The sequence below is a fragment of the Pinus tabuliformis genome, chromosome 1_1 (assembly GCF_031772625.1).
Source record: "Pinus tabuliformis cultivar Carrire ecotype Pingquan chromosome 1_1, CPIR1, whole genome shotgun sequence".
In the NCBI taxonomy this organism is placed as follows: Eukaryota; Viridiplantae; Streptophyta; class Pinopsida; order Pinales; family Pinaceae; genus Pinus; species Pinus tabuliformis.
Genome location: NC_142297.1, coordinates 695830237 through 695902325, shown reverse-complemented (window position 1 = coordinate 695902325; position 72089 = coordinate 695830237). Strand labels below are relative to the sequence as shown.

The 72089-nt window shown below is 35.2% G+C and overlaps 1 protein-coding gene across 3 annotated transcripts; it reads right to left on the bottom strand.

Annotated features, from left to right (window-relative positions):
- Positions 1-17197: 17197 nt before the first annotated feature.
- LOC149215355 (protein NUCLEAR FUSION DEFECTIVE 4-like) lies at positions 17198-37581 on the bottom strand. Of its 3 annotated transcripts, none has more exons than XR_016251025.1 (4): positions 36876-37580; positions 18558-19582; positions 17811-18408; positions 17198-17630 (listed from the first exon to the last, which is right to left on the bottom strand). XR_016251025.1 is itself a non-coding variant. In XM_089392605.1 (4 exons), the coding sequence occupies exons 1-3, from the start codon at positions 37200-37202 to the stop codon at positions 17877-17879; spliced, it is 1884 nt and encodes a 627-aa protein (XP_089248731.1). In that variant the 5' UTR covers positions 37203-37581; the 3' UTR covers positions 17198-17630; positions 17851-17876. The 3 variants fall into 3 exon arrangements, 2 of the variants coding, with proteins under 2 accessions (XP_089248731.1, XP_089248730.1); XM_089392605.1 differs by having other exon boundaries at positions 17851-18408; positions 36876-37581; XM_089392604.1 differs by lacking the exon at positions 17198-17630 and having other exon boundaries at positions 17664-18408.
- Between the last annotated feature and the right edge of the window lie 34508 nt (positions 37582-72089).

Genomic DNA, 72089 nt, shown 5'->3' with positions numbered 1-72089 from the left:
TTTCTTTGGACTAAGATCCAAAGGGGAACTAAATGGACAAGGAGCTTTATGAATCTCTGCAGGTATTTCCTCACTAGCAATACTAGGCTTCAAATCTTCAAACTGTGTATTCTCAACTAAAAATTCCTCATGCAGAGACAAATAAGATTTCTTGGGCTTACCTGATCCTGATGCTCCTTTCTGTGATGTTTTCTTCGGGTTAACAATCTTCTCAGGGTCAGGCACTGGAACAGCTGGTGATTTCTGAGGATTTCTTCGAGTGTGTCTCACAAACTGAGCCAAGACTATAACGTGGAGTCGCCAAAGGTTGGTCTTCCTCCAGTGGAGTCGCCAGATAGATGATTACAACCAGAAATGTGTCCAGACCTTGTCTATCATCAAAATCTGGAACTGTGTCGTCTCCCAGGGAAGCTGAGCTTCAATCTCCTCTCCCGGCAACGACGCCAATTAATGTTATCACCCCAAGAAACTCTCCTAGGTTGTATCTCGGAGATGCTCGGGAACATTACAAACTCAACATGATGTTTGAAATGGATGAATGGAAGGAATGATGCATATTCAAGCCAGATAACCACTTCTACTATGCTTAACTCCAGACATAGGTGAACACCCCTAGACTACAAAGCTTTAGACCACCAATTACTCACAGTTTGAGGATTAGGTGAACATGGAGAATACTGACCACACCAACAGATGCACAAGACCATGTGATGGCCAGCTGCAACCAGTAAAGAGGTCTGCAAATCTATTTCCTAATGCACAGACAAGATGACAGCTCTCTGGCATTAAGTAAATAGAAACCTGCATAACACATTCAATGATACATACTAGATTTCAACACAGAGGTGGGATGACAGCCCCTCTAATGCTAAATATCAAGATCACATGAATAAATGCATAACAGGCACAGCCTGGAACAGAGTAGAAATGGAAAGTGAGCAATTAACAACAAAAGAAGCTTGTATTAGCTGAAAATGAAGACCAGACGCTGCAAGTATCAAAGTAGTTACAGTCTCCAGAAGTTGAACCTTACATCAAAACAACAACCATCAACCCCCATTACATCTGTTTTCTGGGTATATATGGAGTTTCATTACAAAAATGCTCTGCTACTCTATGCGTGGAGGGGTCATAATGGACCACCAACCGCTCTAATCGACTGATGGCGTCTCTGCTACAATCTGCGTGCTTCAATAAATGAATTTGACATTCTCTGGTGCTCTCGAGCGGGTGGAGTGTAATATGGATGACCTTCCATCACTGATAAATGCGATGATCTGCTCGAGGCACGTCTCTTCCCCTCTGCCATACTGCTCGTTGAATGCGGTGGTTTGTTGCATTGTACTGCTCCATGACTGCTTTGACGGTTTGGGATGAGCTGTGTGTGCTGTGTTGTCACCTTTCCCCTTTAAAATGTTTAATAATGGGCGTTTTCTGTTTTACACAGAAAATACTGTAATATTGTAAATCCCGCCCATTCCGCTTCTTTTGGAATTCAAAAGTCCTCAAGCATGATTAATTCCTTTATCAAGTCCGCCCTTCAGGTTGTTGTTGCATATCGCAAGGCTCCAAAGTCCCTTTGTATTTTCGTTTATCTAACAAAAATATACCAAATACATTAAAAATGGCTTGTGCTCGGACTTGAAATTTTATAGGAAATCATTTGTAGTGCCATCGGGTTCGGCCCATTGGGTTGCATGCATGCATATGTAAAGGCCCTGCCTCTTTGGTTTTCCCGATTGTGATCCGTCGATGCGATGATCGGCGATCGCTGATCGGCCGTGTCCTGTGCCCCTTCGTAAGTCATCCTTTGGTTTTTGCCGATAGCGATATAGCGATGCGATGTGGGCCGTCGATCCACGCACGCGATCGACAATCAACATTGCATCGCTGATCGCAATCACAATGCCCCTTCTGTCCGTGCCGATACCGCCGATTGCCACTGCCTACCTGTGCCGATTGCGATCCGCCGATTAGATCTGGACCATTGATCGGCCAGATCGAACGGTTGTTGTGCATTTGGATTGTTAAGCCTGCAATTTTGGTTTTTCGACTGTTTAAATGCATTTTTTTGCCTCCCGATAGTGCATTTCCGCCCTTCCAAGGGCTTTCTAGCTGCAACTATTTCGATCGGTGGATGACCCTTGACAAAAATTGGAGATTTCAACAGCATGAATGGATCCCTTGGCGTGATTTTAAGCAGACTTGCAGACTTTGGGAGTGTTTTGGATCCATTTTTTATCCTTTTGTATAGCAGAGCTAACACAACCATCAGACATCTAGCACTGGCTGCATGCAGGGCACCGAGAACATGCATGAAAGGAAAGCAGCGCACCGTGAACATGCATGAAAGGAAAACTTTGAGCAGCAAAACTTTGCCTTTTTTATTAAAAAATAAACTTTCGATAAAATAATGATGTCCATTGTAATGTGCCTCGAGACAAGTGAGGTTTACAATAAGAGGTGTAAGTGAAAAGTTTGGTTAAAATTTCGTTGCGCGAAATTGGAATGCCCAAACCTTAGGTTAAATTTTGGTGAACAGCGCGGTCAATGGAAACTAATATGAATTCAAAGGGCAAGTGATCGCTATAGTCCATGCTTTGCCATAGGCAGGGACTAATAATAATATACTAACATAAGAATAATAACATAAAATCAATTAGTCTGTAATTTAGAAATTTATTCAACGATTTTACATGAATGTTTTTATATAATTTTAAAATGTTTATTAAAAACATATATAATTTTAAAAATTATATAAAGTGTTTATTAAAAATACATATAAAAAAAAATTAATAATTATTTATATAAAATTATATTGGTTTATTATTAATTAAAAATATATTATATTATTTTTTATCAAATTTCAATACTTATTTTTAAAAATAATATAAAATATATAATGACTTTAAAGAGTTTTAAAAAAAAATCAAAACAATAAAATAATATATATAATAATTTTATCATTGAAATTAGGATTTATGTCATTTAATATTAAAATTTTATTACGATTATGTCATTTAATAATTATTTTTAAAAATAATATATAATATATAATAATTTTAAAGAGTAAAAAAAAAAATCAAAACAATAAAATAATATATAAAATATCATTGAAATTAGGATTTATGTCATTTAATATTAAAATTTTATTTAGGATTTAGGATTATGTCATTTAATAGTAAATTGATTTTTATTTTTTTTTTAATGATAGTGACATTTACCTGTTAAAGATAGATTTATAATTTTGATAAAGAAAAGAGGTTGTGTCTCACTGAGGGATGAGTTGTGGGAAATTATTAATAAATAGAATTAATTATTAATATTTTAGATTAAGTTTTTGGTTGTAGATTAATGTTAAGATGGAAATTTTGATGGTTTACGAAGATTCTAGATGAATTTACCATTATGATTTGGATGGTGTAAGTGGGTTCTAAATCAAGAATATTCATTAGTTTTTTTTTCAAGAATGGAAGTATGGTGATTTCTTCTATTTATTTAATTTGGTAATAACAAAATGTTATTGTATTGAAAAAGAATTACTCATCATATCTATAAATCTAGACAAAAGTTTAAATTTATTAAATTATAAAACATATTTTCTCACTATCTTTCACAATGATTGATTTTAATATGAACATATTACTTACAGATCATCATCTTTGTTTCTTATACATGATATATTTAATTATTTTTTGCAAGTACTTTGAATTTTAATGGGCTATCATGGGCAACTATGGTTTTTTTCTCATTAACTTTAGAGGTTGCATCGAAATATATCTAAATTTATATTTAAAGTAGTCATTTTGAATGAATGTTTCACAAACACTAATATTATGTGTCTAACGAGATTTTCACTTGATAACACTTACTTTGTTGATGCATTTTGTGATAAGGTCTTTTATCAAAACAAACTTTGCAATCATTTATACGATTTCAATGTAGGTTTGGAGTCCTCAAAAGAGGATGATTGTCTTCGATGATTTGAAGATTGACCTCTAATTAACAAAGGTTTGTCCAACATTCATAGCACGTACATATTTCCTCTTCAATCATACCAAAATTAAAAGGTATTATTTTAAAACTTGAGTGATAGACATGATAACTCAATATGAAATCTTCTCAACTTGATTTATAGAACAATACACAACAAAACAAAAAAATGCACAATACACAAGAAAATGAAACAATGTTTACCTTCATAACGATGAGGGAAAAAATGTTCTTACCAATATGTGAATCATTCACTTAAAACTCACAATGTTGATATTTGATTTGTTCATGCTATAACAACAAAAAATATGCAAATTTCTTCAATTAAAACTAATACTAACATTTCATACAAAAAAATATAAAAAATTCTTCAATGCCAACTAATAGTAACATTTCATTCTAAGGAGGCATGTCACATATGATCAAAGATCATAATCATAGAATCATTTTATGGAATCAAAGGTTTTATATATCCAATTCTAAGAATGCAAAAATACCTCCTTGGATTCAATGATATTGTTCTTAGTTTTATCTTATCTACATTTATGTTTGCAATCACTAGCTTTTGTTTATCTTGTCTATATTTATGTTTGCAAGCACCAAATTTCACTTTTGTTCTATACTAAAAATTGTTTGCTAACTCGTTTCCATTAACTTTGTGCAAATGACCTTTTTTAATTTTGTTTGTTTCATGACCATTTCACAATGTATATTTACATAATTTTTTATTTGTTATCTCTAGCATTTCCTCTTTACTAATTTCTAAGAGTTTATATTATACAAATATTTAGCAAATAAAAAAATGTTAGCACTTGCCTAACAAAATTCCAAGTAGACTAGTGAATTATGAACTTCTACTATTATAGTACCAATTTCCCATAAAAATTAAAAAATAAATATTTCATTCCTATTCACTTTATAAACTTTTTGTTAGAATAATAATCATAAAGTCGTTCAGGATTGTTCATATGACGGCGAGTCATCAATGTCAGTCGATGGGGAATCGACAGGAGTCAACTAGATTTAGGTAAACAATAATGATAGTCGGTGAATCATTGTAGAATCTGTAGAAATTCCCATCTGTAGATCACCTGATAATGCAATAGACTAAAGCAAAATACTTGATCTACTTCTACAACCGATTTAGCAGAAGCTTAATCAAACATGAGCAACATCAATTGAACACATATAACTGATAAGAAGGAATCAATCACACATAACGCAGAAGATATAACCAGGGGAAAGCCTCAACCTAAAACCCCAATCTCTGTGTTATCATACAAGTAGAAAATAGTCACAGAATTACACAAAGCCTTAGCTTGCAAGCCAATTAGCTCTCAGTATAATCCCTCTGCTGCTCATAGACAGTCAAAGGCCTCTCACAAACCTTCTCCTCTGCCCTCCAAGCCTCCTATTTCCTTGCACAGTTTCTCCTGGGTCCTCAAGCTGCCACCTGTGTGTAATAATCCCTCACACACTGCTTTGACCTCTCAAATAATTGCACAAACCTGAAGGAGATAAATCCTTCTCCATGGATGAGTTTCCTTTATAGGAAAAATTCATCCAACTGATAGTACATTGTCCCTCCTCTGATCTCAATTGGGTCTCTGTCTGAACTGACATGCATGAGTTATTCATGAGAGAATATTCAGTTATCTAAAGTACAGTAGTTACATGCATGCAAGCATTAACTAACTGAACTCTCATTAATTTAACAAACTGTTTAAATCAATCTAACTGGACTTGACTCAGTTAACTGAGCCAACTAATTACAACTCAATTTAGAACTCATCCTTATCTCTTTAACTGATAAATAAATTCCTCAATTAATAGAGAAACTGTTGTATGTCCTCACACAGACTTCATGTTTGATTTTTCACAACTAATTAACTCATGGTGAATTAATTAATTTATTTTCAAACGGCTGTTAAGTTTAAATTCGAATTTTACTTCCTATTTTAGTCTAAGGACTGACTAAAATTGGAATCCATCCCAAAATGCTAAAAATAACAATGTTATTTTTAGCACTTCCATTTTTCATTCCCTGTTGCTCAATCCAGCATTAGTACCCAAACTACTATTTATAGCAGTGTTATTTTTTAGCACTTCTATTTTAGCATTTCTTGTTGCTATTTTCAACACTCCCTTTCAACAAGAAAGGCATTCAGCTCGAACCTGATCCTGTACCTTTGGAATGTTCTGCATGCAACACTTCTACCAAGTGTGGTTGCTCCAACAACTCTGAAAACAAAAAAAAACTCCCAACTGACCTCTCTGTTAAGCTAGAAACGTACTCTGATGCTGGAGCTCTACCTGTTGCTGACAAGTGCTCCCTCTCTGACCTCTGAGCTGCTGCAACACTCCATGCATCTTGCACCATTGCACACATCTTTGTGCCATCCTACACTGGTGCAACACTCCTGTGCCTCTCGCATTGCTGCAGCCTGCTAGCTCTACACAGTCCTAGGACTCTTGCATTGTAGCTCTCTCTACCGCTCCATCCGCATCTGTCTCTACCCAATCAGCTAGTCTTGCTACTCCTCGTCGGGGCTTCCGTAGCAAAGTCGAATCAAAGAGGTTGGGTACCTCAAGGATCCTGCCCCTATTCCAGCCTTCTTGAGACTATCGCTCCACATCGCCCACCTCCGACCTGGATGTATGGATGCATGTGATCCCTCTACCCACTTGGCTCGAAATTTCCCCCTATTGGAGGTCTCTGCATGAGTGGATGTCTTCACTCGGTCTCCTCCCGGCTTCTCCAGTTGTGGCTGTTCCACAACCTCCTAAAGCTGCTTCACCAATTATGGCTCCTCCACGATTGTCTGAGACTCTTCTGGCACTGCATGTTGAGAGGTAATTTACTCTCCCTCTCAACCACCAAGCATCTAACCTTTGCCTTGCTCCTCAAAGCTTTGCATGCATCTTGTACCTCAAGTGCATACAGGTTCTTGGCTAGCACACCAATCTGTTTCATCTTTCCCATCGTCACGAAATTTTCTAGAAAAAAAGCTAATTTTAAATCAACGATATCTCCCTCATCTGAACTCCGATTCAGCCGATTTTTTTTGAATTTGGGTCTTTTTCCGCAAGGAATCCAGATCTTCTATTTGTTTCTGAAAATTTTGCATATAAATTTTCAGATTTACTCTGCAAACTCTCGACCCAATTTTTTTTCTTAGTTTGAATTCTCTTCTTCGTATACTGTTTTTCGCCTTGATCACTTTTGCTCTGATACCATGTAGAAATTCCCACCTATAGATCACCTGATAATGCAATAGACTAAAGCAAAATACTTGATCTACTTCTACAACCAATTTAGCAGAATTTTAATCGAACATGAGCAACATCAATTAAACACATATAACTGATAAGAAGGAATCAATCACACATAACACAAAAGATATAACCAGGGGAAAGCCTCAGCCTAAAATCTCAATCTCTGTATTATCATACAAGTGGAAAATAGTCACAGAATTACACAAAGCCTTAGCTTGGAAGCCAACCAACTCTCAGTATAATCCCTCTGCTACTCACAGACAACCAAAGGCCTCCCACTTCTCCTCTACCCTCCAAGCCTCCTATTTCCTTGCGCAGTTTCTCCTGGGTCTTCAAGCTACCATCTATGTGTAATAATCCCTCACACACTGCTCTAACCTCTGAAATAACTGCACAAACCTGAAGGAGATAAATCCTTCTCCATGGATGAGTTTCCTTTATAGGAAAAATTCATCCAACTGATAGTACACTATCCCTCCTCTGATCTCAACTAAGTCTTTGTCTGAACTAACATGCATGAGTTATTCATGACAAAATATTCAGTTATCTGAAGTACAATAGTTACATGCATGCAAGCATTAACTCACTGAACTCTCATTAATTGAACAAACCATTTAAATCAATCTAACTGGACTTGACTTAGTTAACTGAGCCAAATAATTACAACTCAATTTATAACTCATCATTATCTCTTTAACTAATGGATAAACTCCTCAATTAATAGAGAAATTTTTGCATGTCCTGTTATGAAACCAGCTCACAAAAAGATAGAAAAGAGAGATCCACGACTTAGAATTCAGCCTCTTCGAGGGGGCAACCTCCTTTACATTACATAAATGAACAATTCTTGGATGATACAAATGAAAATACCTCCTTTCTATATATAGGAGTCTAAGTGGTCCCAATACAATCCAAGCCTACATAACAATAATATTGTAGGGCACAACAATAACAATAGTGGGCTTCTATGTGGCACAATAGTAACAATATGGGCACTACATGGGTACATCAATATAAATAAGGGGTATAACTACAATAGTAATGGGGTAATCACTAGTATTATAGGGACCCAACATGCCCCTCTCCTTCAAAAAAGTGTTGTCCTCAACGCTTGAGTAGTTCAGGATACTTCTGCATAAAATTCTCGTCCTCCCATGTGGAATCTTCAGTGGATAAGTTCTTCCACTTGATAAGGTACTCTGAAATTGATCGATTTCGTAGCTGTCGAGTTCTTGTTTCTATAACTGCTTCCGGTTCCAATATAATTTTTCCTTCTTCGTCAAGTTCTGGCAATATTGTTTGAACTGGGAGCTTGTCGCCTATAACCTTCTTTAAGCATGAAACATGGAAAACTGGGTGCAATCGAGAAGCTGCAGGAAGCTCCAATTTGTATGCCATAGTACCAATCTTTTGCAACACCTTGTACGGACCATAATACTTTGGTGATAATTTATTATCCTTCTTAGCTTGCTTGAGGGACATTTGCTTATATGGTTGTAGCCGTAGGAATACCCAATCACCTACATCAAAACTTCTTTCACTGCGATGCTGATCTGCCTGTTGTTTCATTCTATTCTGTGCCAACACAAGGTTATCCTTTAAGAGTTGGAGGACTTGTTGTTGATGTTCGATGTGATGTTCCACTGCCTGAACCTTAGAATTTTCTCTTAAATATGATGTGATGGATGGTGGTTGATACCCATAAAGTGCCATAAATGGGGTCATTTTTGTTGCTGTATGAAAGGAAGTGTTATACCACCATTCAGCCAGAGGCAACCATTTGACCCATTGTGTCTGTTTATCAGATACAAAGCAACGAAGGTATCCTTCCAAACATTTGTTTACTATCTCAGTTTGCCCATCAGATTGAGGATGATAAGATGAGCTATGAGCTAACTGAGTACCAAGACAAGAAAATAATTCTGTCCAAAAATTTCCAGTGAAAATGGGATCTCTGTCACTTACAATAATCTTTGGGTTTCCATGTAGCTTTTGAATTGTTTCCATAAATGCAGTAGAAACTGTACTGGCTTTAAATGGATGTGATAATGCACAAAAGTGTGCATACTTGGTAAGTCTGTCAACTACCACCATGATGACACTCTTTCCCTCAGACTTGGGTAAACCTGTGATAAAATCCATTGATACCTCCTCCCAACGTTGGCTTGGAATGGGTAAAGGTTGTAATAGACCCGGTGTCTTAATTGTTTCAACTTTATTTTGCTGGCAAACCAAACATTCTGCCACAAACTTATGAATATCTGATTTAAGTCCATCCCAAAAAAATTCCTTCTTCCCTGTGGTAAGTTTTTAAAAATCCTGAGTGCCCTCCTAAGGGAGAAGTGTGCAATTCCATAAGAATCTTTTGTTTTAGCTGGGAATTCTTACAGAGGTATAAGCGATCTTTGTACCATAACGAATCATTTTTCCAGCTAAATGTATCAGACGTACTGGAATCTTGTTGTAGCTTTCGAATAAGTGCCCACACTTCTTCGTCATTCTTCCATTCCTCCCTTGCTTCATTTATCCAATCTGGTTGGATGATAGAAATAGCGCACAACAATGCTTCCACATCCTCATCCTTCCTTGAGAGTGCATCTGCCACCACATTTTGCTTCCCTTTTTGTAGATGATTTCAAAGTCATAACCCAACATCTTTGTGACCCACTTTTGTTGCTCTTCAAAGGATAATCTTTGTTCTAAAAAATATTTAAGGCTATCATGATCTGTTTTTACCTTGAAGTGTCTTCCCATTAGGTAGGGTCGCCATTTCTTAAGTGCATGGAGTATTGCCAACATTTCCTTCTCATAAATAGCTTTTCTTAAAAACTTTCCCTTGATTGGACGACTTTCAAAAGCAATGGGTCTTTCATCTTGCATTAGAACAGCACCAATTCCATTTCCTGAAGCATCACATTCCACAGTAAAGGTTTTTGTGAAGTCCGGTGTAGCTAAGACCGGTGCTTGGCACATTGCCTCTTTAAGATGTTCAAAGGCCTTTGTTGCTTCCGGAGTCCATGAAAATGCATCTTTCTTCAATAATGTCGTTAGAGGTGCCGCTATTCTCCCATAATTCTTAACAAACTTGCGATAATACCCTGTCAACCCAAGAAATCCGCGCAAATGCTTTATGGATGTGGGGATTTTCCATTCCTTAATGGCTTTAATTTTGGTAGGGTCTACCTTAACTCCTTCATGAGATACAATATGACCCAAATATTCCACCTCCTGGACTCCAAAGAAACATTTGGATCTTTTGGCATATAATTGTTTCTCTTCCAATAGTTGTAGCACCCTGTCGACATGTTCAACATGATCCTTCCAAGACTTGCTGTAGATAAGTATATCATCAAAAAATACTAACACAAATTTTCTAAGGAATGGTTTGAAAATTGAATTCATCAAACCTTGAAATGTTGAAGGTGCATTGGTAAGGCCAAAAGGCATGACCAAAAATTCATAATGACCCTCATGAGTTCTAAATGCTGTTTTCGGAATGTCTTCAATCTTCATTCTGATTTGATGATATCCTGAACGAAGATCCAACTTGGTGAAGTAAATTGATCCATGCAATTCATCCAGTAATTCATCAATGACAGGAATGGGGAACTTATCTTTAATAGTGAGCTTGTTGAGCTCCCTATAATCCGGACACATGCGCCATGATCCATCCTTCTTGTGCACCAATACTACTGGAGCAGAGAAAGAACTTTGACTCGGTTGAATTATACCAGCCTCTAGCATTTCTGCAACCATACGTTCAATTTCACTTTTTTGGACATAGGGATATCTGTACGGCCTGATGTTTGGAGGAACACTACCTGGAATCAGATGAATAGCATGATCATGATCACGCATAGGTGGGAGACCTTTGGGAGTCTCAAATACCTTGGAATGATTGTCCAGGACTTTTTGGAGATCTGGAGAAATAGATGATTCTAATGTGGAAACATCTAGCGAACATAATTGTGCAATTACACCCTTTGCTCCTTTTTTAGAAGCTTTGTCATACCATTAGAGCTGATTATCTTTCCTGGTTTCCCTGCAATACCCCTTAATTCAACTTCCTTTCCTTCCACAGAAAATTTCATGAAAAGTTCTTGAAAATTAAAAGCTATTGTACCCAAGGATTGTAGCCATTGGACTCCTAGTACAACATCAGCACCTCCCATTGGAATGGAAAGCATTGGGCTAGTCAATACATAATCTCCCATGGATAGCTTGATATTATGGCACTTTCCAGAGCAATTTATTGTTCCTCCATTTGCAATCATCACTTGACACTCTGGTGCTGGATATAGGAAGCAATTCAATTCTTTTGCTACCCTACAATGAATAAAATTGTGGGTGCTTCCTGAATCAATCAACACTATCACCTTTTTCTTCTTGATTTGTCCTTCTATCTTGATGGTTTGAGGAGTGGTAATTCCTGCCAATGCATTACAAGATATGGTCGGATTTATTTGTTCTTCATCTAGGCTTTGTTCCTGGAATATATCCTCTTCTTTTGACCTTTCTTGCTCCTTTTCTTCTTCCTCTTCACAATCTATGTAGAATAATTTCTTCTCAGCACACTTATGACCTTTTGTGTATTTGCTATCACAATTGTAACAAAGCCCTTTTGCTCTTTTTTCTTCCAATTGTTGCGGTGTCAACCTTGTAGGTTGTGGAAGACTATGGGCAACAACACTTCCATCTTTATAGTTGTGAATGGTATGCTTCCTAGTTGCCATAATTTTGCTTTCCATTTTTCTTGCTAACCTGAATGCCTTCTCTAATGAATCAGGTTCCCAAAGGCGCACATCATGTTGGATATTATCCTTTAAAGACCCTATGAACACATCAATCCTATGCTCCTCTGGAATATCTTTTATCCTTATGTTCAATTTTTGGAACTCCTCAATGTGCTCCATTATTGAACCCTTTTGTTTGAGATTCATCAATTGGCTAAAAAAAGTGTTGCTTTTTGTATCCTCATAATGTGCTATCAATTCTTCCGTAAAAATTGCCCAAGTGATAAATTGTTTACGAGAACAAAGCCATTGATACCATACAAACTGATTTGGTTCCAAATATAAAGTTGCCATACGTACCTTTTGTGTGTTTTGCACATTATTGAGATCGAAGAATTGCTCCATCTGTAATATCCATGTGGCGGGATCCTTGCCATCAAACTTCCTCACATCGATTTTTGGAACATGGTGAGTCTTCGATCCAACATTAGAGTCTATGGAATCATGATTAACATTTCTTTTATTCTCATCATGAGTTTCCTTTACTACCTTTTCACCATTAGTGACCCTTTCTTGTAGCAACTTCTTCAATTCATCCATCTTATCATCTATGCCATCAATTTTAGCGTCAATCTTAGCTTCCATGCCATCAATTTTAGCGTCAATCTTAGCTTCCATGCCATCCATCTTAGCTTCCATTCCCTTTATCTTAGATTCCACGCCATTTACCTTAGATTCCACGCCACTTATCTTAGCTTCTGTTAGCTTTTGTGAGCGTGACATTTGTTGCACTTGTTCTTGTAATTTTGATATATCATGTAGCATTTCTTCCTCTTCTTCATGAGTCATGCTAGAGCTTTCAGGTTCCTTACTAGGTGTTTGCATTTTCTTTCCTCGGGGCATCAGTTACCGATAATAATGCTTTACTATGCCCTTTGAATTCTGTTAAACCAAGCTTACACAAAAATTTAAAAAAAAACTACACACCTTTTTTCACTTTATAGAAGCCTGATATTGAATCTGATGTATCTCTGTGATTTCGGATCATCCAGTTCTGAAATTGCTATCTGAAGTAGCCTTCTGCGTCCTCTTTCCAATGCCACAAGTCTGAGCCAAATTGGATTCTCCAAGGAAGAGTTATGTGAAATCTCTCACAGTGACTTGCTTTTAGACTGGTTCAGTAGAGCGAACTTGTACGACGTGCCACGAGTCACTGTTTCAACATTTGAATTTGAAACTCACCCACAAGAAACTACAGTCCGTCTTCTTTGTGTACCTTTTTACGAAATTTCAATCCAATCCTCAGAGAGAGAGTTATGACGATTTTCCCCAGGTCACCTGTTTTGAATGTAATTCAGGAGTCTGCAAAAAGACCAACTTCCTCAGATAATATCTCCGAAAATATCACGCGAAAAGTTCTGAAATTCGGACCCAAGGTTCAGCGCCAATTCTTCTCAAATGGGTTTTTTTTGCGACTTCTGAAACGTCACAGAAAAAAAGTTATAGCGAAAATGCCACGATGACCTGTTTGGAGCAGCGAAACCCTAGAATCCAAAGCTCTGATACCAAATGTTATGAAACCAGCTCACAAAAAGATAGAAAAGAGAGATCCACGACTTAGAATTCAGCCTCTTCGAGGGGGCAACCTCCTTTACATTACATAAATGAACAATTCTTGGATGATACAAATGAAAATACCTCCTTTCTATATATAGGAGTCTAAGTGGTCCCAATACAATCCAAGCCTACATAACAATAATATTGTAGGGCACAACAATAACAATAGTGGGCTTCTATGTGGCACAATAGTAACAATATGGGCACTACATGGGTACATCAATATAAATAAGGGGTATAACTACAATAGTAATGGGGTAATCACTAGTATTATAGGGACCCAACATGTCCTCACATAGACTTCATGTTTGATTTTTCACAACTAATTAACTCATGGTGAATTAATTAATTTATTTTCAAAAAGTTGTTAAGTTCAAATTCGAATTTTACTTCCTATTTTAGTCCAGGGACTGACTAAAATTGGAATCGATCCCAAATTGCTAAAAATAGCAATGTTATTTTTAGCACTTCCATTTTTCATTCCCTATTGCTCAATCTATCACTAGTACCCAAACTACTATTTATAACAGTGCTATTTTTAGCACTTCTATTTTTAGCATTTCTTGTTGCTATTTTCAATAGAATATACGACTGTCTACTTGTATAAGTTGTCTTATGTTGAATGCAATGAGCAAGCTCTTTTGAGGAGTCTTCATAGTTCTAACATGGTATCAGAGCCATAGTTGAGTGGGCTCAATGGAGTGTGGTGAAGCTTTTGCAGAAACTGTTTCTGCTAGTAGTTGACCGAGCCACTGCAAATCAAAGTGTGGTGAAAGCTAATTGTTGTGCATTGAGCACTGTGAGGAAGAGGTCGAAAAGGGCATTGTAGCGTCTCCAACGCATGTAGTGTGACCGCTACCTATGTATTGGAATTATTGGACAACGATAGTCAAGTAAGAGGGGGTGGTTTACTTTTAATCACAGGAGGTTTGAGTTGTGTTGAGCCAACGCCTAAAGCCAGTGTTGGAGTTGTTGTGTGTGAAAAGTTGCATTGGAGCCGCATAATAGAATCCTTGTGGAGAAGAGACGCTGCATAAAAGTAGTCTGGCATGGTGTAGTGTTCGTTGAAGAAATCAAAAGGGTCGCAGATCAATGTGTGGAATGAAATTGTTTGTGTGTGTGAAGACCTAGAGTTGAGTTGCAGATTGAAGAGCATTAACGCTGAAGGGTTGTGGACGCCGCTGAGGGTGGATCGAGCCACCTGGAGGAGAAGAAAGTCGTTGCAGGAGAAATCGTCGTTGGAGTCTTACCTGATACAACTATTGGAAGAGGCGTGGAGAAGAAAAGGCGTTGTCTGGAGAAGTGGTCAGCGTAGAGTGGCATTGATTTGTGTGGCTCCTGCTATGTGTGAGAGACGCAGGGTCAAATTTCAAATTTATTCTTCCCCTTAAGTGAAAATCTTAGGCATTTGTGTTTCATTGTACCAAGAGAGTTGCTTGCAAGGAAAAGATGAATGTTTTAGGGCAAGCAATATGCCATTAAAATGCGGAGGCAATGGTGATATAGGAGAAAGGCATTGTCAAATCTAGCAAAAATATTTCAAAAAAATTTACATTGTTTGAATCCCCGATTTGAAGGCTGAAGTGTGTGAACATTGGCATGGCATTCCGAGGAGCTATGGTGTGTAGCAACTGTTCTGTTGCATATTGAAGATTAAGCCTAGCAATTGAATTCTTTGTTAAAGGCAATATAAAGTTGTTCTTTAAATCTGGTGTTGAGTAAGGAGTTGCGTTGAATCATTTGTTGGAGTTGAGAGAAGGAGCATGCATAGAAGTGACGGGTTAACAAAGGAGACTCAAACAGTCTAGAAGAGAATTAAAAGTACCGAGGAGAAATAATGAAAGGGAAATAGTTGCAGAAGAATATGAAATGCTTCAGCCAAAAGTAGATCTGAATGAGATGGAAGAATTTGAAGACACCAATGCAATATTGAAGTGATTAATGTCAGTTCTGCCATTTCTTTCAGGTAAAAATTTTAAGATTTGGGCTATTAAAATGGAGGGACTACTTGGTTCAGTGGATTTATGGAAATTTGTTCAAGAAACTTTTATAAATCCTCATGATAAGAGTAGAGGTGCAATAGCATTGCTTCTCATTATATCAGCTTTGGATGAAAACATTTTGTCTAGCATTTTTGTATGAATTTGGTAAAATATGTGATGCAAAAATGTTTTGGGATATTCTTGAAATGAAGTACAACATGAAGTGGAGTGAGAACGTTGAAGTTGATGAAGGTATTGTTGCTAAAGGTGATTGTGTTGAAAGCATCATAATTGGGATCAAGATTGAAAGTATGTATGTAGCTGACAATAGAGTAGCATGTGATAGTAAGGAAACTCCCTATAATACAGAGACGTATGAAGTCAAATTTGATGAGAATTATGTATTTCATGAAGAGTGGCTCAATCTGATGCAAGAAAAGCATCTTATTGATGAGTTCTTTTTTGGTCAAAAGAGACGCCTACCTCCATACACAAATCAAATGCAGGACAACATGTTTGCAGCAACAAAGTTGATTAAAGAGGTTGAAGACATGAAACAACCAACTATGACAGCAGAGAAAGATGAAGAAAGGAAAGCTCTCTTAAAAGAGTAGGATGACAATGGTTCTTTTTATGATCTTTTATATAAATCTAACATTGCTTTTAAGTGTGCATATATTGACAATCAGGAAGAAGCAATAAAACTTGAAGAAATTGCAAGCATTAAGGACAAGTATAAGTCCCAAGAACTTGCAACAATGTTGAATACAAAGAATGTTAGCCCACAATCAAAAAGGAGAAGTTCCACCACTATCTTATGGCAAGAAAGGTGAAGATGAAACTACACCAGCAAATGAACAAGCATGGACCCTTTAGCAAGAAGGCAAAAATGAAAGCTTTGTTATCAAGTTTTTTATGTACCGTTGTAAGCCTGACACTGAGACCAGCGGGCAAGTTAATATTTAGGTCATGATTAAGGGGAGGTGTTAGAATAATAATCACGAAGCCGTCCATGACTATTCATATGACGACGAGTCATCAATGTCAGTCGGCGGGGAGTCAGCTAGATTTAGGTAAACAATAATGATAGTCGGTGAATCGTTGTAGAATCTAAGGTTGTCTACTTGTATAAATTGTCTTATGTTGAATGCAATGAGCAAGCTCTTTTGAGGAGTCTTCATAGTTCTAACAAATGATAGTCGACAGGAGTCGGTAAGAAGTAAATTTCAGTCGACGGAGATCACTATTGATTCTCCGACTCAAGCATGTATAAATAATGGTGTTTGATGAATGAAATAAACAAACTCTTTATCTAATACTTTTATTATCACAGTATCAAATTTCTAATAAAATTAAAAATCAACATTTCCACTTATTCACTTCTTTACAAAAATATATTTTTTATACTCTATAGAAATATACATATTTTAGACCATCTCATTAAAGCTCATCATATCACTTATAAAAATCAAACCTAAATGTAAAAAAATTCAGTCATTTTTCTCAACTAAATAAAATAAACCCAATTGCTAACCCACCTCTTCACCCTTCACTTTATAACAATGCATTTTATATTTTACGCTTTAAAAACAACTCACTAATTAATATATTTTGATGAATGAAATAAACAAGCACAACCTAGAATTCGAATTCGAACACGCTTATGCTTAGAGGGCACTTTTTACCCAAAAACCAAACTGGCGCTTACCCAAGGTACACACTAACATCAGGTTCTCATTCGAGCGCTTTGTCAACTTCTTTTACAACGTATATTACAGAATAAGGTATAACTGGAGAAGAAAATATTAAACATGATTTAAATCCTGTAGACTGTCCTGGTCTTTCGCCCGAACTTATCATAATGTCTCTTTGAAGTGGCATCATCTAACGGGCAACTTACAGAACTTGGATAGCAACTGGTTATGCTTTGAACAGTACACGATTCTGTCCCTTGAAACTGTGTCCTCGCATCAAACTAAGCAGGATGCCGTAAAAACTTTACAGTAAATAGAAACTGGCAGTTACAATTCTGCAAAAATCAACACTCAAGATGCTAGATCCCTTGAGCCGATAAAAACCCTAAACCTTTCTTTCAAACACAATATATCAACAATTATACAAACTTCATTCTCCACCCGAACTAAAAGATATATTTCGGGTTACTAATCAACTGAGTTACATTGAAATCAAGAACAGCACAGTGAGTTACCTTGAAATCAAGAACAGCAACAGGGTTTCTGAACACTTACTAGACTTTAAAAGGGTGTACCAATGTTTAAGCTTTTGATCCCTTCTCCAAGGTTAATTCTTCTGTATCCGTTGTTTTCTGAATGCAGAAGGAACTCCTGCCATACAGTGTCTCATAAACTGGCCTTATCCGGATTGTAAGAATAATGCTCATTAGAACCCCAAAAGCACACACCCCTGCCATGATAAGAAAGGTAAGCCTGAAGCAGTTAGGTCCTAAACAGTCAACATTGGTGTCACCCATGATCGTTCGATAAGAATGGCCACCCTGCCTTTGAGCTTCTTTATCGTATATGTATCCAGCAAGGAGACCAGAAAAGAGGAAAGCTCCCAGTGGATTCCCTATTGTCAGAAAATTGTAAATTATGCCAAAGTGCTTCAACCCGAAGAGCTCAGAAGCCGTTGGAACCATAACCGAGAACTGTACTCCATAACAAATTCCTAGTAAGGAAGAAGAGATATGAATAGATCCAGGAAGACCTGAGGCAAAGAAGAGAAAGACCCCTATCATAAGAGCCTGTGTAGCTGTCATCCAAACCGTCCGAGGGAAGGCCTTTTGCCTGCATATTTAGCATTCACTGTTTTCATAAGAAAGAAAACTGATCACATGAAACACTCCTTTACTACTTACAAGAAAAATGTTTTATCCATCACATTGATTAAAAGTTGTCCCTGAGGAAAACAAAATGAGAATTCGTAAATAACAAACCTAACATAGTATTCTGAGAGAACGCCCCCGCCAAGACGCCCAATGAAGTTGCAGACACCAATTAATGTTAACAGGATTGTGACATCTTGATAGCCTTCAGCCAGTCCTATTTGTGCCAGATTATTGAGAACTGTAACCCCAGAACCAACCCCACAGAAGAAGACTACAAAGAGCAGCCAGAAGTCAGCTTTTACCAAAGCTTGAAGAAGTTTGAAATCTTCTCCACGCCTTGGTCTTCTCTTTTTCCTGATAGCTCCTTCTCCTTCAGCTAATAGAATACCAAGGTTCATGTCCTCACCTTCAGGAAACGCTGTATACTTTAGACTCGAAGAGGATCTTGATAAAGGCAAGCCTTCTAATCGTCTCTGCAATTCACTACTATTGTCCTTTGACATGTTTGATACAGGATTACTAATATATAGAAATTCAGCAGTCTTCTTATCTGCACTAGGCTTCAAGTCTGGGCCTTTTTCTTCTTTACCAAGAAGTGGTTCTCTACAAGGGTCCATCTGCAAGCCAAGAAACTTCCGTATATATTCACTGTCTTCCTTGAGTGCACGTAATGTCAATTTCAGAGGAATTAATGTTGGTGACAAGAGAAACAGCAGCATTACAACTAGAAATAGCTTCGAAATAGGATATCTTTCTAAAGATAAAAAATAATTTGCAATAGAAATTGAAAGGAGATACAGAGCTAAAGTAATGCTAATCGCTTGGATAAAAACAAAGTATCCATGCTCTTCTGTATCTTCTCCAGAAGCTGGTGTGCAAGGCCTAATAAAATACATCACAAGCAAGCAGACTACAAGAGGAGCCACTGCCAGGAAAAGCACAAGATTTTTGGAACTCTCACTAAGAAACCCAGTGAAAATCTCAGTAAATACTGCAGCGCTAAGTCCAGCAATTCCCTTGAGAATGCCAGCAACTGTGCCTCTGCTTTGAGGGAAATTTCGCATATTGGTGACAAGGACAGCTGTATTGAACCATGTTGCACTATTTGCAGCAAGGCATAGTGCAAGCCACATCTGCAAGGACAACAAACAAAGGGCCAATGTTAACAAATGTAGAGGAATCAGTAAGTAGCAATCCATTTCTACTCTGCTATTCAACTGTGATGCTTTCGATTTTTCTTTGCAAGTCAATGTTTGGGACTGGGTAATCGCAACAAACTTTTTAAAACAACAGTAGAATCCTGGAAGAAAACTCATTTGGTTTAGTAGACTAGAATAAACTGCTGAGCTAAGGGGGCTGGACCTAGAAAAAAATTAGTAGAGAACAAGTAAAATGTCAAGTTCTTATCTGGCAGAAAAGTGAACAGAGCTGCTAACTATCAACCACATTTATATGAATATCTATACAATGAATTCCTAATGTATGGAGAATGTTAACTTATATGATTTGGAATCTTCTTCGGTGATGTAGATGTGATACTCAAAATAGAATCTACTGCACTAGCCTTAGAATTTCAACATGGCATCAGAGCATTATTGAGAGAAACAATCATTGAAGTAAGCCTAAGAGACAGTAATCAACAGCTTGATTGGATTTTAGATCTCTTGTCAAAATGGTGCCAAGTCTCAGAGTAGAAGACAGGTTGGATGGTGCTACTAATTTCAGATCTTGGAAGGCCAGGATACTTTTTATCTTGGAAGAAAATGACCTGCAAGATCTTGTGAAGGAAGTCATTCTAAAGCCAAAGGGAGATGGGGAAAAATCCAAGCATAAGAATGAAACCAAGACTAAGAGAACCTTGATAGATTCTACAAAGGACCACTTGATTCTACATGTTGTTGAGTTGAAGACTGCCAAAGAAGTGTATGATGCTTCGGTGGGGTTGTTCCAAAGTGACAACACTAGTAGGAAGTTAGCCTTGAGGCATCATCTCCATAGTATCATGATGTCCAGATCAGATTATGTTAGCTCTTATCTTATGAGAGTCTCTTAGTTAAGAGATGAACTTGGAGCCATTGGAGATAACATTAATGATGCAGAGCTTGTTACAATGGCACTCAATGGATTTCCTTCCTCATGAGATTCATTTGTTCACGGAATCTATGCATTAGAAAAGCTACCCAATTTTGATAAGCTATGGACTGATTGTGTCCAAGAGGCCATATTGTTGTCCAAGGACAGCTTGCAAAGACCTCAGGATGAAGAAACTCAAGCACTTGCAATTCATGCAGAGAAAGGAAAAGGAAAAAGAAATTTTGGAAAATTTCATAAGAATACAGGTAGAAGACCCGCTCCAATTCAGGGTCTAAAGAAGAAGGATATGTCAAGGATCAGGTGCTTCAATTGTCATAATTTTGGACACTATGCCTCCCAATTTCCTCAGAAAAAAAGGAAGGAAAAGTAGCATGCATCAACAACCAATGTTGATGATGATGATGAACATCAACCACAAAAGAAGACAAGGGGCTCAAGTAAAAAACTTGACAATGAAGAAGTTCAAGCTTTTTGAGGTTAGATAATGGAGGAGAGTATACTTCAAAGGACTTCAATGATTTTCTACAAGGAAGCAAGGATCAAGAGGGAGTTGATAGTTCCCTACAACCCTCAGCAATTTCTTCCTTGATCAAGAGATAAGTACTTCCAATCATATTTTTTCTCCTTTGATTTTTTGGTCAGCCTCTTGTCCTTTTATTTTGTATGCTTTAGATACCAGAAAATGATTGCTTGGTTATGAAATTTTCCTTTCCATGGCCTCCTAAATGTGGTTTGTGAAAAGGAAGAACAAGTCCATTACGAAGGCTACCAAGGTGATAATTCATGCAATAGATGGCAGGATCAAGAAGTACAAAGCGAAGTTTGTGGCAAGAAGGTTCTCCCAAAAAGAGTGAGTGGATTACAAGGAGACTTTTGCTCCAGTCGCTAGATGGTTAGGTTCTTGTATGGCCTAAGGGCTCGAGCATAGACTCAACGGGAGTGATTGGTGTTTGAGAGGGAGGATTGTACAAATTGTTAGGACGTTCAAAACTATGCTAGAAGACCGAAAGAGCTTCCAAATCAGAGGGAGCAGATAGTTACGAAGAGCGGAAGGAGCAACCTTCCAAGAATATGTGATGGGTTGATATTGTCAGACTAGATGCTCAAAAACGGGAGGCCTCTAGAAGCAGTGTGCGTTCTATGAGGAGACATGCCAGACAGTTGGGTATGCTTTAGTGACTGAGGGAGCAGCAATAGCAAGAAGATTTGCTTCTGTGGCAAAGGGAGCAGCTAGGACTACCATAGGAGGATCTGCTTTAGTGTCAAAGGGAGCACCCAATTAGGGTGGCCAAAAAGAAACTATGGTTATGGATCCAATGAAGGAAGCTAGCTAGTTTATGGTTGAGCCAAGGCATGTGGCAAAGCATGTGTTGAGGTACCTACGTGGTACAATTGGATATGGTTTAAGATATGTTTCAAGTGGTGAAGTGCGGTTGTAGGGATATACTAATTCGAATTGGGTCGGGAGTGTAAAGGTCAAAAAGAGCACCTTAAGGTGCTGCTTCAACTTAAGATCAACTATGATATCTTGGTTTAGCCGGAAGCAGACTTTTGTAGCACTCAGTACTATAGAGGCAAAGTATATTGCAACTAGTACCGCAAGTTAGGAAGCAATGTGGTTTCAGAAGCTACTTACAAGGCTATTTGATTAGGTGCAAGAGACTTCATCCAAGACATGGTGCAAAAGGGAGCAGTGAAGCTCTAGTACATATCCACAGACGAGCAGATTGCAGGCATTCTCACCAAGCCTTTGTCTAGAGCAAAGTTTGTATACTTCAGAGACAAGCTTGGCATGATGCAAAATGTCTCCCTGATTGAGAGGAATGTTGATGTTTTCGTAGCTTGCAGAATCGAGCAGACATTCTCCCGCAGGGTCATGATGATTTGACTAGGGAAGAATGATACATTCACCCATTGGGCCATGCTGATTTGGCTAGGGGTGAATGGCCCGAACTGTCGATGCTTGCAGGATAGGCAGATATTCTCCCACAGGGTCATGCTGATTTGACTAGGGGAGAATGATACATTCACCCATTGGGCCATGCTGATTTGGCTAGGGGTGAATGGCCCGAACTGTTGATGCTTGCAGGATAGGCAGATATTCTCCCATCGGGTCATGCTGATTTGACTAGAGGGAAATGATACATTCACCCATGGAGCCATGCTGATTTGGCTAGGGGTGAATGGCCCAGGGAAATTGCAACATAGGGCAGACATTCTTCCATTAGAGCCATGTTGATTTGGCATCCATAGAGTCATGTTGATTTGACTAGGGAAGAATGATGCATTCACCTAAGAAGCCATGTTGATTTGGCCAAGGGTGAATGGCCCAGGGGCAAACTTTCTCCTAAGAAGCCATGCTGATTTGGCTAGGTCATGCTAATTTGACCAAGCGAGATTGATACATCTAGCTATGGGGCCATGATAATTTGGCTTGAGATAAATGGCCAAATATACTCATATTGTCTGCTCCGGGATGAAGTGATATATATCTATATACGTGCATTTGAGGAGACACTACATCAACATAGCAAGCTCATGAACTTTTTTAGTGGAGGAGAAATTTCAGCTAAGGAGAAATTTGTTTTCAACCAAAGAGAAAAACCTCCCTCGCTAAGAGGGAGTGTTGATTTTTGTGTCGCATCGGGATGTATGACTAAAGGCCCAAGGGTCTCCAATTCAGCCCTAGAAAAATTATGCAATTTTTTATTTTTATTAAGACGGGTCGGCACAAGAAAAGGTCAAGTCGGCCAGCCTGTGAAGGAACACGTCCCTTGGGTTGTCACACCCCCTAGAGTCTAGACATGTATAAATAAGATGTCAAGACACCTCTTTTGGAGACCAATGCAAAACAATTCTTTCTCTCTTCATCATTTCTATTCATTTTTTTTGAGGCTGCACCTGTGAGAAGAAGTACGATTTTGACCAGCAAGTTTGATATTTGTTTGACCAAACTTTGACCAAGCTGTTTTTGGACCAAGTTGACCAGAGTTGACAGATCTGTAGTTAACCGCAGGAGGGCCGCATGTGCAGACTGTTGACCGCATACCACAGGGTTGACTGCAGTTGACTGCAGGCCAGTTTGACCAGGCCAAGTTGACCAGCATTGAATTTCTGATTTTTGGCTGGTTTTACCAACATTGACCAAAAGATGCTTTGACCAGGTTTGACTGATGTTTGACTTGGATCATTGGCGCAGATTTCTAGACAAATTGCTGATTTGTAAACCTTGCTGAAAAATAATTTCTCCTAAGAAAAGTTGTTGGGTTTTTCTCCCAAGGTTGGGTTTCCCAGGGTAAAAATATTCTCTCTTTTGTGCATGGCTGTCTTTCTGTGATCTTTACTATTTCCACTGCATTTACTGTTGATATTTTCTGAAGTGTAATTATTCAATGATAGCAGTGGCATAAAATACTGGTTGAAAATCATTAGGAAGTAATTACCTAGCAGAAAATTGTATTCTACTGTACTAGCCTTAGAATTTCAACAAGAATAAAGGCTACTTCCAGCAGGCAAGTTAAACAGGTTGAATTGGCATTTTTATGTTCACTGGATGCAAATGGTTGAACTTTCACTATGTCATGCTAGTTTTACTTTAACAACATGCACTGCCTGTTTGTAGCAACCCTAATTTGTTACGCCAGGATGAGCAACACTGCAGAGCAGTAGTTTATACAAATCAAATAGTATCTTTGGTCTTTTTCAAAGACACAGAGAAGTTGTGAAAGCTACCACCTAATTACTTAAGATACATTTTCTTTTCTACTGATAGTAAAATGATGAATTCAACTTTATGCAGAAAAGCTTAATCTTGAAAGAGTTAAGAAGTCTGAAGCAATGATTGAGAATGAAAAGTTAAAGCATAATCCAAAGAATGAACTATACAATGATCCTATCAATATATTATGATGTCAGTGCACAAACAACAGACTAAATGAAATCCAGCACCTGGAACCGGAATGACTTGTGTCATGATAGATTGAACTCCAGATGAACCCTGATTCATCATGTCATAGGACCTGTGAGGACCTTATTCAACAACAAACACAATCATAGTTTCATAATACCATAGATAGAAGACAATTGCTGGGTATATACACCAAGAGATGACAATTGATGTACTCATACACGCAAACTACCAAGAGATGACAATTGATGAATCAATGCTTTTAGCCTTCAGGTATGATCCTCCCATATGCATGGCCAAATCTTTAATGGACAAACCACTGATTTTGCTTTTCACTTGGTAAGCTAGCTAAGCAATGCTTTCCTAAAATACAGCTTTCAAATTTTGAGCTGCATTACCAGCATCCATACTATTTCATTGGATAGTGTGTAAAGCGCTTTCAAAACCAAAAATAAGGTATAAATATTGCCAACGTTAAATGTACCCATAGAAACAAATTGACAATTATACAAGCTCAAAAAGAAATCAAATTTCAGTTATGGAGAATTAAGTACTATATGAGAGAAGCTTTGGGATACCTGTTAAGGTGATTAGATTCTCTCTCTTGAAGGCCTGAAGCCCCTAAGATATCTACAACAGTTTACTAAACGCACTAATTATGAAATAGCCTTAAATAATGACGTAAAAAGTAATGAAACAACCAACTAATACTGTCAATCCAATAATTAAAAGACTATACAACTTATCTCAGGGGTTACAGGCATAATTTAGAATCTAGATGAGGCAGGCAAATGTTGTTAAGTCATCCTGAAAACCATAAAAATCCATGTTACATAAATATTACATGAAACCATAGGAATTTAGCACAAAACTGTGTTGCTAAGTCATCCCAACACGTATGAAATTCCATGATATGTAATTCTTTTTCAACCCCTCAAAAGTCTCATTAAATCCCACTCTTCAAATTTAAGTGAAAAGCCAAGCCAAGTGACATCCCAAAACAACCAAGCCGGCATCCTAAAAATCTTAAACAACTATAAGGATCTATAAAAATATCTCCTCTTCAATTACAGGATTTCAAGAAGATATTGTGAAACCAATGATCATAGCTATCTGACAACCTCACACTCCTAAAAGATGTTCTTTAAATCTTCTTTACTATCGCACCAAACACACAAACCATGACCAAGATCAATTCTAGTAAGTCCACGCTTGCTGGGTAGCCCCTAAACCAGCACTTTCCATTAAAGTACTGTAGACCTATGAGCACAAAGTGTAGACCAAATCATATTGATTCTCCTCAACCCAGGATCTCCATCAATGCATAATTGACCATCTAGAATTTAATTCTCAGTGATATTGCACTTGGGTCTAATAAAATTGTATAGCATGTGAAAGTAGTAGCATAGTTAGATTTGCCATCAGGCTAAATTCCATCTCCACCTTGGCTCAACAACTGTGAGTGCTGCTTTAAGCCTTTCATCAGAGTCAATCATATTAATTATTTTCACATAGGCAAGCCTACATTTTTATTAAGGATTAGATAATAGATTTGTAGAAAGATCCCTCTGTGCAAACCAAATACGCCTGATGTCAATCCCATATAGGTCATTCTGTTTACAAGGGCCTTTTATTGAATAGAACCTGCTGTCTAACCTTGGAAGTAAGCCAAGAAGCTGGTAGCTTTTCAAAAAACACCAGATGGTGTTGCTGCCAAGGTCCCAGACATGCCCAAATCTCTGTCGATTCAAACTAAATATGAGAAAAGATGATTTTTCAAGCTTTCTAAATTCTCTTCGAGACAATGGATCCCTGAAGAGAGAAATCAGATGAATTACAAATGATATCCATCAAAGAAAAGGGACCTTTGATACCAATAAATTCTTCAATGAGAGAATCCAGAGTCTAATTAGGATTCTCCATGCAACATTCCCAGTGATGGTCCTAACCAACCACTTCACTGCCAAAACCAAGCCTTGGATCCTCATATATACTGGCCTAAGGCCTACATGTTCTGTTTTCAAAGTAAAAATCTGCCAAAACTTATAGGTACTTCTCTTCTCCCTCCCAATTTGCCCCACAGATAATTCTGAAGGTTCCTCTCAAGCTTGTAAAAGTCTGAAGCATTGAGGAACCAGTATGAAGAGTAATACATTACTATCTGGTCCGAATTGGATTCTCACCAAAATCTCTTTGTAAACTTGGTAATAAGCATTTAATTATTTTTGGCAGATGAGAAGGAAATGAAGAAGGCCAGTAGCAGGGCTGAGAGCTCAAAGAAGCATTCTGCTTGATGATTGGAGGAGAAGAAGAAATTGAGTCTGTCCCATGATGAATGAAGATTGTTGTTGAGAGGCAACTTGCAAGCCATGGCCATCTGCAAATATCCTCCCAGTGAATAACATGTTACAACACACTCAATCTGTGTATAGCTCACCCTTTTGTAATCAGTTTTCTGCTTAAAAAAATACCCCTACTCACCTCCGCACCCCAATAAACTCAATTTTAAAAATTGCATCCCCATGTCAGCACCCACACCAACACCGTTGAACCTTAGTAACCTTGAGAAAAGTGCACTTCCTCGTTTACAAAATGAAAGTTTCTAATTCCACTGAGAGATAGAAGATGTTTTTACAACCTGAAGTGGGAGAGATATTTCTGTACGTACATGCACGGTAACACTAATAAATTAAATGAAAAACATTGATATCCAAAAGTATAATATAAAAAAATGACATAAAATAAAGAATTTTAATAAACTAGTATAGATGTATCTTAATTCTTAAATCTCGATGTTTAGAAGTTTGCTCCCTCCTAGTGATATTAATCAGGGGTTAAGATAGATATATGCTAGTTTAGTAGAAATATCAAACATGCCATTATATACGATCTTTGACAAGGTGGGAGATTTTATAGTGGAAAAAATTTTCATTTATTTATGGCTAGTTTATCAAATTTAAAACTTAAAAAAGATCTAATCTTGGAGAGGATAGACAGATTATTCCACCAATCACAATTTATTGTTAGCAAAGCATGGGTGCACTTAAGCACTTGGCTTGATTTTAGATAAAATTTATTAAACAAGTAAAAGAAGCTAAAAGTAGTTCCCAATTCAAAAATGCAGACGGAACCATCTGTTAGACCAATTACATTAATCAGGTATTTAGAATATAACTACAAACAAGCAATGATACCTGCAATGTAGATCAATTGATCATTAGTTCTGTATGTTCCCTTGTCCTCATATAAGAGGATGTTACTTGATTTGGATCGTTCCTCTTACATCTGCACAAGGGCTAAACAATTATTGGGCTACACTTACTTAAATTATTGCAGTGTTAATTAATCCAACTGACAACCCGAATGTGAGTGAGGCAGTTGACACGGAACCAAACATGACTCGTAACAAGTTTAAAACCATAGCAACACATATACTTAATGACCCAGGTTAGTATCTTGCCGTTAACAACTAAGTTTGCAGCACCTGCAAACTTCCCTTACCAAAAGGTTCAAGGCTTTCTTGGCATACAAAAAAGGAGATTTTCAGGAGTTCCTTTGATTTGCAAGTGAGAGGGTTCTGTTCCGGGCAGTTTTAGTCTTTATTCTGTAGTTGCTTGATCAGCAAGCAACCTGATCATGACTGTTCCTTGGTTCTTAATATAACTTATGATGCGGCTCTGAAGGATTGTTTTAGCATGACCTAGATGTTGCTCGCAGAGCAAGTAAAGTTCAGATTTGGGGGACTTATGAAGCAGTACAAACCTTGTTCACTCATGATGATTCTCAGGTTGTACAGATTGAGCTTAGAGATGTTGACTAACAGATTGGCATAGACTGGGATTCTTTTGAGCTGTGTAATGTGTTTAACACCTTCAGAGGAATAGGGGAACACTTCTTAATGGGATTCAATGATCATGTTTTAGACTTGGCATGCAGGAGAGGTGTTTGTGATTGGTTCCAGATTTTCATGCCAGAGGAGTGCTGATTTTTGTGGAGGCTACTGAATTTAGGATTGACTGTTCCTTGTTACTGAGTTTAGGATTGACTGTTCCTTGCTTTTCAGGAGTTATTATGTGGCTGATCTGCACTACACTTCATTGAGAACTCTTTATCTATGCCTTCACACTGAAGCTTATAGCCAGCAAGTGTGCCTTTCTTATAGGTGTTATCGCTAAGCCTTTCTTGGAGGATATACCAGGTTGTCATTGCTAAGCTTTTCTATTAATGGCTCTAGTGAGGCACTTTTCATGTGACAAAAGCTATGGAAGGTTGTATGTAGCACATTTTAGAGTGTTCCTTTGGGAGATTTAGAACCGTTATCCTCATTATGCTCGAGTTTCTTTTTCATAGACATTCTTACTGTTATTTGTCAAGGGCAGGGGAGGGATAGGACACAATTCTGGAACCTTTATTATGGTTTATCCCAGCTATGTTTGGACCCAAGTGCTGCACTTTGGTTGGAGTAACTTTGTTTTCTTTTGATGGGTTATTTTTGGCATAATCTGGGGGGCCCTTACTAAGGACATTCAAGTACCAGAAGTGGAGACTTTCCTTTCATGGCTTTAGGTTAATATTATGGCCTATCCTTGGAGGAGAGTATTACCTGCTAAGTTGTACCTAGCAGGATGTGAAGAACCCATGGCCAAATGTCTTTCAGAAGTTCAGAAGTCAGCGAGGTATCTATGGCCATTTTTCTCTCTCCTCTCTCTACATTTTTTCTCTCTCAAATTCCACAACCCCTACGGGGAATTGTAATAAATGTCACTAGCATAATGAATTTTTGTAAAAGGCTTAAACGACTTGGGACCCAGTTAATAAGTGAGTCCACTCTAGAGTGTTTTTTTCAATCGACCAATTATTTTCACTCTCCAACGATAAATAATTAATTAAGTTTTTTCACTCAATACCTCCAAAGCTGGAGTGTGGCATAAAATAACTAGGCCTTGGGTCTGTCATAATGTCTAGGGTCAATGTATATTACCATGCTAGGCCATATCTAGAGTCTCGCGGAATTTGACTGAGTCTTTGTAGGATTTTTTAATTAATTAAAATTTCCTGAAGAACAACATTTTTTATTTATTCCCTATGTAAAATTGCAAATAAGTGGATCTAGGATATGTTGGTGGCATGTGAGTACTCGAAATTCGTTCTCACAGCCCCAACATTATCCTGAGACCATGTTTGGGAGTCAAAAAATGACTACCCTTGAAAACCCACTTTCTCTAATGTTAGTGGCAAAAAAAGACAAAATATCAGAGAATTAATAAGTGGTGGACACGTCAAATATTCACCGAGTCAATAGGTCAAAGGAAAATTATGTGGCGTTGAAGTAAAAGTCAAGGAGCAGTTAGAGGGCTGATATGGCAGCCACCTCATCACAAAAATTGTGGACCTCAAGCAGGTCGAATGCACCAGCAGTTAGAGGGCCCACGAGTTGCCCATTCAGCAAAGTGAAACCTCCTTGATTGCCGTGGATTTCAAGTGCTAGATATCAGTGAGTTGGCTTGAGTTTGTGATGGAGTTTGTCTCCACATTTCTCCACTTGTTATGCTGCCAGCTTCCACGTAGTACACTCAGCAAGGAGATCCAGTACATTGGCAGTTCTAGAGACCCTATGCTGGCAGTCTCCCACAGTGAGTATGCAGACCTGTTAACAGATGGTTGCACACTTGTTGAGAGGTGTTACACTTGTGATTTGTTTTGAGTTTAGAGGGAGCTTGCCTCCCCTTCACCCCATTTCATCTCTACAGATGTAGCACTCAAACAATACACACATCAATTAGAGGAGATCAGCGCAGGCCAACAAGAATTAACACAGCCAGTTTTGGAGCCACTTGTGATTCAGCCTTGGCATTGGGATTGTCAACCTTATGCCACTTGATTGAGCTCATTCTAATTGGGATTTGCCTGGGCATACTTTGTCAAAATACTTTTGCTATCAATAATATTGAAAAGGCTTTGGAGGTCTCTTGTCTTGTTTTTGTAGTGCATGATCCTTGGCTTATGAGGTAACCTTGTGTTTAATCCATGATATTTATGTGCTTGTTTCTATGATTCATTTCACTTGCTTACATTAGTTTTGTATCTCAGCCTGAAGGCACTATTGTCTAGGGAGGAGGAGCTACAACTATTTGTAGTTCCTCTTAGACTTGCTCTTGTTCTAGGCTTGATTTAGACTTGTGTGTTCTCAGTTGAACCACAAGTCCAATCTTGCCATTATAGGAGCAAGCTCTCTTGGTATTAATTGTTGTATTGCAAGAATTTGGTTTAGTGTGTGCAGGTTACCAAAGTACTTGGAGTTGGGGACGTTGTTGACTAAACTAGCCAACTCCAAGCCAACCAAGGAGCCCACGATCCAAGTTAATTTGAAGCTATCCTAGGACTTTCAAGAAGATCAAAAGAAGAGGCTTTAAAGAGCCCATATCATTTTTTTGTTCCATCACTTTAAATTCATCCTTCCTTTGGTTACTTATCTATCTGCAAAATTTAAAAATATAAGCATCTAAGGCTTTGTTTTGTTCTATTTTGTCCAAGAAGGGACCAAGTTTACTTGGTCTCCTTAGGCAAATTATAGTAGGATTAGTTCAATTTAAATTGACACTTTCGTTGACAATTAATCCTTGTGCATGCTCAACATTTGGAGCTGCCTTGAAAGTCTTATTTAGTCACATACTAACTTCACTATTTGCTGTCTTTTTGGGCAGATTTGGGACAGCGAAGACTGTTTATTTTGAGGCTGTTACTTGAGGCAAATTTGTTATGACTGATTTTGGGGCAACAAAGATTGTCCTTTGGACTATCCTTTGGGGCAAATTTTGTGGACAACAAGGACTGTCCTTTTAAGCAGATTTTGGCAATGAAGAAACAGTGATAGATGTTGCCTTTGGGCACCTACAATAGACACCTTGTAAAGCCACCAAATTTTAACCATTGAATCCTCTTTAATCTTCTTTTTCCATTGGAAAATCCTTCAAGGATTTCCCTTTTTTGTAACTTTTTGTATCTCACATTTGCTATAAGGGAGTTCTAGGAGACTCACTGTAATTTTGGTTTTTCTAACTGTTGCAATTCCTCTTCAAGAGGTTGTCACTTGTAGCATTAGCTTTGTAATTATTTTCTAGCTTACAACATATGGAAAAGAACACCATTCATTGGTAAGTTCTTTAAGCATTATTTATCCCTCACTTTAAGTAAGGGGTCTAATCCAATAAAAGGCAATTTATTTTGGGAGTTAGGGGTTTTCCCCCTAGGCATCCCCTTCCCCATTTGGGGAAGACCCTTGTGTGTTGCTTGAGTGGTTCTATTCTTGTTTTGATTTACTTAACTAGAGTAGAATAGATCCACAAGCTAAGGCATCTAACCTCTTTTTTTAGTTGTTTTTCATGCATTTAGTTTTTGCTTGCTATGCAATCTCTTTAGTTATGTAACTTTATTTCTAGTTTCATTAACTTGCCAATTCCATTTTACATGCAATTTCTTTGTTCAACTTTCATTTCCATGCAATTGGTTTAACTTGTGGATTCACTTACTCTTGTAACTTACTTATGCATCTCTCATTTCATTAATCTCTAGTTGGGTTGCTTTGCCTTTACTTTTCAAGCATTTTCTATTTTGCAAGCAATCTCTCATTTGTAACTTGTCAATTCTTGCAATAACAATTTACCTCCAACTTAGGTTGGTTGAAGTAGTAATTAGGGACCCTCCATCCCCTAATGTCTCCTTACTCTAAGATCTGGGACCAGGCAAGGGTAAGGTCTAGGGAAGGGAGTTACTTTGGAACTTGCTCTAGATCCCGTGACTAACTTACTAAATTTACCAAGATTAACTCATTACATCACAAAGCAGGGTTGGTACTTGGATTTATGCTTTATTGGCTCTCTTATTTGGCAAATTCTTATTCATTTTGAGCAATCATCATCATTTCAAGTATCCTTTGTTGATCATTTTATTACATTTTCAAGTATTTTCAATTCATTGTACTTGCTAGTATCTTATTTACCACTTTCACTTTTAGAGGCATTATCTTTTGTATATTTTGCATATTATATTTGTGTAGTAGGGTTTCTATTTTGTACCATGATTAAATGCTAAATCTATGTTAAAGTTTTGCTCCTTTATAGTATGCAAAATTGTTCTCCTTAAAATATTTAAGGAAACTCCGAGTGTGCATTACTTAAATTTAAATTCTCCCTTAACAAGAAAAATCACTAGGGTTTTAAAGTGGATGCCCTAGTCAGCCCCCTTACTCCAACAAGGTTGTTCTCATTGAACTTGGCCCTAGAAGACTCCATTTAGCCCATTTAGGACAATGCACTAGTCATAATTATTAATTGTATTGATAACCCATCTTATTAATTAAATTTCTCCTCCTTTTCCCATTTTCCTATATACCTAGGGTTAGGGTTAGGGCTAGGGTTTTATATGGACAATTGCCAAAAAATAAATTTATATTTGATGTATTATTGCTCTTAAAGTAGGAAATGCATTCACAATAAATATAAAAGAAAATCTAGCATCATTGAATGTTAAACCATCCTCTTGAGGGCTGGCGTCAGCATGTTCACGCATGTTTTCAGCCATAAAATTCCATTGAAAACCCTAAATCCTTGGTATTTATTTGAAGGTCTTGCCTCCTTTATTGATTATCCTTTGAAAAACCTTTTACTTTGGCTGTTATATGGTATTGTTTCACCTATCATTGAAAATCTGCAAAAACCTAACTTATAACAGCCTTCTAATTGATCTAGGAATAGAATACTTGAACCTTGGAATGGAATACTTAGGCCTTCTAGGCTTTGCCAATATTATATCACATTTAGTAGACCTCATATCAATCACCTTAAGCCATTATCATTGAAGATCCTTTAGGTGAATTTAGGGAAGCCTCCCTTGTGGATTATCCTTTGAAAGACCTTTTACTTTGGCTGTTATATGGTATTGTTTCACCTATCATTGAAAATCTGCAAAAACCTAACTTATAACAGCCTTCTAATTGGTCTAGGAATAGAGTACTTGAACCTTGTAATGGAATACTTAGGCCTTCTAGGCTTTGCCAATATTATATCACATTTAGTAGACCTCATATCAATCACCTTGAGCCATTATCATTGAGTATCCTTTAGGTCAATTTAGGGAAGCCTCCCTTGTGGTTAAATACCACTAAAGAGTAGGATAAAGGTTGTTGAGGTGACAGTGGCAACTCATTCTCTTGTTGTCCTAAGGTCTGGTTCTGCCTAATGGGGCTTTGCACTAGGCCTGCTAGATTTTGCATCAACACGGACCTAGGAGGTTGGGTGTCTTATAAAGTGATACCCCAAACCCTCAGTAAAGGACAGCGGGGACTGGGTAGTGTTACATGTGCACTGCTAGGCATTGTTGTTGTTGGTTAGGATTTGCAATAGTTGTGGATGCCCTATCAAGGGTTTGGGAAGCTTTGGAAATGTTCGCACTTGGGATAAAGTGAAAGGACTTGATGTATCAGCTTTGTGAAAGACAACACAATGTACTTTATCTTCATATTGCGATAATAAAGAGTTGTACCACTGTTCTCCTTCATTCTCTTATTGCAGATGTGATTCTCAGATCTGTTTTTCATGTGTTTTGAGCAAGTTTTATGGTTGTTTTGATATACTAATTTATTGGAACAGCAAGGTGGAAATGTGATGTGATTTGGAATTTCTTAGATGAAACCTCAGATCTAAAAATATGTTGCTATATTTCTGCTATTAATGAATGTAAATTTCAAATGTGCATATTGATTAGATCACGTCCTGAAGGCTGTTGTGTTGATTCAGTGTTAAATTATTCCTGAATAATTCAGTTCAACCCTATGACTTAAAAGTTCTATGTGATAAATCTGTGAACTTATTGAAGTGAGTTGAAATTTCCAAATTGAGTAAGGTGCAGATTTCTTGGTGGCTATTCTTGTCAACCCTGATATGAGGCAAGTTAGGAATTCAGAAATAAGAAGTACCCATGATTCTTTCTCCTCCTCTTACTCCAACATCCCTACCTCGTCTTTTTGAGACGCCTTCTACAGCATAAGGCATTATTAAATGTTATAATTGGAATAAATCCCTCAGAGTTTGGAAGTCCTTTGCTCCTCCAAGCTTCAGAAGCCCTCTGCACAGGGAAGTATGGTAAACAGAATGAGCTCCGGCCCCTCCAATCCCCGAGAGAAGGGTCTAACCATCTTGATATCCATCTGGCTGGATCATCCTTTTATAAACTGGACATAGTCTGTCCATGAGGGTTGTTGGGGACAAGCTCATCGATGAGATAAATAATGGATAAGATGAACCACTGGCACCATCAACGGGTTCTGGAACTGGTCACTAACTACTAACTACTGCTATAGGATATAGGATTTGCTACCGAAGCTACTAATACCCACCCTTGCTTCTGCTGCCTCCACCTTTGAATGAAAGTACTAATAACTCCTTGCAAGTATTATAATGATTGGGCTCACCACATTATTACTTGTGGTCACTACTTGAAAAGAGAAGGCCAAGCCCTTCGTCAATTTGGTAGGATGGGACTCATACAAAGTACTTATTCATGCTTGCAGGTTCGAAGGTGAAGAGTGTAAAGTTTAAAGTTTAAACCATTAACTAGCAGTGATCGATAGCACTCGTGCCATGCCCATCATGGAGTTGATAGTGACGCCACCCACTCCATGTCAGTAAAGTATGGACCTAGAAGCAAGAGGAGGGTGTAGGTGATAGTGAAATGTTTTCCTAAGTGGTCATTCGATCTCCAATGGGAATTCTTCCAAGCTACTTCTGTTGATAACAGTCCCAAAGTTAGATTGCACTGCTTAACACACCTTATTACTACTACTACTAACCCATGCTACCAAAACAATAAAATCGACTACTTAAATTACACTTCCGCCACTTTATGTTGAGATGTCAGTGTATCAAGAAGCAAAACGTAATTCTGCCCCTAGTGTGTACTGAAACAGTGTACAGAACTTACACTTGAAATAGCAACAAAACAACGGTAGCTCTATAATCTGCAGTACGGTGTCCCTATTCCAACTCTCTACAGACCTGAGCCATAGATGACATGCTAGCTCTCCTCACCTACGTAGTGAGGAGTTACCCACCTAGCCACACTCTGGCTCCATGAAGTATAATTCTTGATGTCCTTATTGATTGGTAATGATATATAAGATGCATTTTCCAAAAAACAGGGCAGTGAGATGTAGGCCAATTTAAAGAACCAGATGCAGCTAATATGTAAAACCCAACACATTATTCCTTCTAGCATCATACACAACACAGAGGTAAAGCAATCCTCTTTCCCACCATAACAATCCCGAGATGCACTTCCCTCTTTCTGAATGAAAGTTAATGAAGACATAGCATTATCCCTATAGAAAACCTACCATCTCAAAGCAAACAAAACCAATGGTGGCAGATAGCAAGTTATTATAACTAGCACAGACACATTTAAACCGGGGTCTGATATGCACCTTAAGTTTGTCAACCCAAGATTTCATGCCTCAAGTTCACACAAATGGCAGAGACTTGCAACCTCAAACTTCGTAACTTTGAGATGCATATCAGACTCTAGTCTAGATGGCTACCATCTGGACTCGATGTAGCATTACACAGAATGAGTTAACGGATCACTCCCACCACTACCTAAACTGTAAAATGTGACTCACTCACTTCTCTTAGTGCAATGATATGCACCTAAAGGTTTGCAAAACTTGAGATTCCATATCTCGAGTTCACACAAATGGCAAAGAAATGCAGCCGGAAACTTCCCAATATTGAGGTGCATATTAGGCAACATCTGGATTCAATGCACACTTATACACACAGACACAAATACACATGAATTGATGGATCACCCCTCATCCCACACAAGCTGTAGAATACATTTTGCTTAACTTGGTGCAAAAATATGCATTCAAGGTTGCAAAGGTCCAAATGGCATATCTCAAGCTCATGGATATGCGACTTGAAACCTGTCAAGCTCAAGGTGTATTTGCCTCTATTTTTAAATGGGCACCATCTACATTTAATCATGCACCGTTACACACTGATACACCCACACAAATATTTGATGGATCACCCTCATTCCCACTCAAACTGTTTTATACACCATAGATGCAATGATATGCACCTCAAAGTTGTGAAGCTCCAAATTGCATATTTCAAGTTCACACAAATGACAACGATATGTAATCTGAAACTTTGCAACCTTGAGGCGCATATCAAACCCATGTCTAGATGGGTTTTTGCTCATATCTAGAGTCAATAAACTCAATGGGTTTTTGGTCATATCTACAGTCAATAAAATCAATGGGTTTTTGTTCATGTGTACAGTCAATACACTCAAACAGCATAATATCATCCAATCTAAAAAATAGACAATCAACTAATAAAATTTGTCGCATGAACTGTAATCCTTACCGCCCAATATGGCAGAGGACTTATTCTCTCGCTCAAGACGAGCCAGATGAGGCCATAACCGAAGAAACTAGCAGCAGAGCCAATAATAAGAATGCCCCATGGCGGTATCTTGTTGCATATGAACCCTGCCAGAAGACCCACATTCTCTCCAACGTCATTAGCCACGCCCAGGTTGTTCAGCTGTCCTTGGCTGTATTTTAAAACGCCCTTCATCTTGTGTGAATACAGGGGAAAGTTGTATGCATTGCCAGAGGCTATCTGAATCCAAACAGCAGCTGCAAAGCCCAGCCATGGGGCTACCTTGGCTGCTGAATTTGCTGCGGACATCACTCAAATGATATATAGTTCATATGAAGGATATGAACATGCCTGCAATATGTATGCAGTGCTGTAATGGGCATCGGAGTTTTATAGGCCGTTGGACTTCGTAACATGTAATAAACATGATGACGTGCAAGGATGGGAGAGGTGAGTTTAAAAATGGTGAAGAGCTTATACGTCACAGAAACGAGAAAGCTAAATGCTGTGCGTGATGGAAGATGATGGTTTCAGATAGCTTCAGGGATCATGTCTTGCGTAACATGTAAAATGTATATGATAACCGAGATTGCGTATTTCTACACTTCGCCTCGATCCCATGAAGTTACTGGTAGCCAAGACTTGGAAAGTGGAAAAGTTCCTGAATGTTTCGTTTGCCATTGAATGTTTGGTGTGCTTTTCTACATCGCTGGTCAATTTTGTTAGCATATATGTTTTGATATATTAATAATTTACATTTAATAATAATAATGAGTCTTTATATAGGTAAAACGGTTTTTATAATAAGATTGATTAGTTGTTTACTTTTGTTTCATTATTTTGAAAGTATCAAAATAATTGTTAAAATTAATATAGTTGTAACATTGGAGAGCTTTGAGATAAAAATCAAAAAGTTTTTTTATAGATAAGATTAACTAACAATTATGACTAATGTTGGAGAGCTTTGAGACAAAAATCAAAAAGTTATTTTAAAGATAAAGATTAACTCCCTTAACCTCATAGTACATCTTTATGTTTGTTTAATACATTTTTATGCATCTTTATGTTTGTTTTATACATTTTTATGTTGGTTCAAGGAATGTATTTTTTACTTGTCTTACTTTTAATGTGTAAATAAAAAAAGTCAAGATTATTATTTGATAGGTTACTTTGCTATGTTGTAAAAAATTTAATATTAATTTGATGTATAAGATTTTTTTATTCTTAAAATAAGTAATTTATTGTTATATTGATGAGACTATTTTATTTATAGGATGATTGATATGTTTTAATATACTATTGATATAAAGGTGTATATATTTTATTTTTAAGAATAATTTTTTTGGTAGAAATTATATAGGAGAAAATTTTGCTAACTCATTTCAAACCAGCAAGTGTGGTTTATTATCAGGAGGACCACGAGATCAAGATGCAGATCATGACACAATCTTAAATAGAGGGCATGTAGAGACCAAAAGATCATATAATGGTGAGTTTATGAAAATTAGTATTTTAATAATAATTATTCATATCAAATAATATTGGCTAGTTTAAGAATAATAATATTATAATTTATAATAATAATTAAGATAAAAAAAAATATAAATAATAATAATAATAATAATTAAGAAAGATCGAAAAACATAAACATTAATAAGAAACAAACAATCCAAGTCAATCAAATACAGAGAATAGAGTCAAAAAATAATAATAATAATTAAAGTAAAATAAATATATAAATTAAATAAATAAATAGGAGTCAAGACGTGATTAATGAGTCAAAATCCTATAACAAAAATAATAATTAAAGGAGACTAAAATTAAAACAAAGCAATCGGAGAGTAAAATTATTATTATTATTATTATTATTATTTATAATGGCTAATTTATGAAAAATAATATTTTAATAATGATTATTAAGATCAAATAATATTGGCTAGTTTAAGAATAATAATATTATAATTTATAATAATTATTAAAAAAAATTATATATATATATATATATAAAGATCAAAAAACCTAAACATTAATAAGAAACAAACACAATCCAAGTCAACTAAAAATAGGGAAAAAAATAACATTTGATTAATGAGTCAAGATCCTATAACAAAAATAATAATTAAATGAGATTAAAATTAAAACAAAGCAATCAAAGGGGAGAAAAAGGATCAAAGAATATTAACATTGAATGATTATCTTTTTAATTCTAATAATAATATTAGGAATAGTTTTAGATTTTTAGATTTGAATAGAATTGTTAGTTCTAATTTTCTTCCTTCCTCTGGTAATAAGGTTGTTAATCTCTCTAGTTTTTCTTTTGACCCCCAGTCTTTAGTCTTTTAGAGAAGGGTTTGAATTTTTCCCTTGCTCCTAGAAAGATCTCAGTCGACGATATCATCTGTGACATCGAATATGGTATTAGAGACTTACTGAAAGTCACTAAGGATATCATCAGACAAGACTGTGCAATTGTCCTTAGAAACGCAAGGCCCCCAAGAACAACATCAATGATCTTGAAATTGACGCTCTCAAGTCCTTAAATAACAAGGATATTGTTGTTCTCAAAGTCGACAAGAGTGGTGTTGTAGTTATTCTTGATAAAGAGGATTATAAGAGGAAGATGTTGGATCATCTCCTGAATAGCGGGAGCTTTAGGAAACCTAGTAAGGACACCTTGACGAAGGTTTCCAAAAGTGTGGCTTTTGCTATAAAGACCAGTAGCTCAGTCAGCTCATTCAGTCATAAGCTCATTGAGAGTAGCCCTCATACCCCCAGAATCTATGGACTTCCTAAGATCCATAAGGAAGGGGCTCCTCTAAGACCCATTGTCAACACAATAGGAGGGCCGACTTATCTTCTTGCTAAATATTTAGCAATGAAGCTTAAGCCTCTTATAGGTAATACAAATTCCGTTGTCAAAGACTCTGCTTTGTTTATCAATGAGTTGAAGAATTTTAGGCTTGATCTCAATGACAAGCTTGTGAGTTTCAATGTGGTCTCCCTCTACACTAATATCCCTATCATCGAGGCCATCAAGCATATTATAGATCCTGATACTGCTAAGTTAGTTGATATATGTCTTATCTCTACTTCCTTTTCCTTCGATGGGGAATTCTATGAACAAACTTGTGGTGTCGCCATGGGTTTCCCCCTCTCCCTGTGGTGATTAATCTATTCATGGAAGATTTTGAATCAAGGGCCTTGGCCTTTTCTCGTCTTCTGGCTAGGATGTGGAAGAGGTTTGTGGATGACACTTGTGTCATTTGGTCCCATGGCAAGGAACAGTTGGACCTTTTTTTCCTTCATCTTAATAATCAGTCTAATTCCATAAAGTTCACCATGGAATTTGAAAGTAATAGCAGCCTTCCCTTCCTTGATGCCCTCCTCTCAAGGAATGAAGATCGATCTTTTTCTCATTGAGTCTTTTGGAAGAAAACTCACACAGAGCAATATCTTCATGCTAATTCTCATCATTTCCCAGCTCAAAAGCTTGGTGTTCTCAATACTTTAGCGACTAGAGCTTTAAGGGTTTCTGATGATAACCATCTCAATGAGGAGAAAGCACACCTCTTGAGTGTTTTCTTTAGTAATGGGTACAATAGACACCAATGTACTAAGGCTTTCCTCAAAGCTGAAAAAGGTCCTAAGGCTAAGAAAGAAACTAATAATCATTTTTTTGGGGTTCACCTCCCTTTTATCCAAGGAACTACGGACAAGATTGCGAGGATCCTAAAGAAGCATAAGGTTCATTCAACCTTTAGGCCTCTAAATACCATCCGAAGCTCCCTAAGATCTGTTAAAGACCATGTGGACCCCAAAAATATGAAAGGTGTTTATGTTATCCCTTGCTCTTGTGGGACTCCCTACATTGGTGAGATTGGTCACTTGATTAATCAAAGGATTCGCGAGCATGCAGCTGACATCAAGCATGGCAGGACCCGCTCCTCTGCTTTGGCAAAACATGCAGAAAAATCTAGGCATCACATATGCATTGAGGAAGCCCATGTCATTGCCAAGGTTAGTCATTTCCATCATCGTAAATTCAGGGAGGCCTTGGAAATCAAAAAAAGGCCCAATAATTTAAATAGAGACGATGGTTGGAATATTAACAGAAGTTGGGTCCCTATCCTGTCCTCCTAGTTTGTTTTTGTTTGCGGATTATTTTGTTTTTTAGGGTTTGACGTTTCTATTTATGATTTTTTTTGTTTTTATATAGGTATTTGCATTTAATGTTTTTTCACCTTAAAAAAAATGACATCCCTTTTGATCGCTTTGTTTTAATTTTAGTCTCATTTAATTATTATTTTTGTTATAAGATCTTGACTCATTAATCAGGTCTTAATTTTTTATTTTTTTTGTTACTCTGTCTATCTTTGGTTGACTTAGATTGTTTGTTTCTTATTAATGTTTACGTTTTTAGCGCTCTCTCTCTATATATATATTATTATTATTATTATTATTATTATTATTTTAGTAATTCTTATAAATTATAATATTATTATTCTTAAACTAACCACTATAGAAATATTATTTGATCTTAATAATCATTATTAAAATATTATTTTTCATAAACTAGCTGTTATAAATATTAAAAAATAATAATAATAAATATAATAATAATAATTTTACCATCTTTTGATTGTTTTGTTTTAATTTTAGTCTCCTTTAACTATTATTTTTGTTATAGGATCTTGACTTATTAACCCGGTCTTGACTCCTATTTATTTATTTTATTTATTATTATTATTATTTTATTTTATTTTTACTCTGTTCCCTATATTTAGTTGACTTGGATTGGTTGTTTATTATTAATGTTTATGTTTTTCTATCTTTCTTAATTAATATTAATAATATTATTTATTTTATCTTAATTATTATATAAATTATAACATTATTATTCTTAAAATAGTGGTTATAGGAAAATTATTTGATCTTAATAATCATTATTAAAATATTAATTTTCATAAACTAGCCATTATATGATCGCAAAAAATTTCTCCTATATGATTTTTACGGAAAAGACTCCTCTTAATGTAATATGGATCACAGAGGCCTGAATTTAGAAAATCCTCTTTTTGAATTTCACTAATCTCTTACTAAAAAATATATTGTTTTAATCATTAAATCTATTTAGCTCTAATTTAAATTATCTAGATCCATCTTAACCTAAGATCTACTAAAAAATATATTGTTTTAATCATTAAATCTATTTAGCTCTAATTTAAACTATCTAGATCCATCTTAACTTAATAATATCAAGCATCGAGAGGGATCAAATCTCTTTTCATACTAAAAGAGGTTCGCATCTCAAGAGATTTGATCCCTCTCTTTTTTTTTCTTTTTTGTCCACTCAAATCGAATCCAGGAGATGTGAAAATAGTCGTGCTTTCCTCCGCATGGTGCAGCGACTTGGTCTGCTATAATGATGGCTTACTCAAACTCTAAACTAACAGGTGTGTGCTGCTTTGATCGATCGATCAGACATAACTGTCGTTTCCTCCATGACTCGACTTAAAGCACATCCCAATCGATAGATACCAGTTTCAGAGTGAAATAGGAACACACTCATTTATTTCGGCGAGTCCACCTGTTCGAATCGGTGATCTTGTTCCACTACTTAGCACATTCAAAATTAAAGTGGATCTAGGCTAGTTTAATTTTACCCTTTAAATAAGTTATATTCCACATGAACACCATAGGTTCTCATACCATGAGTCAATACCATGAAGTTATTTTTATTTTAACTTTATTTTTTTATTATTTTTATTTTATTGTGAACAAATAAACATATTTTCACATAAAGTTATTTTTATTTTTAAGATTAAACCAGACATTACATTAACCATACTATAAAACAACTCTCAACCCAAAAATTTTTATAATAAAACATATTATATTTATTTGTTAAATAAAATTAATTATATATTATAATTTTAATGATTTATATAAAATTTATTTAAATTAAACCTGTAAAAATAAATAAAGTACAATAACTAAGAGATGTTTTCATTTTTTGTTGTCTAAATTCAGTAATATATTATTAATATTAAATCCACGGTTTCCAAATTAAGAAAATATATTAAACATGTAATCTTACCAAATTTTAAAAAAATAACAATTTTAAAAAATATTTACCAAATCTCATACAAAATTAAAAAAAAAAATAAAACCGCTCAAATATCTCTTAATTAAACAACACAATTAAATAATAATATTATAAAAGTACCTTTAGCCAGTGGAAGAATTCACGATGGAAAGGCGTGATTTATAGGCCTACTTTAAAAAAGAAGCGACCACTTTGGTGGATTCAATTAATGTCGTTGGCATCGTACTAAGCAACACACCCCACATAAATTAGTCCCCATCATTCCCATTTCCGTGTTTGTGAAGTTAAGAGACTTACACTTTCCTCTAAATTTTCAGAAATAATCTTTTAAACATACAGAAATAAAGTTAAAGTTTTATTATTTAAATTATATTTTGAAATATATAAATTATTTTATATTTTGGATTTTTTTTAAATAATAAATTATATAATTTTGTTTTGAATAATTATCATTAAAATTTAGTTATATAATTGTCGGTGAAATAAGAATTTTTCATTATTTAAATTATATTTTTAATAAATAAATGAATTTAATCTCAAAAAAAAATTAAAATATGTAAAATGTACAATCTCAACAATTATAATTTATAATTCTAACCATCCTTTTTAATATTAGACAAAGCTAATATACAAAAAAAACATAAACCTTTTAACTACAACATTCTATATTATAACTACCATATCACATATTATAAAACTATAATTCTAACCATCCTTTTCAATATTACACAAAGCTAATAATACAAAAAAACATAAACCTTTTAACTACAACATTCTATATTATAACTACCATATCACATATTATAAAACTAAACTGAAATTTTGAATAGTAAAATGTATACTTCCTTTTTCTTAATGCTAGACATGGATTTATATTAATAGATAAGAGAAATATAGATTTTTCCTCCTTTCGCTACTAGTTTGTTATTAGGGAAACTAAAACAGTAGAAAAGGAAAGTTGTTTCCGGAAATATAATTGGTTAGTAATTAATCAAATAGATATATAAACTTGAAAGTCACATAAAATCTTAAAATTGCCTAGAAGGTTGAGTCCTATCATTTTCCTAAATGGTAGCCTTGTTGCTCATAAAAAAAAGTAAGCAAGAATTAAGAGTAGAAACATTTCACTACTTGGATAATCCACCTAAATGATGTTAGGAACAATTATATCCTCATTAGAGTAAGAGAATTTCAAGGCAGCTATATTCTTTTCCAACATGGAGAATCTATAGATCAGTTTCTTCAATTGTAGATGCACATCATCGATGTTAAGCAAGATCTCTTGTTGTGCTTTTGATCGCTCCATAAGCACATTTTCCATGATACTTTTAATCTGCCAATACATATCTATAGCTTGGATATATCTAGTTTGCCTTGTGTGGGGGTTCCCTGTGTCAAGGATCTAGTGGCTCGCACTTTAATAGAACCCAATGTCAAAGAGAATTTTTCTTTCCATGTGTGCTTCATGTTGAGCATTGTTTATTCCCTATGAATAAGTGGATTTTTTTACCAAAAGGCAGTAGCAGATCATGTTCATTATGTTGGGCTCGTGGGCGAAGAGGATGACAATTAACACATCGACCTTTGTGACCCAAGCGAATGCTCAAATTTGGCATAATTGAGTAGGGAAAGAGAGCCTAAATATTAGAGACAAATGACTATGACAAGGGACTAGAACACCAACTTTTGAGCTGTGGTAATCATAGGCAGTGACAACAACCGCGGGGGGGAGGGTAAATCAAATGAAGACAAAGAAGAGGCGGGGAGACAAAGGCTTGATAGGGAAAAATTTACCACCTGGAGAAAAGAGATAGTAGGAAATAAACCCCACCCTCCTGTCTGTCAAGGCATCCTTTATTTAAAAACAAAACCAGAGTCTTGACACAAAATAACCTAGGAGCCAAAACCTTGGCGTGGAATAGGAGGAGAACCACAGCCTTGGCAATGAGCATAATTGGAACCTCTAAAAGTAAGGAAAACTAAATGAAGGAGAGAAAACGTTAAGCATAAATGAGTGTGTATACTCATAATTCATCATAAATGAAACCTTTTGGAACGATGTTTGTAGCCACCACCATAACTAAAGAATTACCCAAAATGATTCAAGTGCAATTATGATTCACTGTAAAAGAAAACATCAAAATCATAACCACAAACTAACTCAGAGGTGGAAAATATCAAATGATATTTTATATAAACCTTGTCTCGAGTCTAATACCAAATATGAGTTGTCTTTAGTGAGACTTTTTGGAAGCTTTTCAGGTGGGTTTTTCTGGTCTAATTTTTCTAAAATCCAGCAATAATTTATTGAAATCATAAGCTTGATAGGTAACCCCTACACAATCGAAGTGCCCTAGGGGTTTTTTTGGGTGGAATCCATATATACAATGAAAAAACCAGTTTAAATAACACAAATTAAAATTTCACCTCAAAATTTTCCACCAAATTCGAACACCATAAAATCCAAAAAATCACACTAAAAACAATTCCATATCAAATATATAAATCATTAATTCACCCCTTTAAATAATAACAAATTAAAATCTTAATTTTAAAAAATTATAAAAAATAAACCCCATTTATCATAATAATATTTAAAAAGTATACTAATCTTCAGTTCCATAAACTTATCCACAATTTTTTATTTAATAAAAAGAATTCTATTTTTAAATCAAAATACATTATTCCATAAACGTCGGCTTTTGTTGAAATGATGTGTGTATAATATTTAAATTGGTCGTTTAACAACCTAGAAAACGCAATCATCTTAATTTATAGACTTGAAAGGTGTGATGTGATGAATAACACTCCATCTCTAAAGTGTTTAAGGTTTTTTTTATATAATATTTTATATAATATTGGTAATGATTACAAATAAGAATATATTCATTCTTTATATGGTTTAGTTTTACAAGGTCAATTATCATGAATGTCGTTGTTTGTAGTTTCAAGATGTGTGTCCATCTCTGTCATAAGGAATTTAGGAAGCCTTTTACGAAATTAATGGTCCAATAGTTTTATTTGTAAATTTATTGAACTTTAATTTTCATTATAAAGTTTAATTTGACAAACACTGAGATTCGATCTCTAATTTGTTATGTACCTAGGGGGTAATATGGGGTACCAAGGGAGGTACCCAAGGTAATAATGTAATAATGGGATAGGCCATAGTAATAAATAAGGTGGTTAACCCATGTGATGTAAGGGACCACAAGTAGTTAATAATAATGTAATGGGCCCATGATATTAGTTGATGGTATGAAGAAACCATGGTAATGATACATGGTATTGTATGTATGAGGCCTATATAGAGGCTAGAGACTCCACATGAAGATGAAGAGAAGTATTATTGTATGAACATGCATATGGCTTGTGGAGTGTTCTCCTTCCTTAAGGAGTGAATGTATGGTGTTGCCCTACCATAAGGGTTTGATATCAATAAAGAATCATTTTATATTATTTCTGGGTTATTTGCATTATCTTATATTTTCATATCTGATCTATAATATTCTTGGGTTAGATCCACAACAATTGGTATCAGAGCTACAACATAATTCATGTCTTTGATTTTAAGGGAGTTTTAATTTTTGCATTCTACCCTTTAATGGTTTCTCTTTCCATTGCTGCTATTTAGGTCAGGTTCTTGAATCTTCTTTTTCAATTTGGGGATATGAATTATTTGGTGATTAGAAATGTTTTTGGTAAATTCTATTTCTGAGGTGAGGAGACAACAATATTGCATCACCATGTATGTGTATATCTGTGTTGAAATAGATTTAAATAAGGGTTTTCATCGAAAATCAATTTGGTTGCCAAAGACTATACATGAACCCACAAGTTGGATTACAAGAAAGTCTTCTTTAAATGTAGGGCACCACATGCAATAGGGTGTGTTATGGTTTATTGTCCTACTCTTCATAAGAGTGGGCAATATCACAAATCCCAAAGAAATTTTACATGGTAGGATAGTGCAAAGAAAGACCATCAGTTGATATCCCCTTTGACTACCTAGGATCCACAATAAACAACTCCACCCTCACAAAAGATGCATTCATATAAAGTAGCTATAGAGAAAACCTAGGATAAGCAACCTATTTAGCTAATGCCAACCTTGAACAAATTGTATCGTGAAGAAGTCAACCCTCTATACAATCCCTCACTCTCTTGTGTGGCAACAAGGACTTCCCTTTAACCATAAAGGAAGCCAAAGGTGTACCCCCTTAAGCCCCACAATTAGGAAGATATTTCCTCTTAGCACCATGTGTGTTGGATTGATCAATCAAAGCAATTAGAGATAGAAAGAGGATTCTAGTGGAACCATTAGAATAAAGAAAATTAGAACCACAAGTCCCAACAACATTCATCTAAGATCCAAACAAGGAATGCATAATAATAGTCAAGAAGAAGAAGAAGAAGAGCACTCCAATTTCACAACCAATGACAACAAGAAACATCATTAAAACTTATCTTAGATATTTATTACTTGTACACTTTCTTGTGTTCCTAGTTTTCTATGTTTATTCATGTAACTTAGGCTATCAAAGACATCATGGGCACTTGGAAATCTTAGGAAGGGATATAATCTCCCAATGTTATTACACTAGGAACAAAGAGAGAGAGAGAGAGAGAACCTTGAGTGGTTAAGAAGGAAATTATTTCAAATCCCACTTTGTAACATGTTTGCTCTTTGCAAGTCTATTGTTATTAAGATGTTAAGTTGGCCTTGAGCCTTAAAGAATCATGTTTCCTTGGTATCATCCTCAAAATGAGAGAGTGTTTGGTGGGTTTCCCTTGAAAATGAATTATGTGAAAAGGAAATACACACGCGCACACATAATTTAGGGGAAACCTTTCAGCATTTCCCCTTATTCCAAAAATGATACCTAGGTACACTTGTATTTTTTGTAGCATGAGTCTAAGTCAATAACATGGCTAAAAAACATTATAACGTTATATTTATTAAGAGCTCAATGTATCACTCGCGGTAATTGAACCTAAGTGGGGAAGAAGACAATTTTCCTCTCAACTACTTAAGCCAAACCCAATTGACTATATATAATTATTTAAATTTTGTGACATGTTTGTTCTTTATAAGTTGGAAAATCTCAAAGAAAATTTTTAAGAACGTCACCTTATTCTAAAGACGATATTTAGGTAAACCTATATTATTCGTAACATAAGACTAAATTAACAACAAAACTCAAAATCATTATAAGAATATAATTATTGAAAACTCAACATATCATTTACAAAAATTTAATCAATATAAAAAGGAAAACACTTTTCATTTCAACTACTTAAACTAACTCCAATCCAATTATATATATATATATATATATATATAATTTAGGTGCAACAATTCTCTTATAAAAATTAAATATATTATTATATTAAAAAAATTAAAAACTTAAATATAAAAAATAGGAGTTGTCTTTAGTGCGATTTTTTGGACTTTCTGGTGCCATAATCTGATGGAAAAAAATGAGGTGAAATCTTGATTTGTGTTATTTAAATTAGATTCAACACCCTGAAAAACCCCTAAGGCACTTTGATTGTGCAAAGTTACCCATCAAACTTGTGATTTCAATAAATTCTTGACAGATTTTAGAAAAATTAGACCATCCAAAAAACTTCCAAAAACACTTATTAAAAACAACTCATAAAAATTTTTTCAATCTTTTTACATAATTAAATTCATAATAATATAAAATAATTACCAATTTAATTTAATATTTATATTAATACTTTTAAAAATTAAATAACACCAATTATATTTATATTTAATATTGCAAACTTGACAAAATGACATATTAACTTACTCTCTTCTCATGAAGAAGTGAAGGGGTGAGATAAGCTCAAACAAAGCAACTTTTGATGGGAAATCACGATTGTCCAATCTTTTGATATTAGATTAGAAGTCCTTGCAAGAGCAAGAACATTTTATTGAAATTAGTGTAGAGGTCCTTACAAGAGAAAACATTATAATTATAGTATTGAAATTTGACAATTCAAGTGGAAATGAATATTGCCATGGCCTTAGAGTCACACAATTTTTAAATGAGAATTTTTTAAAACCACTCTAAGTGGTTTGTTATTGGTTGTACTTATTTTAATAATTTTATTATTTTAGGTTATTATGAAAGTGAGAGTGGAGAATGAAGGTGGGGTGAGAAAATTTTGGGAAAAACATAATATTATTATAATTATTTTCTTCAATTTTTACTCTTTTATATTTGTTCATTATTTCCCCATCTCACTCAATGAGATATTATATTTTTCTCATTATTTCCTCCCAACCTCCACCCTCATAATTATTTGCAATTAGATTACACTTTCACATAAGATCTAACAAAAAATTGTTTAAATATGTTTAATAATCATACAACCAACCAACAAGAAAACAAGGTTATAATTAGCCATACATTATAAAAGATTTCAAGTAAATGATCTTCAATGTTTATTCATATACAAAAATTCAACACATTAACAAGCAGGTACTGCCCAAGGTAAGAACCTATTTTTTTTATTTAAATATTATATAACCAAGTTTTTACAAGTGATTCTAACCAATTTCCATGACTCTACATCCATACAAATAACATAAGTCCCTTATGAACTTGCATCCATATTACCATAAGACTACCCTTGCAACAATTGCAAGCTTGGCACGTGTAGCCTTAATCTTCTTCATTGGTATGTTTTACTTTATGACACGCCAATCTAACTTTGTTGTTCAATTCCATGATAGAATTCCACCACTCAAAACTACCCACTTCAAGACTAATTTGCGACAAAATAATTAACTAATAGATAAGGTTGATAAGAATAATCAACTAATGCATAATGGAGCATAAATCATGAAGTTTGTCATGTTCTCTTAAGCAAATACGTCAACCTGGTATTCCTCACTTCAAGGGAGTTGGTTAGATCTTGGTGATATGAAAGAATGGCCCATGGGGTCAATCGAAATGGAATGACAATATAATTGATCATGTTTTAACATATGTATTATAATGCATTTCGATGTGTTCTTCTATTTCACTATGTTGTCTAGTAATTAAGTATTGTAATGGTATTTCTAGACACCACGCCTTCTTGGAATCATTATCTCCTAACCTATCTAATTAACCATTTCTCCAACAAGGTATTAAAGCAATCGATTTAAGAAACATCTTGTTGTCAACAAGTCCTTTAAAGGATTCCACTTAAGATGTTCTGTTGTTGAGTTAGATCTATCTATTAAATTGGATTAGGTTTTGGCAAGATGCAAACTATATTATTAGGGATTTGGTCCATTAATCAACATCCTTTATTCCAAGGCAGAGCCTGTGAATCTTAATGGCCATAATTATGGAATATGGGCATTAGATATGGAAAAATTGCTAAAAAGTAAGGCACTTGAGTAGTTTATGAAGACCAAAATCCCCAATTTCAAGGATGACCTTTAGAGGCTTGTCATTAATGAGAAGAAGGATGAGGTTGTAGGAGTTACGTACATTATAATGGATATTGATTTTCATTAAATTAGGATCAACTATTCTTATTAGGTCTAGAGGAAGTTGAAAATTTTGTTTGATAACATTAATTAAAATCACATTATGCATATTGAGAAATAATTGATATCTCTAGTTCCTCTCTCCTTTGAAATAATTGAAGACTACTTGGCTCATGTCAAGGAGATACAATTGAATTTCTCAAACATGGAAAATAATTTCAAAGAAAGATGGATATTTCATTGAACTAATGCTCATTGTTGGGATCCTCCCTAGGGGTGTAAAGTGGGGTTGAAGGGCCCATATTACAGTAATAATAGTGGATGTCAATCAATGCAAGGTGAACTAGGTCCACTATATTATTAAATAACACCCACTATGGTGGTTAGTATTGAATAAATGTAATGGGGTCTGATTTAAGAAGGTCCATTAGATGTCAAATATTATTGCAAATTAGGATGGATAACTCTTTATGAGAGGTGTGGAAGATTAGTATAATTGGATATTATCTCATTACAAGGTTGATCCCTCAAAGATGCAAGTGAACATGAATGGATTCCTTCCATAAAAGGATCAATTGTAAGGATCTTCCCTACCTTAAGGGTTTTGATATTAATAAATAGTGGAAACTTTCTATCTTATACTCTCTATTTTGTATGTGATTCTAGTTTCATATAAAAGGCACATAACAATTGGTATCAGAGCACTTAAATCAATTCTTGTAGATTTTTAGCCTAATTTGCATAAATATGTTGCATATTTGAATTCTTCATGGAAAAACAACTAGTTAAAAAAAAAAAAATGTTCAAATTGGAGTTTGGGAAGTGAAGATATCACTAATTTAAAATCAACAATTTCAGGGTTTTCTTTTTGTGATTGTTGCATGGAGCATAGAGATCAAATATTTTGGAAAGGTTCTCATATTTCCACCAAACCTATAGCATTATAGAGAGTATTTCTGGGGGCTTGATTTGATATGTAATATGTTGTCCTTATAATCAACCTTTAGTGCACTACAACCATTATTTTCACTCTCTAACCCTAATTGATGTGAATAATGAAAATATGATAATGTTGTTCAAAAAATATATTTAGGAATGTTCTCAAGTAGTCAAAGGTATGAAAAAAATAATCATTAAATGTTAGGATATCTATACTATTGGGCCCACACACCCATGTATTGAGGAAGAATATAATCTACAAATATATGCATGGTATGCTTTCGATGATGCTTATGATGATTGGTATATGGATAGTTATCATTTATGGGATCACAACTAATTTCATCGTCTATTTGATTACTCTACTCCACCTTATTTAGAGAACAACATGGAGGGAATTCAGGATCTTGTCATTACTATAAGTTTTCATCTTACTTATTCACCAGTGATAGTGCATTATGTGGACCTTTTTTAGATGTGGATGGATCTATATATTTGGATCCACATATCGTGGGTAGGAATTGGAGCACTATTTTCAATTAGCTATTGAGTTTGAGTATCTTCGAGGGTAATCAATAACAACACTTGGCCATGGGACCCAGGTTTAAATTGGAGCTTATTGGCCTTCTTCAACATGGTGGTTGGCATGTGTACATGGGACATTAATTCTCTAACCTACTTCATCATTATGGTACACATTCGTCTATGGGACCCTAGTATATGGTTGTACCTTCTCACAACAAGTATTAAGGGAAATGCTTTTCTAAGGGGTGGAATGTTTGGATTCTCCCTAGGGGTGTAAGGAGGGGCTAAAGGGCCCATGGTAGAGTAATAATAATGGAGTAAATTCATTGTAAGGTGGAATAGGTCCTCAATATTATTAAATAACTCCCACTATGGTAGTTAATATTAATTAAATGTAATGGGGCCTCAATAAAGAAGGTCCAGTAGGTAGTTAGGAGATTGTTATGATTGGAATTATCTTGATAATTATAAGGATGGATAACTTATTATGAGAAGTGTGGAAGATTATTATAATTGAATCTTATCTCATTAAGAGGTTGTCCCCTTAAAGAGACAAGTGAGCAAAAGGGATTCTTTCCATAAAAGGATCAATTGTAAGGTGTTTCCTTATCTTAAAATTTTTCATATTAAAAAAGAATGTACAACATATATTTTGTGTGTGATTATATTTTCATATCTAAGGCACATAACACTCATGAATTTAAACACACACTATGATATATTGTGTTTGATATTTTGTGCTAGTTAGGTTTAAAAAACAAGATGGTAAGGACTATAAATTTGATTACTTCTATGGTTTGTTAATTAGGGCACAAGGGAAATTACTTGATGAAATGAAATTAGAGGTCAAGCAACAAGTTCGTTTGCTGAAAAGTAGAGGTTGATCTACCTAAAAAATAAAGAGGATAACTATGCAGTCAAAAGAAAAGGAAGGATTCCATTGAACAATGAGAATAAGAAGAGTGATGAGTATATTTTGACTAAAAAGGTAGAAAGAAGAATATTTTCCGCTATCATGGAAAATTGGGACATATGGAGAAGCCTTGTTGGAATAATACTAGAGAACTATAAGAGAAGGTTAAGAACCTTGAAGGAGACATGTCAAATCGACAATTGTGTTGAGATAAACAATGATACTAAAAGGGGGGAGTGAATCAGGCTTAAATTTAACAATTATTTTCACTAAAACAGAAGTCACTTCACCACATCAATCATTAACACAATGCATGAACACAAACATTAATGTGTAAACCAAAACTGAAAGAAAATTTATAATGCTTGTTTAACTATCTTCAATTTGTTATAATGTTACAGGAAACCACTTGTGAGGGCACCAATCCTCTGTAAACACCAATTTACAATGTTGCAATCTTCAACCTGCCAAAGAAATGAGGTCACCTATCTTTTGTAAACAACAATTTACATCTACTCAAGCTCCAACTAGTTTTATAGATGAAAATACTCATTTTCTACATTTCAATTCAATCTAGCACTTTGTTGTTCATTGTTAAATTGTCAAAATTTAGGCCTTTAGTCCGTTAAAAATAGATTTCCTCACTCGATAGTTACATAACGTTTCACTTGTTGTTCCAGCACCTAATTAGCCTTTGCAATCCTCATAATTATGTTGTCACTTCTCTTTAAGCTATCCTATAGGCCAGTTGTCTAGATGTACCAAAGCTTGGACTTCTCTAGAAATAAAAAAGGATAAAACCACAAAAAATATAAGAGAATATATAATAATCACCTCTTGTAGACCTTCCTTAACAACTCAACATCAAATAAAATTCAACCTAGGTTTCCAACAGAACTCAACCTCTAGCAGAAGTTTCCCTCCAATAGAAATCAACCTATAGTAGAAGTTCCCTCCAATAGAACTCAACCTCCAACAAAACTCAATTATGGTTCTTCTCTTCTTGCCTCACAAGGTGTGAACCCTTGTATTGTTGCCTTCTTCCTTCACTTAGAAAAAATCCAAATTGTTTGATTCAAATGAGCCACATGAGTGGCATATTCATATGAGTTTAACAATGTATTTTTGTTGGGGGGCAACCTATCTTTTACCTGGGCCAACTTAAATTATGAATATATATATATATATATATATATATATATATATATATATATATAGTGGGTTTTAACCCTGCACATAAATTACCTGCAAACGAATTCTAAAAAAAAAAGAAAATAAACAATGACGAGAATATAAAACAAATACATAGAGATTTCCCCTGGATCCCAAAACCAAGACTACCAGACTGATTTTTCACTATTTTCTTTCAATGTTACAATACATATATAAACATGTCGAAGCATTCATAAACCCCGATCCATTAACCCTAGATTAGAGCATAATTGTAGTTCCCTTGACTGGATCTACAAAATACCATGGGCAAAAAACCATCATGCCCAAAACCATGTGCAAAATCCATGCACAAAACCATAGGTAGGTCCACCCACCTAATATAGGGTACAAAAAATAAATTTTGGGGTGCTGCCCCAAACCCCATACAAGGGGGCTACCCCCCTAAAACCCCTCAATAGGGGGGATTACAACCCCCTACTACATCCAACACAACGAACAAGGGGGGCTAATGCCCTCCTTGTGACCCCCCCACGTGAACGACTAGTCATGGAAAGAATATAACACACCCTCAACTATATATATATATATATATATATGAACACATTCAAAAATCCATTTCTCCTCAATTGTGTGGAGTTAGGGGGCATGCCACCTATCGTTGGAAATGCCTTAAAGTATGCTATTTGACTATGTAACTTTCTCTTTTATTTGAAGAACCATTGAAATCAATAATGTTGGGTGTGTGTTATATTCTTTCCACGACTAGCCCCAGGCATGAAGTCAAGGAGTTAAAGGGGGGGCCGGAAGTACCCCCATGTTTTGGACCCTATATTAGGTGGGCGGACCTACCTATGGTTTTTTGCATGGATTTCACACATGGTTTTGTGCATGATTGTTTTTTGCCCATGGTATTTTGTAGATCCTGTCAAGGGAACTACAGTTATGTTCTAATCTAGGGTTTATGAATGCTTCGACATGTATATATATGTATTGTAACATTGAAAGCAATATAATGAAAAATCAATCTGGGAGTCCTGGTTTTGGGATCCATGGGAAAATCTCTGTGTATATTTGTTTTATGTTTTATTCTCTTGCCATTGTTTATTTTCTGTCTTTAGAATTCGTATGCAAGTAATTTATGTACAAGGTTAAAACCTATAAATACAACCATTTTCAACTATCTCTTCCATTGTTATTGATGGAAATTCTTTGATATATAACTCTTCTGACAATTTCTCCCCCTATCTGCATTATCTCCATACTTCTTCTCAGTTATTCCCCTTATCTGCATTCTCTCCCCCTTTGGCATCAATAGAAAAGGGTGCTCCCTCTGAGTTTGTGCTTTATTTATTGATATAAAGGAGATATCACACCTAATTTCTTCCTCATATGTTAAAATGTTTCTCTGGGCAAAGGTTTTGTAAATATTTCAGTACTTTATTATTTGGTGCCAATATATTCCATTTTGACATTCTTCTTAGTGACTTTTTATTTGAGGAAATGATACGTGATTGTAATGTGATTTGATTTTTAGTGCATGAAATTATTTCTTGAGATATCAACTGCAATAATATTGTCACAGAAAATGACTATTGAATGATTATATTCCACTTTGATTTCCTGCAAAGTTTGTTTCATCTAAAGAACTTGAATATAAAAATATGCTTTTTTTATGTATTCAACTTCAGTTATAGAAAGAGAAACTAATGGTTGTTTTCTGCTTAACTAGGACACATGACAATCTCCTAAGAAAAATGCACTTCCATTGGTTCTTTTTTCTGTCATCAATGCTACCTTCCCAATCAACATATGTGTATGCCAATAGTGTGAAATTTGTACTCTTAGGATACTAATGATCAAAATCAAGTGTGCCTTTTAGGTATTGAAATATCCTCATCAATGCTTACATGTATGATTTTTTTGGTAATGACTGAAATCTTGCAATTATTCCTACTACTAACATAATATTTGGTTATAATATTTGGTTTTGAATTTGTCAAGTATAGTAGACTCCCTATAAACCCCCTATTTATCATAATAATATTTAAAAAGTATTCTGATCTTCACTTCCATAAACTTATCCACAATTTTTTATTTAATAAAAAGAATTCTATTTTTAAATTAAAATACATTATTCCATAAACGTCAAATGATGTGTGTATAATATTTAAATTGGTCGTTTAACAACCTAGAAACGCAATCATCTTAATTTATAGACTTGAAAGGTGTGATGTGATGAATAACACTCCATCTCTAAAGTGTTTAAGGTTTTTTAATATAATATTTTATATAATATTGGTAATGATTACAAATATGAATATATTCATTCTTTATATGGTTTAGTTTTACAAGGTCAATTATCATGAATGTCGTTGTTTGTAGTTTCAAGATGTGTGTCCATCTCTGTCATAAGGAATTTAGGAAGCCTTTTACGAAATTAATGGTCCAATAGTTTTATTTGTAAATTTATTGAACTTTAATTTTCATTATAAAGTTTAATTTGACAAACACTAAGGTTCGATCTTTAATTCATGTCTTTGATTTTGGAAGAGTTTTAATTTTTGCACTCCACCCTTTAATAGTTTCTCTTTCCATTGCTCCTATTTTGGTTGGGCTCTTAGAATCTTTTTTTTTCAATTTGGGGATATGAATTATTTGGTGATTAGAAATGTTTTTGGTAAATTCTATTTTTGAGGTGAGGAGACAACAATATTGCATCCCCATGTATGTGTATATCTGTGTTGAAATAGATTTAAATAAGGGTTTTTATCGAAAATTAATTTGGTTGCCAAAGACTATACATGAACCCACAAGTTGGATTACAAGAAAGTCTTCTTTAAATGTAGGGCACCACATAAAATAGGGTGTGTTATGGTTTATTGTCCTACTCTTCATAAGAGTGGGCAATATCACAAATCCCAAAGAAATTTTACATGGTAGGATAGTGCAAAGTAAGACCATCAGTTGATATCCCCTTTGACTACCTAGGATCCACAATAAACAACTCCACCCTCACAAAAGATGCATTCATATAAAGTAGCTATAGAGAAAACCTAGGATAAGCAACCTATTTAGCTAATGCCAACCTTGAACAAATTGTATCCTGAAGAAGTCAACCCTCTATACAATCCCTCACTCTCTTGTGTGGCAACAAGAACTTCCCTTTAACCATAAAGGAAGCCAAAGGTGTACCCCCTTAAGCCCCACAATTAGGAAAATATTTCCTCTTAGCACCATGTGTGTTGGATTGATCAATCAAATGAATTAGAGATAGAAAGAGGATTCTAGTGGAACCATTAGAATAAAGAAAATTAGAACCACAAGTCCCAACAACATTTATCTAAGATCCAAACAAGGAATGCATAATAATAATCAAGAAGAAGAAGAAGAAGAAGAAGAAGAGCACTCCAATTTCACAACCAATGACAACAAGAAACATCATTAAAACTTATCTTAGATATTTATTACTTGTACACTTTCTTGTGTTCCTAGTTTTCTATGTTTATTCATGTAACTTAGGCTATCAAAGAAATCATGGGCACTTGGAAATCCTAGGAAGGGATGTAATCTCCCCATGTTATTACACTAGGAACGAGAGAGAGAGAGAGAGAGAGAGAGAGAGAGAGAGAACTTTGAGTGGTTAAGAGGGAAATTATTTCAAATCCCACTTTGTAACATGTTTGCTCTTTGCAAGTCGATTGTTATTAAGATGTTAAGTTGGCCTTGAGCCTTAAAGAATCATGTTTCCTTGGTATCATTCTCAAAATGAGAGAGTGTTTGGTGGGTTTCCCTTGAAAATGAATTATGTTAAAAGGAAATACACACACACACATAATTTAGGGGAAACCTTTGAGCATTTTCCCTTATTCCAAAAATGATACCTAGGTACACTTGTATTCTTTGTAGCACGAGTCTAAGTCAATAACATGGCTAAAAAACATTATAACGTTATATTTATTAAGAACTCAATGTATCACTCGCGGTAATTGAACCTAGGTGGAGAAGAAGACAATTTTCCTCTCAACTACTTAAGCCAAACCCAATTGACTATATATAATTATTTAAATTTTGTGACATGTTTGTTCTTTATAAGTCAAAAAATCTCAAAGAAAATTTTTAAGAACGTCACCTTATTCTAAAGACAATATTTAGGTAAACCTATATTATTCGTAACATAAGACTAAATTAACAACAAAACTCAAAATCATTATAATAATATAATTATTGAAAACTCAACATATCATTTACAAAAATTTAATCAATATAAAAAGGAAAACACTTTTCATTTCAACTACTTAAACTAACTCCAATCCAATCCAATCCAATTATATATATATATATATATATAAATATATAATTTAGGTGCAATAGTTCTCTTATAAAAATTAAATATATTATTATATTAAAAAAATAAAAAACTTAAATATAAAAATAGGAGTTGTCTTTAGTGCGATTTTTTGGATTTTCTGGTGCCATAATCTGATGGAAAAAAATGAGGTGAAATCTTGATTTGTGTTATTTAAATTGGATTCAGCACCCTGAAAAACCCCTAAGACACTTAGATTGTGCAAGGGTTACCCATCAAACTTGTGATTTCAATAAATTCTTGACAAATTTTAGAAAAATTAACCATCCAAAAAAACTTCCAAAAACACTTATTAAAAACAACTCATAAAAAATATTTTCAATCTTTTTACATAATTAAATTCATACTAATATAAAATAATTACCAATTTAATTTACTATTTATATTAATATTTTTAAAAAGTAAATAACACCAATTATATTTAATATTTAATATTGCAAACTTGACAAAATGACATATTAACTTACTCTCTTCTCATGAAGAAGTGAAGGGGTGAGATAAGCTCAAACAAAGCAACTTTTGATGGGAAATCACGATTGTCCAATCTTTTGATATTAGATTAGAAGTCCTTGCAAGAGCAAGAACATTTTATTGAAATTAGTGTAGAGGTCCTTACAAGAGAAAACATTATAATTATAATTATAGTATTGAAATTGGACAATTCAAGTGGAAATGAATATTGCCATGACCTGGGGTCACTTACAACTTGCCATGGCCCTGGAGTTACTTACAACTTATTACAACCACTTTAGATAAGTTAAAGGAATTGTTGATATTCGTTTAGAAGTCCTCACTACAGCAAGAACATTTTATTGAAATTAGCGTGCATGTCCTTAGTAGAGAAAACATTATAGTTATAACATTGAAATTTGACAATTCAAGTGGAAATGAATATTGCCATGGCCTTAGAGTCACACAATTTATTTTTTAAAGCAGAATTTTTTAAAACCACTTTAAGTAAGTGGTTTGTTATTGGTTTGTATTTATTTTAATAATTTTATTATTTTAGGTCATTATGAAAGTGAGAGTGGAGAATAAAGGTGGGGTGGGAAAATTTTGGGAAAAACATAATATTATTATAATTATTTTCTTCAATCCTCACTCTTTTATATTTGTTCATTATTTCCCCCACCCCACTCAATTAGGTATTATATTTTTCTCATTATTTCCTCCCAACCCCCATTCTCATAATTATTTGCAATTAGATTACACTTTCACATAAGATCTAACGAAAAATTGCTTAAATATGTTTAATAATCATACAACTAACCAACAACAAAACAAGGTTATAATTAGCCATACATTATAAAAGATTTCAAGTAAATGATCTTTAATGTTTATTCATATATAAAATTCAATACATTAACAAGCAGGTACTGCCGAAGGTAAGAACCTATTTTTTTATTTAAATATTATATAACCAAGTTTTTACAAGTGATTCTAACCAATTTCCATGACTCTACATGCATACAAATAACATAAGTCCCTTATGAACTTGCATCCATATTACCATAAGACTACCCTTGCAACAATTGCAAGCTTGACACGTGTAGCCTTAATCTTCTTCATTGGTATGTTTTACTCTATGACACACCAATCTACCTTTGTCGTTCAATTCCATGATAGAATTCCACCACTCAAAACTACCCACTTCAAGACTAATTTCCGACAAGATAATTAACTAATAGATAAGGTTGATAAGAATAATCAACTAATGCAGAATGGAGCATAAATCATGAAGCTTGTCATGTTCTCTTAAGCAAATACGTTGACTTGGTATTCCTCACTTCAAGGGAGTTGGTTAGATCTTGGTGATATGAAAGAATGGCCCATGGGGTCAATCTAAATGGAATGACAATATAATTGATCATGTTTTAACATATGTATTATAATGCATTTCGATGTGTTCTTCTATTTCACTATGTTGTCTAGTAATTAATTATTGTAATGGTATCTTTAGACACCACGCCTTCTTGGAATCATTATCTCCTAACCTATCTAATTAACCATTTCTCCAACAAGGTATTAAAGCAATCGATTTAAGAAACATCTTGTTGTCAACAAGTCCTTTAAAGGATGCCACTTAAGATGTTCTCTTGTTGAGTTAGATCTATCTATTAAATTGGATTAGGTTTTGGCAAGATGCAAACTATATTATTAGGGATTTGGTCCATTAATCAACATCCTTTATTCCAAGGCAGAGCCTGTGAATCTTAATGGCCATAAATATGGAACATGGGCATCAGATATGGAGAAATTGCTAAAAAGTAAGGCACTTGAGTAGTTTATGAAGACCAAAATCCCCAATTTCAAGGATGACCTTTAGAAGTTTGCCATTAATGAGAAGAAGGATGAGGTTGTAGGAGTTACGTACAATATAATGGATATTCATTTTCATTAAATCAGGGTCAACTATTCTTATTAGGTCTAGAGGAAGTTGAAAATTTTGTTTGATAACATTAATTAAAATCACATTATGCAGATTGAGAAATAATTGATATCTCTAGTTCCTCTCTACTTTGAAATAATTGAAGACTACTTGGCTCATGTCAAGGAGATACAATTGAATTTCTCAAACATGGAAAATAATTTCAAAGAAAGATGGATATTTCATTGAACTAATGCTCATTGTTGGGATCCTCCCTAGGGGTGTAAAGTGGGGTTGGAGGGCCCATATTAGAGTAATAATAGTGGATGTCATTCAATGCAAGGTGAACTAGATCCACTATATTATTAAATAACACCCACTATGGTGGTTAGTATTGAATAAATGTAATGGGGTCTGATTTAAGAAGGTCCATTAGATGTCAAATATTATTGCAAATTAGGATGGATAACTCTTTATGAGAGGTGTGGAAGATTAGTATAATTGGATATTATCTCATTACGAGGTTGATCCCTCAAAGATGCAAGTGAACATGAGTGGATTCCTTCCATAAAAGGATCAATTGTAATGATTTTCCCTACCTTAAGGGTTTTGATATTAATAAATAGTGGAAACTTTCTATCTTATCCTTTCTATTTTGTATGTGATTCTAGTTTCATATAAAAGGCACATAACAATTGGTATCAGAGCACTTAAATCAATTCTTGTAGATTTTTAGCCTAATTTGCATAAACATGTTGCATATTTGAATTCTTCATGGAAAAACAACTAGTTTCAAAAAAAAAACATTCAAATTGGAGTTTGGGAAGTGAAGATATCACTAATTTAAAATCAACAATTTCAGGGTTTTCTTTTTGTGATTGTTGCATGGAGCATAGAGATCAAATATTTTGGAAAGGTTCTCATATTTCCACCAAACCTATAGCATTAGAGAGAGTATTTCTGGGGGCTTGATTTGATATGTAACATGTTGTCCTTATAATCAACCTTTAGTGCACTACAACCATTATTTTCACTCTCTAACCCTAATTGATGTGAATAATGGAAATATGATAATGTTGTTCAAAAATATATATTTAGGAATGTTCTCAAGTAGTCAAAGGTATGAAAACAATAATCATTAAATGTTCGGATATCTATACTATTGGGCCCACACACCCATGTATTGAGGAAGAATATAATCTGCAAATATATGCATGGTATGCTTTCTATGATGCTTGTGATGATTGGGATATGGATAGTTATCATTTATGGGATTACAACTAATTTCATCGTCTATTTGATTACTCTACTCCACTTTATGTAGAGAACATCATGGAGGGAAGTCAAGATCTTGTCATTACTATAAGTTTTCATCTTACTTATTCACCAGTGATAGGGCGTTATGTGGATAATTTTTAGATGTGGATGGATCTATATATTTGGATCCACATGTCATGGGTAGGAATTGGAGCACTATTTTCAATTAGCTATTGCGTTTGAGTATCTTCTGAGCGTAATGAACAACAACACTTGGCCATGGGATCCAGGTTTAAATTGGAGCTTATTGGCCCGCTTCAACATGGTGGTTGGCATGTGTACATGGACATTAGTTCTCTAACCTACTTCATCATTATGGTACACATTCCTCTATGGGACCCTAGTATATGGTTGTACCTTCTCACAACAAGTATCAAGAGAAATGCTTTTCTAAGGGGTGGAATGTTGGGATTCTCCCTAACTAAAGGGCCCATGGTAGAGTAATAATTATGGAGGAAATTCATTGTAAGGTGGAATAGGTCCTCAATATTATTAAATAACTCCCACTATGGTAGTTAATATTAATTAAATGCAATGGGGCCTCAATAAAGAAGGTCCAGTAGGTAGTTAGGAGATTGTTATGATTAGAATTATCTTGATAATTATAAGGATGGATAACTTATTATGAGAAGTGTGGAAGATTATTATAATTGAATCTTATCTCATTAGGAGGTTGTCCCCTTAAAGAGACAAGTGAGCAAAAGTGGATTGTTTCCATAAAAGATCAATTGTAAGGTGTTTCCTTATCTTAAAAGTTTTGATATTAAAAAAGAATGTACAACATATATTTTGCATGTGATTATATTTTCATATCTAAGGCACATAACACTCATGAATTTGAATACACACTATGATATGTTGTGTTTGATATTTTGTGCTAGTTAGGTTTCCAAAAAACAAAATGGTAAGGACTATAACTTTGATTCCTTCTATGGTTTGTTAATTAGGGCACAAGGGAAATTACTTGATGAAATGAAATTAGAGGTCAAGCAACAAGTTCGTTTGTTGAAAAGTAGAGGTTGATCTACCTAAAAAGAAAGAGGATAACTATGCAATCAAAAGAAAAGGAAGGATTCCATTGAACAATGAGAATAAGAAGAGTGATGAGTATATTTTGACTAAAAAAGGTAGAAAGAAGAAGATTTTCCGCTATCATGGAAAATTGGGACATATGGAGAAGCCTTGTTGGAATAAGACTAGAGAACTATAAGAGAAGGTTAAGAACCTTGAAGGAGACATGTCAAATCAACCATTGTGTTGAGATAAACAATTATACTAAAAGGGGGGAGTGAATCAGGCTTAAATTTAACAATTATTTTCACTAAAACAGAAGTCACTTCACCACATCAATCATTAACACAATGCGTGAACACAAACATTAATGTGTAAACCCAAACTGAAAGAAAATTTATAATGCTTGTTTAACTATCTTCAATTTGTTATAATGTTACAGGAAACCACTTGTGAGGGCACCAATCCTCTGTAAACACCAATTTACAATGTTGCAATCTTCAACCTGCCAAAGAAATGAGGTCACCTATCTTTTGTAAACAACAATTTACATCTACTCAAGCTCCAACTAGTTTTATAGATGAAAATACTCATTTTCTACATTTCAATTCAATCTAGCACTTTGTTGTTCATTGTTAAATTGTCAAAATTTAGGCCTTTAGTCCATTAAAAAATAGATTTCCTCACTCGATAGTTACATAACGTTTCACTTTTTGTTCCAACACCTAATTAGCCTTTACAATCCTCATAATTATGTTGTCACTTCTCTTTAAACTATCCTATAGGCCAGTTGTCTAGATGTACCAGAGCTTGGACTTCTCTAGAAATAAAAAAGGATAAAAACACAAAAAATATATAATAATCACCTCTTGTAGACCTTCCTTAACAACTCAACATCAAATAAAATTCAACCTAGGTTTCCAACAGAACTCAACCTCTAGCGGAAGTTTCCCTCCAATAGAAATCGACCTATAGTAGAAGTTCCCCTCCAATAGAACTCAACCTCCAACAAAACTCAATTATGGTTCTTCTCTTCTTGCCTCACAAGGTATGAACCCTTGTATTGTTGCCTTCTTCATTCACTTAGAAAAAATCCAAATTGTTTGATTCAAATGAGCCACATGAGTGGCATATTCATATGATTTTAACGATGTATGTTTGTTGGGGGACGGCCTATCTTTTACTTGGGCCAACTTAAATTATGGCTATATATATATATATATATATATATATATATATATATATATATATATATATATATATATATATATATATATATATATATATATATATATATATATATATATATATATATATATATATAGTAGGTTTTAACCTTGCACAGAAATTACCTGCAAATGAATTCTAAAAAAAAGAAAATAAACAATGACGAGAATATAAAACAAATACATAGAGATTTCCCCTGGATCCCAAAACCAAGACTACCAGACTGATTTTTCACTATTTTCTTTCAATGTTACAATACATATATATACATGTCAAAGCATTCATAAACCCCGATCTATCAACCCTAGATTAGAGCATAGTTGTAGTTCCCTTGACTGGATCTACAAAATACCACGGGCATAAAACCATCATGCCCAAAACCATGTGCAAAATCCATGCACAAAACCATAGGTAGGTCCACCCACCTAATATAGGGTACAAAAAATAAATTTTGGGGTGCTGCGCCAGACCTCGTACAAGGGGGCTACCCCCCCTGAAACCCCTCAATAGGGGGATTACACCCCCCTGCTACGTCCAACACAACGAACAAGGGGGGCTAACGCCCCCCTTGTGACCCCCCACGTGTGCGACTAATCATGGAAAGAATATAACACACACTCAACATATATATATATATATATATATATATATATATATATATATATATATATATGAACACATTCAAAAACCCATTTCTCCTCAACTGTGTGGAGTTAGGGGGCATGCCACCTATCGTTGGAAACGCCTTGAAGTATGCTATTTGACTATGTAACTTTCTCTTTTATTTGAAGAACCATTGAAATCAAAATGTTGAGAGTGTATTATATTCTTTCCATGACTAACCCCAGGCATGAAGTCAAGGGGTTAGAGGGGGGGCCGGAAGTACCCCCATGTTTTGGACCCTATTTTAGGTGGGCAGACCTACCTATGGTTTTTTGCATGGATTTCACACATGGTTTTGTGCATGATTGTTTTTTGCCCATAGTATTTTGTAGATCCTGTCAAGGGAACTATAGTTATGTTCTAATCTAGGGTTTATGAATGCTTCGACATGTATATATATGCATTGTAACATTGAAAGGAATATAATGAAAAATCAATCTGGGAGTCCTGGTTTTGGGATCCATGGGAAAATCTCTGTGTATATTTGTTTTATGTTTTATTCTCTTGCCATTGTTTATTTTCTGTCTTTAGAATTCATATGCAAATAATTTATGCACAAGGTTAAAACCTATAAATAACAACCATTTTCAACAATCTCTTCCATTGTTATTGATGGAAATACTTTGATATATAATTCTTCTAACAATTTCTCCCCCTATCTGCATTATCTCCATACTTCTTCTCAGTTATTCCCCTTATCTGCATTCTCCCCCCCTTTGGCATCAATAGCAAAGGGTGCTCCCTCTGAGTTTATGCTTTATTTATTGATATAAAGGAGATATCACACCTAATTTCTTCTGAATATATTCAAATGTTTCTCTGGGCAAAGCTTTTGTAAAAATTTCAGTAATTTATTATTTGGTGCCAATATATTCCATTTTGACATTCTTCTCAGTGGCTTGTTATTTGAGGAAATGATACATGATTGGAATGTGCTTTGATTTTTAGTGCATTAAATTATTTCTTGAGATATCAACTACACTGCAATAATGTTGTCATAGAAAATGACTATTGAATGATTATATTCCACTTTGATTTCCTGCAAAGTTTGTTTCATCTAAAGAAATTGAGTACAAAAATATGTGTTTTTTGTTTTGTTTTTGGTTTTATGTATTCAACTTCAGTTATAGAAAGAGAAACTAATGGTTGTTTTCTGCTTAACCAGGACACATGACAATCTCGTAAGAAAAATGCACTTCCATTGGTGCTTTTTCTATCATCAATGCTACCTTCCCAATCAACATGTGTATGCCAATAGTGTGAAATTTGTACTCTTAGGATACTAATGATCAAAATCAAGTGTGCCTTTTAGGTATCAAAATATCCTCATTACTGCTTACATGTGTGATTCCTTTGGTGATCACTGAAATTTTGCAATTATTCCTACTACTAACATAATATTTGGTTTTGAATTTTTCAAGTATAGTAGACTCCCAATCATATACCTGTAAAGAGTTGAATTTACTTCAAGATATACATCATCCTTACTTAACTCGCATTTGGTAATCATAGGTGTACCAAAAGGGGCACATTCTTCCATTCCAAACCGCTTGAGAATCTTCTTGAGTATTTGGTTTGGGCAATGGATATTCCTTCATTGGTTTGATAAACCTATAGCCCAAGGAAGAAGGATAAGTCTCCAATCATTGACCTTTAAAATTCCTTCGACATTTCCTAAGCAACTCCATGACTCATATCATTGTTATTGCTTCAAAAAATGACATCATCCACATATACAAATGTAATTAATAATTTTTCCTTTTCCATATTGATGTAGATAGTGTGTTAGAAACCACTCTTCTGAATCCTTGTTGAAGATAGTGGTCTAGCTTGGCATATCAAGCTCTTCAATCTTGTTTTAACCCATAAAGTGTTGGCATTATCGCTTAATGATTGGTTGGCATTGATGTCAACCTAGGTTTGTTCATGGTCCTTGTTGCATTGATGTTGTTGGTGTGGAAGTCTCAAGGTGTTATAGGTATGACGGGGTTTATTGAGGTGTCATAGAAGTTGCAAAGGTATGAAAAGGATCTAGAAGTCATGTTGTGTGAAGAAGTTATGTTGCAAATGGATGCAATATTAAGTTGCAAATCTGGTGGAACAAGGGATGCTATATGAGGTAACACAATTGTTAAAGTCAAAGAAGTGTGTTATAACATATGTCGTAGAGTGTGGAAGGTGCATTATAGCACAATTTAAAATATTAAAGGGTGGGTTACAGTCCTTTAGGTGCAAAAACAAAACCACGAGCATAATCCAATGAATTTTCTCTTTGTAAAGTGTGGTAACATTCCATTTGACTTGGTTCTCCAACGCATGCATGATTTGGTCCTCCAAAAAACAACTGGTTGCATTTGAAGTGTGAACGCATTGATGGCTGGATTAGTGGGGTGATGGAACACATTTATTGTGTAGTTGTGGAGCAATTATTAGTTTGAGTTAGTGGTTTATTTACCAATAAAATTCACTAAGCAAAAGTGAGAGAGTTGGGATGGAAAGAACTGAAGGTTGTCAACATCATGCCAGAAAGGGTGTGCGCATGGAATAAAAAAAGGGGCTATGCATAATTTGTTCAGAAAAATGATTCAAAACGTAAAGGTATGGTCTACACAACTTGTAGAAGGAGACAATGTGATTAGAAACTAACCATTACACCCATATATAGAAATTGAATGTGCATAGATGCGCGTTGGACCAAATTTGGACTGTGTATTTCTAGTATAGAGTATATAGAGATTGCACATGAAAAAGATGGAGCACCTTTAGCTGAATGCATGGAGAGAAAAAGGAACATGTGCGTACAAAAATGGGATGAAACAAGTTGCAAAGTATATTGATCATGTGTGATGTTACAGATCTAATGAATGCAACAATTACAAAAGATAAATAACATGATTTGAATGTTACTGTGAATATAAAAGACAAGGAGTAGGTCAATGGGGAGTTTTCAGTGACCAACAACAGGATTTGTGGATGTATATACATTTCATATGCTAAAAATTGTGATGGCCAATTAGATAGTGCACATAGACCAGGGGAGCACCTATGCATGGACAGGGGAATTAGATCATTGAAAAATACACGTGGAAGAAAAAGAAGGGTGTTAAAAGGAGTGTTGTATGTGGGGATAAATGCATATTTTGGGAATATTATTATGGCACACAGATATGGAACTAAAGAATGCGATGGAATGAACACTGAGACAACATTATTATAGTCTTTGCAGAGAGTGACTTGGTGAAAAAAAATTCACACTAGTGTTATGATAGCTAGGCAAAAAGAAATTTTGGAAGTTGTTGATTGCACAACAAATTGTTGAACCTACTGCTATAGAAGGTCAAGAGAAATCAACATAGTGCACATGACAGAGAAACAAGTGTTTTTTAGTGTGAGTGATTATTGTGTAGAAATAACTCAAAATTTGCAGTTGCTAATGAAATCAAACTGAAATCAATAGACACAAATTTATTCTACTAAATTCTGTGGAAGGAAAATCACAATAGAAACACATGCAATCATTTAATCAAAATGAACACATTTTTTTTAATGGGGAACCCAACTAGAAAAAACTCCCCCTATTTTTGTATTATATCAGATGACAACAATGATCAATTATAATGACTTCTTCAATGGTTGAAGCTCAATCTGCACTGCAATTATGATCTCCTCCTAACTCTTCTCTGGCCAATACTTAGCTAAAATAGGCCTCATGCTATCTCCTATTTCTTTATGCAATTCCTACTCCTAAAGAATAGGGAAGCTCCCATTTCCTTGCACAATTTGAAGGGAATTAACTCACTTGCATACCACAAAATCTCCAACTTCACTAGGTAATTTAGATTGCATGCATGACTAGGGATATTTTTACTAAATTGACTAGTTAACTAAGAGTTAGTTGAGTTTACAATAATTACAACTACTCAACTGAACTCATACTGACTCTATTCTAGACTAGAGCTCAAATAATTGAATTTCACTGAAGATAACACCTATAGATAGCTATATCTTAGCCACCAACTTGCACAAAACTATACTTTTAGCCCACAAACTCGAATTGACTAACTTAATTGAGTGATTTGGCCATGTCAATCCTGCTAACTGCTTGACAACTCATCCTGTTGAAGTGGAAATTCAAATATCTTCATTTGACTATGGCACAAGTCAAATGAAGGTTTTCTTGCTACAATTTAACACTCCCTCTTAGCAAGAAAAGGGTTCTGAACAAACCCAATCCTGCTCATGTGGAACTCGAACTTTCCTCTATACAAAGGCTTTGTAAATATGTATGCATAATTCTCCTCTTAAGGAATGTAATGTAGCATAACAATTCTCCTATGCAGACATTTTCTCAGGTGATAGTGCCACCTATTTCCTCCTGACGAATTTTTTGTAGATAGTGCCACCTATTGTCTCCCCTGTACAAGCATCCTCTTTCCTCTAGTTAGTACCTAGAGGAGTATCCATGGGTTTGTAATCCTGCATGTAGAATCTTTGAAGGATTTAAGAGTTTTACTTCCCTTGTCCAACAAATATCTCCACATCTCCCTGCCACACCTCCAAGCCAAGGAAGTAGTGCATCAAACCCATATCCTTCATCTCAAACTCTCTTGCAAGGTCCTCCTTGCAAGATTGGATCAACCTATCATCTCCTGTCAGTATCAAATCATCCACATAGAGAAATAAGATTAGAAAACAACCATCTAACATAATGTAGTAGAGATTGGCATCTGCTTCACTCTTATTGAATCCCAATCCACTGAGATAAGAATCTACGTGAGTGTACCAAGCACGAGGTGTCTGCTTGAGACCATAGAGGGCTCTCTTGAGCCTACACACATGTGTCTCTCTGCTAAAGGTCTTGAACCCCCTAGGATGCTCAATGTAGATCTCTTCCTCAACCACTCCATTTAGGAAGGAAATTTTAACATCCATTTAGTGGATCCTCCACCTCATTTGTGCTGCTAATGCAAGTATGGTCCTAATATAGGAGTATCTTGCCACAGGGGAAAATGTCTCCTCATAATCAATCCCCTCCACCTGTGAGAATCCTTTGGCCGTAAATATGGCCTTGTAATTCTCAACACTTCCATTAGTTGCGTGTTTCACCTTATACAACCACTTGGAACCAACAACTGACTTTTTCTCAGGCCTGGGCATCACCTCCCAAACATTGTTCTTCGTGATGGAGTTATACTCCTCCACCATGGCATCCAACCAAAATTATTGGAAGATTCTTCTTCGAAAGAATATGGCTCATAATCAATCAAATGTGGCACGATTGTCATATATCCTATATATATTTCTAGTTATATCCTCTGTCTATGCAAGGAGATAGGAGCTCCAACCTACTTCTGAGCTCCCTACACCAATCTTTCAACCATCCTGGTCCTCTTCCTCCCTTCTCTGTAAATCTCTCAATGAGTGGGTGCAAGATATGACTGGGGCTCCTCCTTTGGAGCTAGAAGCTCCTCCTTTGGTGGTATGCTTAGATCTTGCTCTACAGAGCTCCTCATGGCTTTCTCCTCATCAAATCTCACATCCCTCCTCATAACAATCATCCTGTGTGAGGGCATGTACACCCAATAAATATGAGGTGTCTCGAAATAGCCCACACAGATCCCCCTCTCTATAGTGGGATCTAACTTTTGCTACTATCTTTGGAGACATGACAATAGAATATGGATCCAAAAATGCAAAAGTGGGAGACATATGGATTCCTCCCAGTGAAATCCTCTTAAGGTGTAATCATTCCAAGAATTTTGTGAGGGCTCATGTTCTGCAAGTAAACAATTGTATTAGAAGCTTCTACCCACATGGATAGTGGAAATCCATGGTCATGTAACATTTCTCTAGCAACTCCTACAATACTTCTATTTTTCCTCTCTGGAACCCCATTTTGTTATGGGTTGTGGGGTACAATAATCTCCCTTCTAATACCCTCCTTGGCACATAATTATTTGAAGGCATTAAACACATACTCTCCTCCGTTATCACTTCTGAGGGATTTAATTTTATTTCAAGTCTCATTTTCAACCAAGGCTTTAAATTCAACAAACTTTGAATAAACCTCATCTTTCTTCTTCATGAAATAGATCCAACATTTGCGGAAAAAATCATTAATGAAGATCACATAACCTGTGCTTTACAGTTGAGACTATGGAAAATGGTCCATGCACATCTGAGTGAACTCGCTCCAAGATGGATCCAGCTTTGCTATCTCAAACCTGAAAGGAGGATTTAACATATTTTCCAAGATTGCATCCCTTACAAACATCATGTTGATCAAGGGTGAATTTTGGAAGTCCAATGGTGATCTGTTGCATTATTTTCAAAGCTCCATGGTGTAGGTGTCCTATGCGCCTATGCCAGAGCCCTCCAACATCTCATCCCTGAACATGTTCTTCCTTGTTATTCAATGCAGCCCATGCACCTTCTAGCTTGTAGATATTTTTAATCTTGACACCTATTTGTTTTACTTGTCTAGTAGCAACATGCTTCAGATAAGACTTTCCTTTACTAAACACCACATCATATCCTCTATCTTCAATTACAAATACAAAAACTAGATTTTTCTTTAGACCGGGCATGTACATTGAATTCTATAAGTGAAGATGGGAGCTTGACTCCGTCTTAAAGGTGACAGTGCCAATCCCTTTGATACTATACCTTCCATCATCTCCAAGCTCTATGTGTAATTTTAGGTCCTTCTCCTCTAAGATGCTGAAGAACTCCTTATTTCCTGTAATATGAAATGAAGCATTAGAGCCTAATTACCATACACTACCTAGTACAGTACTTTCCATGCAAGAAATGAGGGTGAAATCCAACTCGAATTGTGATACGAGAGGATCTCCTCCTTCTCATGTTGCAACCTTCTCATTAGATTTCTTATGAGGACACTTGGTTGCATAGTGTCCATACTCATGGCAATGAAATCATTTAGTTTTAATGAGGTCTTTCATCTTGCCATGGTTCTAGATGGATTCTGCCTTGCATTGGGCCTTCTTGCCTTTGGCTTTCTTTCCTTTCCCAATTAAGGAATTTTTTTCTTCCTCGTCAATTATGGATGAGACTCCATCTCTAGTGTTTGTTT

What these genes read in the sequence shown, in the direction of transcription:
- LOC149215355 (XM_089392605.1), bottom strand. Translation starts at nt 37,202, where the DNA reads ATGTCCGCAGCAAATTCAGCAGCCAAGGTAGCCCCATGGCTGGGCTTT. An exon ending in GTCCTCTGCCATATTGGGCG is followed by an intron (nt 19,583 to 36,875) that starts GTAAGGATTACA and finishes TTGTCCTTGCAG; the next exon opens with ATGTGGCTTGCACTATGCCT. An exon ending in CTCTCAGAATACTATGTTAG is followed by an intron (nt 18,409 to 18,557) that starts GTTTGTTATTTA and finishes CTAAATATGCAG; the next exon opens with GCAAAAGGCCTTCCCTCGGA.